This window comes from Stomoxys calcitrans, chromosome 2 (assembly GCF_963082655.1).
Source record: "Stomoxys calcitrans chromosome 2, idStoCalc2.1, whole genome shotgun sequence".
NCBI lineage: Eukaryota > Metazoa > Arthropoda > Insecta > Diptera > Muscidae > Stomoxys > Stomoxys calcitrans.
Genome location: NC_081553.1, coordinates 1,112,167 through 1,171,561, shown reverse-complemented (window position 1 = coordinate 1,171,561; position 59,395 = coordinate 1,112,167). Strand labels below are relative to the sequence as shown.

The window sequence follows — 59,395 nt, the reverse complement described above, 5'->3', positions numbered from 1 at the left end:
CTTTCTCTATTGGAACGAACCGAAAAGGATCGATCCCCGCAGTGAATCCAATCTCCTTGTTTTGAAGTTTTGTACCGTTGGATTTCTTATTTTCAAAAAGTAAACCTTAATTTCTTATTCGCTGACCGTTATATGACATGTCTAGCAACATGTCCACATTCCTTCTTTTTCATCAATAAAGTTACAACACAAAGTCTTGGTTTCATGACAATTCAAATGACAAGTCTAATGCGATGCCGTTTAGAAAACATCATTTTTTTGAAGAAAAAAATAGAAATTGAAAAATTTCTCAATATTTCCTGGTGGACACGCTAATTGAATTCGTCGACAATCTAAAGATATGCCATATTGGTGACAAAATTCAAATTATCTAAAGCACCGTTCTTCTACACCATATGTCATATGTAGAGTAGAATAAATACCATCCCAAAAGCTCTCAGCAGGCCGCGAGCTCAATGATCGGAGATTTTCTTTGCAAATGGAAAAGGAAAGCCAGAGATGGCAACACGCATCAACCGATTCGATCATTGAGCTCGTATCGAAAGAGAAACAAACAAAAATTATAAAATGTTATGATTTTCCAAAGATCCAACAGCTGCGGTGGTGGCATCAGACCAAAGTATGTTGTCCGCCCCTCCTATAGGCGTGGGTGCCTTGGCACCTGTAGCCGAGAGTAATGCTTCAAGCGCACAACCAGTCGTCAGACTAACGAATGAGGAAGATGCGCAGCTCGTCCCCAGCCTTTATGTAAAGGTGGTGTTTCCGAGTCAGATTCGGACAGCGACAGTGTCAAAGAAACATTCATCGCAGCCGAATCGGGAGATGAGGACAGCGGGATAATGGCAGTTATTAGCGAGAGCTTTGCTCTAGCAAGAAAGCGATCCGGGGCCCAACGAAGGTGACAGGGGAATATGCACCGGCAGCGCAATTGGGCGAAAGTACAGGATGCTGGAAGGGATAGAACTGACATTCTAAGCACTTCCATACGCATAAAAGAAAATTTTCCCAAGTAAACTTCTTTTCGGAAAAACTTTAGATTTTGCTTACGATAAAAGTTTTTTTTTTGCGATTGATTTTTGAAAGAATTTTTGACAAATATAAACTAAGGTGTAACATTTTTACACCGACAATACCGTTCATTCTTGATATAAAAAATGTTATTCGGGGCTTCAACTAGTTTTTCTTTACTTCAAAATTAATTTAACGTCCTACATTTACATAGTATATTCGTTTTAATTTTAAAATTAAATGTTGTAAAACAATTCTAACTCCAAATTTTAACAATTATAAGCAGATCTAAGTTGGTAGTTCAAACTCTTCTGGAGTATATTTCAATTAATTTCGATGTTATGATACATAATTATATTAAAAGCATTTCATGGGTTTACAATAAACAAAGTTAGTTACATTCAACAATACTACGTTTTTGGCTAATGTTTGATATGTTGAAGCGAAACGTGACATAGTTACAATAAAAAAAAGTTCACTATAAAAATATTTTGTTTGTCGTCAAAATGTGTCAAACGTTTTATTTTTTTGAGTGTACGGAAGCTGCTAGGAGAATCAGATCTCCCGAAGAGCATAACACACCTAAAACCCTTAAGAAGAAAAACAGCTTTCAAGTACTCTGGGAAGACCAAATCAGCCCTCCCGCAATGGCGACTCCAGACAGTGTCCTGCGAAGGGAGACAAGTGCGCACGGCCTCTGAGGGTTCATGGAGGACTGTGACTTCCAAAAGGACGCCACAGCCATCACGGAAGGGGATGGAAGATGAGATGACCAAACACAGTAGGGATGAGATGCAGTCTTCGATATCGGCATTGCATCCGGTAGGATTAAACCAGATCATCTGTCCCAAGTGAAGCATCTGGTAAACGAACGGGTTTTCGATCATGAGTTGAACTCTGAACGGGGTTCACCCATACAGATTATGAGCTTCTGCACTTTGCGTCAACGGAATGTATTGATACCGTCAAAAAGCTCATTGGAAATATCCCCACTCCCTGGGGAGCGATGATACACAAGGTCGAGTGCAAAGCTCCACCTTGTGAGAAAGATCGACATCTCCCAGCTCACAAAGGCGACGGTCTTCAACAAGGATAAAGGCGGCGAATTCGCGACAAAACGCATGATGGATGTTTCAAACAAGCAAAATCAAGAGTTGGCTGTGGAGAAATGGGAGGTCTTCCACAGAGAGGAGAAGGAGGAAGGAACTCTCCGTTCAAGTCTCCGTGACAAGTTTGGCTATGACGAAAGACATGGCAAACTACGAGATCAAGGCTGTATTTTTCAAGATTGGGAAGACTAGGAAAGGTAAATATCCTCATATTGAACCACCAGGCGGTGCAGTGTCAAGACACTCAATACTGCCTAACGAACAGGCTGCCGATGACGAGAAAATCACTCAAATGGGATAAGCAAAGATCCTAATACTAAAACACGAGGCAGTGGAGGGGCGAGAGACCCAACCCAGCCAATCGGACAGGGACCTATCACCGACTTCAAAATTCGGAAGACCACGATAGGTAAAGATCCTAATATTGAAACATCAGACATCGCAGCGACAGAAGTCTCAATGCAGCCTAACGAACATGGAGCTGACGATGTGACCATCACCTTCTCCCAAAAAGCTAATTTACTTAAGATTTGGAAGACTAAGATAGGCAAAGGTCCAAATATTTAAACATTAGGCAGTACAGGACCGGACACCCAATGCAGCCTAACGAACAGGGACCCGATGATGAAACCATTACCGACTTTATAAAGATTCGGCATACTAAAATAGGCAAAGAACCAACTACGAAAACATCAGACAGTGCAGTGACAGCAAAGTCAATGCAGCCTAATGACCAGGGAGCAGTCGTTGAGACCATAACCCACCCCCAAAAAGCCCATTTACGGGAGGGCCAATGATTGATGTCATTCAGATAAACCTCCACCGCAGCGATACAGCTACTAAAGCTCTGATGGAGAAAATCAGCAAGGGCAAGATTCAAATTGCCTTAATTCAGGAGCCATAGACGACCCGGAACAAATTTTGTTGACTGAAACATATCAACTACTAATTATTCTATGCTAACACTGGTACGCGGCCAAGGACCTGCGTTATTTGTCATAAAAATTTTAATTATTTTTTTTTGGCCAGAGTTGTCAACGTCTGATGCAACAGTGGTGAGACAGGGAGTGTGGAGCATAACGGGTATCACTTTATCTGCCTTTCGACACTCCGAAACCCCCAACCACGTCAGAGCTGCAGCGGTTGGTGGGGAAGCAAAACAGAAAGGAAATGAGGTACTAATAGGATGCGATGCGCTCTCACCACATTCGTGGGGTAGTCCTAACATTAATAAGCGGGGCCAAGCCCTGGCAGAATTCTTGAATACTAACGACCTAATAACACTTAATATTGGTAACACCGCTACCTTTGTTAATAAGATTAGGGAGGAGGTTTTAGATATGACAATATGGTCGGAAAATCTAATCTCGATGAGGTTCAGGAGTATTTCTTCTCAGACCACTGCTACATTACGTGCTATTCTACACGGCCAGCGTCGAATCAGAAAAACTTCCGTGATAAGTTGAAAACCAACTGGCCAAAATTCGGAAAACAACTCAGAAGAAGACCTGGGCAAGATAGTTTAGATCGTCTAAGCATAGAAGACATTGACTACAATGTCAACATGATTACGACTGCACTAGTGGAGTCTTTCGAAGATAGTTGTCCTCTTCGAGAAAAGAAATTAGTTCCAGAAAAACCCTGGATAACCGGAGAGGTTCGCAACATTGGGAAAGGGGACTGCAGGCTTTATAACAGAGCACGTCGTAAAAAAACGGAAGTATATTGGGATGTGTATTACACACAGCTCAAGGAATACAGTAAGATTGTCAGAGCGGCAAAACGGCAAAACGTGCCTCGTGGAAGCTTTTCTGCGACCAGATCGATAGCGTTAATGACGCCGCCAAGATGAAAAAGTTTCTCACAAAAAACCATGCTCAAACTGAAACGTTATTGGAAAGGCCCACAGACCTATACGCTTTCGTCCTTTCTACTCAAAACCATGGAACGTATTATGGACACAATATAAAGAGTAGGACATCCGGCGAACTGCTCAAATACAAACAGAATGCCTATGTCAAGGGAAGGTGGGTGGAGACCGCCCTGCAATATGTTGTGCACATAATAGAAGAATCCTTTGAGACCAAGTCGTACACACTGGCGGTATGCATTGACATTGAGGGAACTTTTAACAGCATTTTATCGCTATGACCACCATTGATAACCTATTATGGATGCTGACTGAGGAGGGATTTGAACCCTAACCTAATAATCTTCACCCTAACAGGTAAAATGTGCTGACTTGTTCGTGGACACGGTTAGCGAATTCGTCGACAATCTGTAAGACACGCCAGCAGATATGACATATCGGTGACAAAATTCAAATTTTCTCAAAGAAGTCTTTAAAGACAATGTCATGATAGACGCTTGGACTGCTGAGCTACTTCCATCACACACACACACATAAGTCTTTTGATGAAAAAAGCTAAGGTGCCGGGTGAAGCTTTTGCACCAACGTGTTTTCGACTTGTTGTGGTATTGCGAACTGACTGCAACAAGTCGACTGTTTAGAACGAAGCGAACAAAACAAAACAAAATTGTTCGCAATAGCTTAGCGGTTGAATGTAGAACATGCGCATTGTGGCGTTTAACTTGCCACTTTCAGATGAGGGGTGATTTGGGAATTGTAAACACACGCAGTCCATCGACAGCAACGATAAGCGGAGTTATTCGAAACTAACCTCCAAAGTGATAACAAAGGCAAACATTTTTACATTTTTCTTCTGGTCGACTTTATTCGGTGTGTATAACATTTGCACCAAGAACTGGAAAAATCTAAAAATATTTTGAAAAATATCCACATTTGGAACCCAATTTGATTTCGATTTTGATGCAGTGAAACCTTCCATGAAACGAACAAAATGCAGAACGAGTTTTTTGTGTTTTAGTGTCGCTTTAGCTACAAATCAATAGCGGTTCGTTGCCCATATGCTAACGCATTTGAAGCATTCCTCGCAATAATTTCCATCGCTAAAACTTGTTTGGCGTTGTCGAAAAACTTAACAAAAAAATTGTGAACAAATGCAACAGCCGCATCCATCATTAGCTTGCGTACTAAGTGTCGTCCTACAATAAATATGGAAAATATGGGTCGACTACGTAAGGTGAGTAAGAGTACGAGTAAGTGATGGCCAGTGTCGTTGGCCTGACCTTCACATTGACAACCATTTTAATTGAGTGTGGCCGAAATAAAAGTCTTCCCAAAACTGGAAGAAGTTCATACTTTTTTCAAATCCCTCACGCGAATACTGCGCCGTTTACAGCTTCGGAGCGTCGAGCATGAATACGTTTGTATTGCCACGATATTTGAGTATCGCATAATTACCCAGCAAACAAAAGTGCGTCAAAACATATAAATGTTTGATAATTTCTGTTTTATGCCCTCTAGCATAGGATATGGGTACGATTCCGCAATTTTAAACATGTTTTTTGAAGGGTATCGTCAGCACTTTCCCGCAAGTAAAAAAATTTAAAATCGGACCATAAATGCGCTTTCTCCAGCCCGAACAAAATTTTCTGGGTCCAAGGTGATCGAAATCGGCATAGTATCTCCCAACATCCGATCGTTCGGCATGATTTCTGAGTGACTTAGAGAACACAATTTTTCTGCGACTTAGATACATTTTTCGGTGATAGGTTTTGTAACGATTTTCAACGTTCATGCTAATTGTGGTCGACATTCATATCCTGCCAGGGATGTAAACAGTTTTTTTCTTTGCTTAATAAAAAAGAATCTCCCTCAATTTCTTTTTTCATACCACCTTCAACTGTTTTAGCATAAAAATTCCTTCTCGCCGCCAACCCTATCGTTCTTTGTAAGCAATTCGATTTGAACTTTAAAATTTCCTTGTTGAAAGCTGATTTTCGATTTGTGGAAACTTTCATTGGGATTTGTCCTCACCTCCCTGCCAAGCGACAAGTGCCAGCTACAAATGAACGAACTGTGCCAAACAACTTCGATTGGCATTCATGACACGAATATTCCATTGTCAAACAAAGCTAACGTACAACTGGAAAACAAATTAAGCGACAACAACAGCAGTGACCAGTGAGTGACCAGTTGTTTGCTAAATTCCGTTGTAAGCGGAGCTCTGTTCGGCGCTCATTTCAATGTTGATATAACCGAAACGAGGTCTGATTTGACTATTTTTCTTTTCCCAATAGCCAGCCACTGCTGGAGGCAATGAAACCCAGCTTCTGCTAAAGTCTTCGCCGAATATTTTGGAAAATTTCCCCTACGAAGACTTCAACTTGCAATTTTCGTCGCAGCCTAAACGAATGACGTCACCCCCCACAAGACACCCCCGTATGCAGCAGCAACAGAATCGTAACAGCACTCGTCCAAAGTCGCCTCTTTTTAGTGACACTCTAGACAGGCATGAGTTCATGCAAAATGTCATTAACACGAAGCCGTCTAGTGGCGGGAGCAACTACGACATACGTTACTCGTCACCAAGTCAAAAGGAAGCCACCGTGAGGAGAAGTTTGGAGGAGATCTCCAAGGACATAAAGGAGATTGAAGATTTCCTAACAGTAACCGAACATGTCCTTAAGAAGGAGCGAGAAATGGAGGCCGAGGTTGAAATGGAGATGAAGCGAAAACGCACAAAGGCAGAATGTAGTCCCAATAAAGAGAACAAAACACCTTCGCCTCCAAATCGGTCCCGCAGGAACTCCAGCAAATCCGTAACCTACAAAATCAATTCGTTTCGTAATCGAAAAAAGAAGTGCAACTCTCCCAGACTTTTCAATTCGCGTTTGTATTTTCGCAATGGCAAAATTGGGTGCCTGGAAGCCGAAAACGCAACTTGCAATGTGCAGAGTACCCATGCCCTGGTTAAACACATTCTCAAATACGAGAATGAGAAACCCTTGGTAAGCCCCGAAAGCGTTCGAAGAGTTTTAAGTGCGGTACCGCAAAATTCCCCGCCGGCCGTGGAAACCAGACGAAAGTCGGCAGCCAACGAGCCGGCTTGCCCTTTGCCAGGTCAAGTCGTAGAGAAACGCCACTCTCGAGAGGAAGCGTTTGAAATGCAGCCTCTAAGCGATGCCATAACCAAGGCGACTGGAAAAGTCCTCTTGGATCCTGGCGATTCCGGAGTTCACAACTCTCCTCAGACGGAAAGTTATGGATCCAATAGCCAGCCGCTGGTCGATGAGGACGAACAAGATGTGCAAATATGCTACGACGAATTGCCCGAGCTGCCGAATGAGGAGCACAATCTGGGGGCTCTAATGGACAGTGAAGTGCATGGCATGGATCCAGACGTACCAGCCCATGTGATTATCAACCGTCTTTCAAGTGCCGATAGCTTGGACTCCGATGGTCAACAGTTTCTGAGGGAGCAGGTGCGGCATTTGGTGCGTCGTTTCACCGCAAGAGCAAACAAAATGAAGACTCGTCTTGAAATGCCGCCCACGCCCAGCAGCACTGCTTCCTCTCCATCTCCACCGCCGCCGCCACTGAAGGCTAACACTGTTTTCGCCAATAAGGGTACGCAGTCCCCGGCAAAGCCACGAGCCACGCCAGCTCAACAGACGCCCAACAAGAAGCCCCTCTTCGTAGCCGATACACCACGTTCAAATGTGTGGCTCTGTTCGAGTCTCTGCAGTACCGACGACCAGAAAACCTTAGATCCGCAGGGCACCCTATACATATCTTGGTTATGTGTTGTGTCTATCTCATTCCTTTACAATGCCTGGGTCATACCGTTGCGTTCAACCTTTCCTTTTCAAACACCCGAAAATACCAATAGTTGGCTAATCATGGACTTCTGTGCCGACATCGTCTATCTAGTGGATGTGGTGTTCTTCAAGCACCGCATCATGTACCTCTTCGAGGGCTTCTGGGTAAAGGACAAGAATCTAACGAGAAAAAACTACATGAGAAAATTACAATTTAAGGTACGTCATTGTGTCGTTATGCGTAACAAAGCAGTAAATTCTCCTTCTTTCAGTTGGATCTGTTGGCATTGTTGCCTTTGGAGTTGCTCTACTTTAAGTATGGCACTAAAGCGGTATATCTGCGATTTCCTCGATTCCTGAAAATTCAAAGCTTTTGGGAGTTTTTCAAGCTACTCGATCGCGTTATATCGTCGCCTCATATCGTAAGTATTGCTACACTCCTTTCACTCAGTGGTCCAATTTCGCTGTCGAACCTTAAACGACTTTACAACGAAGTGGATTAAGAACAAAATCTCCTAAATGGAAGAAAAGTGTATAGGTACTTTGGACATTTAACTCGCAATCGTGTTCGTCAAATCTAGCTCCTTTAAAACCGAATTTCAGCAGGTAAAAGTTGTTCAAACCCATTTTTTTAGTCTCCATCTCTCCACTATCGTAGACTGGTCCATATGAAGAATTGGATTGCTTTGGAGCCAGACATTTGAAGTTCCATCAGCTGTGCTGATGGGCCCACCTTATTAAATACGCCTTATATGTGCCTTTACCAATTTCATCAGATTGATGTTTAATTCTTTGGTAGAAATTCCAGACTGCATTCTTGCTCAAGAATATCTCGATTCGATTCATCCTTACGTTCTTCCTTTCGAAAGCCGAAACAGAAAGAGCGCGCTGAGTTTTTTTTTTTTTGAGCGTCGCGTTGCAGAAATGTAACTCTGAATACAAATTACACAAAAGCAACGCGGAAAAGTTACAAAAATTCTACTTTTGCGCTTGAAAGTGAGCGTCATTCTGTGCTGCTACTCGCGAAGAAGTGTTTTCATTCGTCAAAGTTAAAAATTGTTTGCGACATTTGTCTGCAGAGTTGCACTTCTCAATGCGGCGCCTTTATTTTCAACGACCACTGATCTGAAAACGCACTATCCCCACTGGCGTCCTGTGATACCAAAGCTGGCGATGAGGGTTGACTATAGCTAGGCGATTAACTCGAATCATTGACTTCGAAAAATTGGTGGTTCCTCGACGATAGGAATCCGAGTTGCTCATTATTCTGACTGTTCTTTGCTCAGTTAAAACAAAACAAGAAAAAACGTTGTGTGTGAAAATGTGTCTATACCAGTGACGAACACACAATTGCAATTATTTGCAAGGCTATGGGTCTGCTTGCAAGGCTATGGGTCTGCTTGGGATTATTTTCTTGTGTACGTACAAAGTAATGAGCAATAGAGTGAGTATTTTTGCCAACCACTGGTCTATCCGCTCAAAAAAGTACGTTTACATTGGCCACTAAATCCGGAATTCGAGATTTAAGTGCTAAATCCTATGTTTTTTCGTAGGTTTTACCATAAAAAATAGGTCCCATTTTTGCAGAATTCATTTTTAAATCCCAAATAAAACCGACTTCATGGCTGAATAATCGATAAAAGTATCGACTGTTTTCAAGAATTGTGTATGGTTGTGTGTGATATGGACATTCATGTATACGTTGTACGCTTGTTATGTCATTTAAATCTCTAAAAAACGCAGTGTAAACGGACAGGATCTGTTTTTGGATTTAGTTAAATTTAGATTTAAAAAATGTCAGTGTAAACGTGCTAAAATACTCATCTTTTTTCACTAGTAGGAGAGACACAAGAGAATAATAATTTGTTCAGTACACGAATAATCGTTTGCGGCTATCGAAACACTTTTACAATTGAAGAGTTTTTGGTTTTACAACGAAAGGAAGGTCCTTTTACCGTAGACGAAGCTTCTAAAGGATTTACGATAAACAAAGTTAGATACCTTCCATAATACTACGTTTATGGCTATCGTTTGATATGTTGAAGCGAAACGTTACACGGTTACAATAAAAGCAAAACTTCGTGATAAAAGTATTTTATTTGTCGTAAAAATTTCCCAATCGTTCTATTTTTTTGCGTGTATGAATCCTTCTGCTGAAAAGGCATGTACAAGAAACAAAAGTTTCTTAGTCTTCCATATGTAGTTTTTTTGGTTCAAGGTATTGTTGTTTTTCTTCAATATCTCCAAAACAGACTTCCAGGCTGCATCATGGTCATGGTCCTCGATACTTGGAAACCCATCACCATGGATTCTGCTAGAAATTTCCCAATTTGCCGAAATTCAGGCAAATTAGGCAAAACTTTAAGCTTGTAGGTGTCGTAGGAGAGTAATCGGGAGATCGGTTTATATGGAAGCTTTATAAGGTTATACACCGATTTGAAACATACTTACCACGGATGTTGGATATCATAACAAAACACGTTGGACAACATTTTAGCCAAATTCATATCGGTTCAGATTTGCATGTACCTGCTTGTTGGGGCCTGTTCCCAAAGTTCCCGCCTTTGGAGTTGGCCTTCAACAGACAGTTTATCTCCGATGTATATTTGATGACTGTGAAGTCACAAACTCCAAACTTCTCGTGGAGAATTGAGCTAGCAGTTTCCCTTTATATCCCAATCAACAGCCTTGCAAGAGACGGTGCTTGATAACTTTCACCGGCTTCACCATGGGCCCACAAACAACACTATACATTTTCACAAACAAACTTTCTCCAGCCCTAGGGGGCAATATTATCAAACTAAATTAAGGCAATTTATTTCCGTTTAATTATTATTTCATAAAAAGGTTTTATTTTCAATCGCCATCAACCTCCATCAATTAGAAGTTTTTTTTGGAACAATTTTCAAGGGGATATCGTTGTTTGTTGGACAGCTATCGATCTAAAATGTCATAACGATCAAGAACATATATACTTTATGGGGTCGCAAATCAATGTCTCGAGGTGTTACAACCGAAAGACTAGTCTAGTACACCCCCATTCTGTGGTGTTGGGTATAAAAACAACTATTGGGTTAAAATCGTGAGCTATGATCCTAAGTTATGGAAAAAACGCTCCAACTTGAGACAGATTTTTGATTCTGTTGACCAAGGTAATAATAGTTTTTAAGTTCATACACAGTGCATATTGTAAGCAGGTGGATGATGGTGGGTATTCCAAGTTCATTGTGGCCGGACTTAATGGATTTTTATGTTTTTTTTTTTCTCCCGTAATCCATTCATCTAGGTCCGCATAGCGAAAACCCTACTCTATATGTTGTACATGATCCACTTGACGGCCACGTTTTATTACGCCTACAGTGTTTATGAAGGTAAAAGAAAAGTGTTGGAAAAGTCAGTACCAATTTAAAATATATGATTTTTACAGGACTTGGCACAAATCGCTGGGTTTTCAATGGCAAAGGACATCCTTATGTGCGATGTTTTGCATTTGCAACCAAAACAGCCACATCGATAGGTGAGAAAGGATTGCAGATCTAAATTTAAAGAGTCAATGATGATTATAACTCATTCGATGCAGGTAAAAATCCCAAGCCGGAACTGGAAGGTGAATACCTCTTCATGACTGCTGCCTGGCTGATGGGTGTCTTTGTCTTTGCTTTACTCATTGGTCAGATACGAGACATTATATCGACGGCTACCCGAACCAAAAATGAATACCGCCAGCTGGAGGATGAGACTTTGGAATACATGAGACGCCTAAATCTTCCTAAAGAGGTGCAGAAGAGAGTGAAAATGTGGTTCAAGTTCACGTGGGACCAACAACGCACCTTGGACGAATCGAATATCTTGGACTCTTTGCCCATAAATTTAAAGACCGATATTGCCATATCAGTTCACATACAAACCCTGTCTAAAGTGCAACTTTTCGCAGATTGTGAAGAGGCGTTGTTGCGAGACTTGGTTTTAAAGCTGAGAGCGGTCACTTTCTTGCCTGGTGATTACGTATGTCGCAAGGGAGAAGTGGGACGCGAAATGTATATTATAAAACTAGGCCAGGTTCAGGTCATGGGTGGCCCCAATAGCGACACCGTCTTAGCCACACTGTATGAAGGCTCTGTGTTCGGTGAAATCAGTTTGTTGGGAATTAATGGGGCAGATCGGCGTACAGCGGATGTGCGTTCCAAAGGCTATGCCAATCTCTTTGTATTGTCAAAATCAGATCTTAATGAGGTCATTGCCTACTACCCTAATGCCCAGTCCATTCTCAAGAAGAGAGCTCGCGCCCTTATGCGTAAGAATGCTGCCCGTGAAAAGGAGGAAAGGGCCCGTAGTGCGGAACAAGCCGATGTAGTAATTGGAAACCCCAAGACGCCAGAGAATCCACCGAAGCTTTTGCAAACAGTCATACAAGCATTGCCGTATGAATCACCTGCTGTCTTGCTACTGTGTCGTGGCTCCAAACGCATGCGGAAGAAACGTCACTCTGTTAAAATGGAAACAATCGAGGATCGTGAAGTCGAAGACCTTACCGACAGCCATCACCACATCAAAGCCAGAGACAGCTTTATGCTCCCTCGAGATTCGCGAGCCTACTCTCCGGACCTGTTATCTTCTATCCAAAGAGAACTGGAAAATAAGCATCAGTTTATCAATTTGACCGATTCTGAAAAGGCCTTGATTATATCAACATCGAGCAACGATTCTGTCCGCGTGGAGGACATCGAACAATATGGAAAGTGAATGAAAATTTGAACCGGGCGGTGCCTAATTAATGTAACAGTTTAACTGAAACGGCAAACCAGCAAGGCATTTTCTTTGTAGGAAATATTGTTTAAGTGATGTATCAACTACTCCAAATAAATGTGCTTTTGATGTTTAAAATAAAATGAACTAGAAAACCAGCTGGGAAAGGCAAAAGTCGGGCGTAGCCAAATATATAATACCCTATATCTGGTCAAACTTAAATTTTGTATGCCTCTTACAATCGGGCTACGACCTTAAGAGGCCATTTTAGGATAAAGATATATGTATATCACAAAAATTGATAGGTTTTTATTCTCTTGGTAGGTTGGGAGGCTAACCCAAAGGTTTTTCTAATACTACTAAACTCGGCATAGTTGTTTATTGAAATCGGCCCAAAAATACAACTTTAAAGAACTCAAGTATTCTTATCGGGAAATCGATATAAATGGTGGTATATCATGATATAGGCCATCTTGAAAGTATAGTCTATGGCTAAATCGTCTATGAATGCTACGACGCACATTGGTGTGGGAATAAAAAAAGTAAAAAAAAAAAACAGAAATTATTATTAAGATATCTCTATTCGTTTTTTTTTTCTTAAAGTTTTTATACTCTCCATCATATGGATACACAAATTTCTGATCTGAGACCAAACTAGGTTAACAGAGGTCCGACCGTCTGTCCGTCCGCCTTTCCGTTTGTCGAAGGAATAGCTTCATTCCTTTCGAAGGAATAATAATGGCATACAGATGCTAATTTGGATTAAGTGAGCAGTTAAGAAGCAAGGCTACCTCTCAACAGACGAAGATTACACTATACAAGACACTGATACTGCAAATTTTGCCCATGAACATTCCACTAAGGAACAGGGGCAAACTTTTCACATATCAATGAGTGCAGTCCGAATCAAGTTTAAGCTCAATGATAGGAGCCTACTTTCTATAGCCGAGTCCGAACGACGTGCCGCAGTGCGACAGTGTATGAAGAAGCTCTTTTGAAGAAAGCTATATTAAAATGCTTTCAAAATGATCGATGTCTACTTTCTATTTTGTTCAATTTTAATATGAAGGAATCAGATGAAAAACACATCCATTGAAATTGGCTGTTAAAACAGTGAAGCTATTAATATAAAGAAACTCAAGTTTCAATTTGTTCCTGACATTCTTGTTAAACCCATAAAGGCATTCACCACTTGCACGATCAGCTCTATTCATTTTGGCTGCTTCAATCCAATGGCCCTAATATTTTTTGAAATACGATGAAAAATGTGATATTTTATTTATTTCCATATTTCAAATTTATCAATCTTATATATCAAAATGAATTTTTGTTTGTTTGCTTGTTTGTCGGTTTGTTTGTTCGTATAGACTCAAAAACGGCTGAATAAACGGCTATATAATTTTTTGATATCGGAAGGGGGGCGAACCCGCCCCTTACCCCAAAAGTACTACCCAAAAATAAAAGTGTACCGATCGCGACAATATGGGACTTAAATAAAAGGTATTCAGGAGTAGAGTACGAATTTCATATTAAAATTTGGGTCCAAGTAACTGGTGGGCCGCCCCAACCCCAAAACCCCCTAAAATAGGTTTTTTGGACGATCATGACAATTTGGGACTCAAATGAAAGGTATTCGGGAGTAGATTGCGGATGTGTCCAGGAGGGAGGATCCGGCTTTATAATTTGTTGATATCGGAGGGTCCTCGCCCGTTACTCCCAAAACACCACCCAAAATCAAAAGTGGATCGATATGACAATATGGGTATCAAATGAAAGGTATTGAAGAGTAGAATGCGAAGATGGTATTAAAATTGTGTCCAAGTGCCCAAGAAGTCGCCCTAACCCCAAAACTCCTCCAAGCAGGCAAATTGAACGTTCATATCAATATGGGGCTCAAATGAAAAGTATTCGGGAGTATATTACGAATCTGCTATACAAAATCAGACTGAAGTATAGGGGGTCACACCAACCCCCGAAAACGCCCCAAATGGGCATATTAACCAATTATGAGTATATGGCACTCGGTTTGATTGTTTGTTCCGGCTAAACCGATTTTGTTCAAATTTTCACAGATTGTATAAGTTTTTGTAGAAGGAAACATAGGTTATATAATATTTTGAAATCGGAACCAGTAAAAATTAAAGCATCTAGGAACCGAACAAGGATGATCGAGAGACCGGTTAATGTGAGAGCTATATCAGGTTATAGACCGAATTGGATTTTACTAAAAACAATTGTTTTATGTGATAACAGAACGTCAAATGCAAAATTTCAGCCCAATCCATCAAAATGACGGCTTGTAAGGGTTCAAGAATTCAAATCGGGAGATCGGCTTATATGGGAGCTAGATCTAAATCTGAACCAATATGGCCCATTTGCAATCCCCAACGATCTACATCAATACTAAGTATCTGTGCAAAATTTCAAGCGGCTAGCTTTACGCGTTCGACCTCTATCGTGATTTCGACAGACGGACGGACATGGCTAGATCTACTTAGAACGTCGAGACGAACAAAAATATATATACTTTATGGGGTCTAAGACGAATGTTTCGAGGTGTTACCAACGGAATGATTAGAATAGTATACCCCCACACTATGGTGATGGGTAGAAAAATCTTGCAATTTTATTGTAAACAAGTAAAAGCGTGCTAAGTTCATCCGGGGCGAATCTTATGAATCGTATTTGGCGAGTTCTTTCAGTTAAATCTTTCAGCCAAATCGAATAAGAATTGTGCTTTTTAGCGGCTCAAGAAGAAAAATACGGAGATCGGTTTATAGGGGAGACCGATTCAGACCATATTTGACACGTATGTTGGAGGTGGGAGAAGCCCACCTATATCAGGTTATAGACCGATTTGAACCATAATTGGCCGAGTTATTGGCAATCATAATAAAACACCTCTTGCAAAATTGCAGCCAAATCGGGTAAGAATTGCGCTCTCTAGTGGCTCAAGAAGTCAATATCCACAATTGGTTTATATGACAGCTAAATCTTAATATGGACCCATATGACCCATTTAAATACAATCCCAACCGACCTACACTTATTAGAAGTATTTATGCGGCTAGCTTTACTCCTTCGAAAGTTAGCGTGCTTTCGACAGACAGACGGACGGACATGGCTAGGTAGACTTAAAACGTCATGACGATCAAGAATATATATACTTTATAGGGTCGTATAGTATATATAGGGTATATATACTTTATGGGGTCTTAGACGAATATTTTGAGGAGTTACAAACAGAATGGCGAAATAAGTATTCCCCCATCCTATGGTGGAGGGTATAAAATAAGTTTACGTGTAGAAGTCTGCTAAAACAGCAGTCAGGTCTGCTTTCCCATTTCCAACAGATGAAACCTGATGTTTTAGCAAACTTACTATATTTAATAACAAATTTTGGTCAAAGTAACATGAACATCACATCACTGACCTAAACCTTGAATCGGAGCACGTATAGATATTTGAGAAGTTTGCCCAGTTCTTTAATGAAATGCTCATGGGTAAATTTGCTTATACTATTTTGAATAACATTTTTTTTCTTTGTGATCAAAGTAACATGAAATTTGGCGTTTATATGAAACCTATTCGGCATATATATACATTATTTTGAAGTCAGCAATAGCTGATACAGGGATGCGGAGCATACCTGAGCGGGAGAATGGAGCGGAGTGGAGTAACCGAAGCGGCTTTGATATTTAAATCCTTTCCGCTCCAGGTTAAAAAATTACGCTTCCGCTGCCTCAGAAAAAGGTAGGTATAAAGAGGTTATTTCTATGGCAACACCATTCAGTTTATAAGGTTGTCGTCCATCGTCTTAATGTGGTCTGGGTTTCAATTTTATATGTAAATCGATTTTTAACGATACCAAGCGATCAAAATTATGAAGGAGTGACAACACTCTTCAATTTGCAAAATATTTGTATGTGGATGTGTGTTAGGTTCCTCTCTATTCATCCGGAACCTTGGTGTCGTGAGTTGTAGTGTTGTGTTTTAAAGGTAGAACGATTTGTTAATAACGAAGGAGGGGGGAAATCGGAACAAACTAAAAAGTGTGGCAGAGATATTTGTTAAATTTTTTACCTCCTTCATGCTTTTGTTCTTTGGCAACTTTTTTCAGTTAGGTTTCCCCACTTCATACGCCTGGTACTGAATTTCGAACGTAAGATTATTATGGACGATAGCTGATGCACCATAAAAACTTGGTTGCGGCAACTAATCTGATTTCTGTGTGTGCAGACCCATTGCCCGATTTGAGAAAGACAGGTCTGATCGAGTTCGCTGAAATTCCAGATTGGACACTATCTGGATATAGGCATTTTGCAAGAGGTGTTTTACTATGATTTCCAACAACTGTGACAAATATGGTTCAAATACGTCCATAACTTGATAGAGCTGTCATATAAACGGATCTGGGATCTTGACTTCTTGAGCCGCTAGAAGGCGTAATTATTATCCGATTTGTCAGAAATTTTGTACAACGGCTTCACCCATGACCTCCAGCATACGTGTCAAATATGGTCCGAATCGGTCTATAGCGTGATACAGCTCCCCCATAAACCGAACTCCCTATTTTACTTCTCGAGCCCGTAAAAGGCGCAATCCTTATTCGATTTGGTTGAAATTTTACCCATAGACTTCTACATTTAATTCAATAAGCATAGCAATTCTTTTCTTTTATCCTTTGTTTGTCTGAAAAGGAGATATTGGGAAAAAACTCGCAAAATGCGATCTATAGCGGAGGGTATATAAGATTCGGCCCGGCCGAACTTAGATCGCTTTTAATTGTTTATGAATGCACCAAAGTACTAATACTTACTTTCTCTTGCTCATGGCACTTCAATTGCTTTTGAAAAATTAAACAGGCAACTTTGTTGGTCTTGAACTGAACTAAAGAGTGTGTATTTATTGTATTTATTATGACTTGCATGATTAGTTGATGCATTTAAACAATTAAAACAAAAAGACTCGAGTGCACTAAAAAAATTAAACAAAAGTTCGTAGAAATAAAACATGTTTTGGACCAGCGTACAATACTATGGGTAGTATCAATAAATCAGGTGCTCCTCTATGGTCCATACGTGTCTCTAACTAACAATGCAAAATACAGGCGATTACAATTAAACCTCGGTATATTATTTATCGTTATATGTACAGTCCATTGATGCTGCTGGCACACACACGTGGGCCTAATTTTTCTAAATTAGGCATTTAAAGTTTTTTTTTTAATATTTTTATACAATATACATCGTACATACATACATGTAAAGCTCATAACATTAAGTCTGACATTGAAAAAAATTCCTGGAATTTTTTTAATTTTGCTCTGGTTTTTCTTGTTGTTTGGTTTCTTTTAGATTTACATTAAACAACACCTGCTAGGTAAAGGTCCCATCTCACTACATGTTCTTGTCTTATGACATGTCACATTTTGCTATTGCTAAAGTTACACACACACATAGTGTGGTGTGATGCGAGTAAAAATAACACATGAAAATCACTTTTCAATCCATTAGACAAAAACATAAAAAATCGGCTGTTTTTTTGTAAGTAGAATGAAAGCGACCCCAAATTAAATTGTTTTTAACAAATTTAAAAATTTTAAGCCATAAAATATCAGCTTTTGCTCACATTTTTAAGTGATAGCAAAAATTATGAATCGTATGTAAATTGGCAATTTTGACATGTCATAAGACAAGAACATGTAGTGTGATAGAGCATTAAGTGAGTAAGGTTTCACTATCCTCGCACATGCATTGATGGAGGGTGTATCTTTCTAAGGGGAAAGGGAGCAATATCGTTGCTCACAATAAATTTCTGGCAACTTAAAACATGAGGAGGACGATGATTACAATGTAAGCTATAGATGGACTAAAAGCAAACGGGAGGGAATGTTTTGAAAACATTCCCTCAAGGTGCAATGCTTGTTTTCATATTTTATACAAATATTTAGATATATTATTTTATAATATATGTATGTAAATATAAATGTAAAGGAAAAATTCTACATATATTCCAAATGTTCACAGGATCTCGACGAAAAGCAAAGAGTTAGACTCGTGCATTTGATACACTGTCTTTTGTATGACCCTCATATTCTACGAAGGGAAGGTTACACGTTAAGCAAGTACCCACTTCAGCTGTAGGGAAGAGAAAAGCCGTATCGATTTCATCCCTAAGCCGTTTTGATTAAATGTTTACTTGTTGTTAGGCTGCGGTGATTGAATCAATTATTTTTGTGATTGATCAGAGCTCTTAGCTACGTTTGATTAACGCTGCGCTCATCTGCTGAGCCGTTTCGAAGAAAGCTATGTTGAATGAATGCAATTTTGCTGCTGTCGCCTAAGATTTTGATTGATTGCAGGTGATGACTTCGAACTTTCATTTCTTCTGCGGGACAGAATTTCTCTATGGACGATATCAATGTGTTTATTTATTTATTTTTTTGTTTTGTTTTTTTACTTTTTGTATCGAAATTTTGGTTTTGTGTCACGAGAATTCATTTGAATACAAAATTGTGAATGCTTTGGTTAGTTTGTTATCGTTAACTTGCTATTGTGAATACTATAAATGTTTTTTATATTTTTATATAGGAGTACGTAGTTAGGTGAGTCGGTGTTTTCTCTTTGTTTATAAATATTCGAAATTGTTAATAATAAGTTTTGGATAAGCTTTTCTTTTTACGATGTTGGAGTAGTCAGATGTTTAAGAATGTGGCATAGTTTAAACATTTGTTGAACTAGGTCTCATATAGTTTGTTTGGGCATATGAGCGCAGCAAACGATTGTAGGGATATTGTGCTGCTGGCCAGAGTTCCGGCTTCTCGGTCAATGTATCTGACAGAGCTTGCAAAAGGACATCTGTGGAGACAGAAAAATCTGAGTAACCCTCCATAGGGATGCTGTGCAAAGCTTTTGACTTACGTATAACTTTTTGCTCCAAGTCCAAAGGTATTACCCCTAGTTCGTGTTCACGTTCAAAGAAATCCATCAATTTCTTTATTTCCCTTTGCGCCTCATCACCATGTGTGAGTGATTCCGTGAACATAATCTAAAATGATAGGGAATGTCATATGGTTAACCTCTATGTTGTAAATAAGTATTTTTATGGTACTGCAAATAGCTGTTAAGAGACAATTACAGATTTTCTCTTTATTTACGGTACTTTATTATGTTCCACGCTAATGTACAATGTGTGCGAGTTTGTCATCTATTGCAATTTGATTTTTTATAAAAACAAACCCCATTGGTCTAATCTGAACAAAATTCCAATACCAAAATTAAATTTTTCTATGTAAAGATAAAACTTCAGAGACAACATTTCAATGAAATATAACCTAAAGACAAAATAATGCTCAGGCCTGGGCACGCCTCGAAACATAATTTCAATGAACTATTACCTAAAGACAAAATAAATTTCAATAACATCTTTTTCAACATATTCCTAAAATTTTTTCTGAAGATAATTTTTATAAATATGTTAAAGACAAACATTTATTGAAATTTTCTTGAAAGAACGAATTGCAGTGTAATTTTTTCAAACGCTAAAATTTTGAAGATTTTTTAAAGCAACATTTTAACTTTTATTTTAAGCCAAATCTTGAAAATTTTTATGGATTTTCTCTTAATTCTAGTTTTATTATGTAAAATGAAATGTTATATGTAGAAAAAGTATCATTTAAAAACTGTCTTTAAAAAAAGTATTTTGCTTGTTAGTCTGAAACCCTTGTTTTTATAAAAAAATATGATTTCCAAAGAATAATTAGTAATATTTTAATAAATTATTTAATTACATCAGCAATGACATTTTAAGGACTTGGAAACACAATTTCAAAAAAGAAAGTGAGCTTTTGAGCGTATAGACGAATGGTTAGCAAAAATACTTACTCTATTGCACATTACACAAGCAAATAATCCCAAGCAGACCCACAGGTTTTCAAATAATTGCAATTGTGTGCTCGTCACAGGTATAGACACATTCTCACAAACAACATTTTTTCCTTTTTTGTTTTGTCTGAGCAAAGAGCAGCTAGTATATTGAGCAGCTCGAACGAGTGCGGATGGTGAACTCGGAAAGTGAACGTTTTAATCATTGCAGCAACACACAACTGGCTGCCAGGTACATACATTATTGGTAATAAAAATGGAACTCCTTCAGAGAGTAAAGAACAAGCACTTATCCGTCACGTTCACATGTATTACATCTCCCGGACTAGCAGCGATCCAGGCCCGTCTCTGTCTCTACTCTGTGAATACCAACCACCACCCAGATCAAAGAAAAACCGACCCCAAAGTCTGTGCAACTGTAAATCCAGACATAAACAAAGCCCCTGTAAATCCAGACATAAACAAAGCAAGCAAGATCATATCCTCCACATCAAGACAACTTGACAGTAATTCTTTGCGGGATTCCTATGTGCGCCGCTATTTGGTCTATTGCACAGTGCCCGTTGCACTATGGCGCGGACAGAGGAAACAGGTGGCAAAAAGCAACAAGAACCTATCTTATGAACCACAACCACGGCCGTTCAAAGTACCTTATTTTGGTCCGATTTTATTTTGTCTATGGAAGGATATATTTAACAAGTTTAGAATTATCAAAAACAATAACAATGATTTCTTTGAACTCCTCCAGGTAAATCACTATTTAAAAAGTACCAACTTTTCGCTATTTTTCAACTTTAATGGAAATTAAAAAATTATACCCAAAATAACCCACGCCATATTTTCAAAATACGCTCTTCGAATGCCCCTTAACTTAATTTGAAAAAGTTTGGCTGCCAGTAGTCCAGTTTTTGGAGGACATAACATATATATCTATAACATTTAAACGGATAAGAATATCTACACTGGACTTGATATAGTGAATGTGGAGATAGTTTATGCATAATTTGGATACCCTAGTAAGTCAAGGGACGGACATAGAGTGTGAATCCCCTCTAGCATTTCAAACTTTGAATTGCTGCCAAATATACATTTATAGGCCGATCGTCATTATCTTTTTTTTTTTTTTTTTTGCAAAAGATATACCTCTAAAAATCCTACAAAAAACAAACAAATCTTTACTTTTTTTTAAGATTTCAATCAAGGCATTTTTGGAATTGTGGCACGGCTTCTTTACCTTTTGCAAATCTGATTATACCATTGGAATGGTTACAAAATTCTCCGAATAACAAAAAAATTATAAATATTGCCCTTTCCTATTAAAATTTATACGCTTTACAACTTAAAATTTCCGAAAAAAATTACGAATTATGATGAAAATTTTCCAGAAAATTGAAAGATTTTTGAAATGAAAATACTTGGAAAAAAATTTATGTTTTTATGTTTTTGTAGACAACTTTAAAATATTAAAAAAAAGAAAAAATTCTCCGAATAACAAAAAAATTATAAATATTGCCCTTTCCTATTAAAATTTATACGCTTTACAACTTAAAATTTCCGAAAAAAATTGCGAATTATGATGAAAATTTTACAGAAAATTGAAAGATTTTTGAAATGAAAATATTTGGAAAAAAAATTTATGTTTTTATGTTTTTGTAGACAACTTTAAAATATTAAAAAAAAAAGAAAAAATTCTCCGAATAACAAAAAAATTATAAATATTGCCCTTTCCTATTAAAATTTATACGCTTTACAACTTAAAATTTCCGAAAAAAATTACGAATTATGATGAAAATTTTCCAGAAAATTGAAAGATTTTTGAAATGAAAATACTTGGAAAAAAATTTATGTTTTTATGTTTTTGTAGACAACTTTAAAATATTAAAAAAAAGAAAAAATTCTCCGAATAACAAAAAAATTATAAATATTGCCCTTTCCTATTAAAATTTATACGCTTTACAACTTAAAATTTCCGAAAAAAATTACGAATTATGATGAAAATTTTACAGAAAATTGAAAGATTTTTGAAATGAAAATATTTGGAAAAAAAATTTATGTTTTTATGTTTTTGTAGACAACTTTAAAATATTAAAAAAAAAAAAAAAATTCTCCGAATAACAAAAAAATTATAAATATTGCCCTTTCCTATTAAAATTTATACGCTTTACAACTTAAAATTTCCGAAAAAATTACGAATTATGATGAAAATTTTACAGAAAATTGAAAGATTTTTGAAATGAAAATATTTGGAAAAAAAATTTATGTTTTTATGTTTTTGTAGACAACTTTAAAATATTAAAAAAAAAGAAAAAACATTTCCATGATGTCGCAGATCTCCGACAGAAATTTGGGTCGTATCAGTAGTACGACGCACAGTGGGCCAAATGGCAAAAAAATTGGAAATAAGTCTACAACTTTTTATCTGTTGATTTTAGCCATACAAAATGTTCTAGACATTTGTAGAGGAGGACATAGGCTTTCAGAAAAGTGCTGTTGTTGGTCCATATCTTTAATACAGGGTGAGCTACAGGGTGTGAAAGTTGACCACTTTTGACTTCTCCAAGCTTCTGGGGGCCATAACTTTTGATCTACTCAACCGATTTACATGATTTAGGACTCTAGAGAAAGAGCTTGACAAGATCTAAAAAACTTATGCATAAAGTACCATGCCATCGTGTACTGTTAAGGAGTTATGAATTGTTTAATTTTAAAATATGAAAATTTGGCCTTGGTTTTTTTCAGTGTTTTTTTAATAACTCCGTCAATTTTAAAGCTATAAACTTCATACTTCACACAAATTATGCCAGCATATGTGTGCATAAAATACAAAAGGAATCACGTGAATATCTTTGGCGGTTTAAAAATGGCATCGTTTTCAATATGAAAAATATTTTTTTTGTCAAAAAATTGCAAAATTTTTCAAAAAAGATACTCCCATTTCCTTTAAGTTTTCGCAAACTTTGGCCGTCAAAGCATTATCATTTCTTTCCATTTTCACAAAGTCGAGGTATTAAGAAAAGTTTTAAGTGCTAATTTGGCTAATTTCGATATCAAACAACACCGTTATCTTAAGACCAAAATGGCCAATTTTTTTACTAAACTTCAAAAGTTTCTCACTGGAAAAAAAGTTCCACGGGGATTTTTTCGCTTTTTTTGAACTTAAATGAAAGCTTAAAATGTTCCCAACATTTTAAGGTATGTCTCGCCATATCCTAGCCATAAATGAGATCGTAGCGATCAAAATACTGAAAAAAGTCAATTTTCAAGTAGTGCTATATTCATTGCTAAAAAACAAGTATTACGTCACATTTTATTGCAAAGATGTTAAATAAACTTTTATTTGGTAACACTTCTTCTACAAAACACAAAAAGAATCATGGAAATATCTCTATTCTATTCCATTTTATGGAACCGGCAATAAAAAAGTCAATTTTTCAAAAAAGTCGAATTTCCCAAATTTTGTTTTTGTTGTCCTAATTGCACATGACACACTATAGCCATATTTACGCAACATACCTTATCGTAAAGGAAATTTTCATACCTTTCCAACAATGTATAAAACATTTCTCAACTCGGATTCTATCTACTCTAAAATTCATTTACACTTCATTAAACTCTATATAAAAATGTCTATTTGTGAAATGGAACCTTATATGGGGCCTACACTAAAACATTGATAGATTTGCCCAGGGTTTACAATACAAATGTGTTAGAATAAAAAAAGGTCTCCTGCCAAAGTTTAAAAAAATTGGAATAAAAATATGTGTTTTAGAGCGAAAACACTTCGCATCGGCGTGCGTTTGTATAGTACCTACATCTATTTTTAATGTAAGCTGATGATTTCTGAATAAAAAGTAACCTAGAAATATACCTGCATATATATATATATTTGTGTTAAGATTTGATGCAGACAAATGTTACCTGTTTCGCTATGTCGAATTCCCAGGAAATCCACCGTATCAATGAATGTGAAAAAACCTACCCATAAAAAATTCATTGTCATTTTTTTTAACCAAATTCGAGTCCAGGTAAATAATTATAGAAGAGTAAGTAAAAAGAGGCACTTTGGACCCCTTTTTACGATTGCGTCTGATACCTGAAATGGGTCATTAATTGTGAATATATTGCATAAATATTTGAACAAAATCCAAATTTTCTTCATTATATTTTGTAGAGGCGTAAAGGACATTTATAAGTTATGGAAGTCATACTGAAGTATTCCACTCTTTCGAAAATTGTATGGGACATCAAAAATGATTCCAAATCATACACGGAGTCATTTAAGGAACTTGTTTACACTTTGGACCACATATATGGAATAAGGCTAAATAAAGACGCTTTAGACAAACTTGAAAAATTCTACAAATCATTTGAGAGAAGGTTGCCAGAATGTTCATTCGCAAAAATCAAGTTTTTCAAAATGTATGAGAAGTGGCTGAAATCGGATCTACTTATTGAAATTAAACCGCTGATTCCCGGCCGGCCTAGCAAAGCATACGACGAAGTTACGGAGAAAACCAAAAAGAAAAAACAAGAGGAACTATTGGCGGCACATCCGCCAAATTTAATAAAAGATACGTTCAAAACAGCATTGTTAAAAACACAACCAAAAAATGTTGGACGAATTGTCGATGTTTTACCATTAGCATCTCCGAAAAGGGTAAAGAGAATGGTAGAAAGTATTCCAACTCCAAAATCGACTACAGAATTCACGGAGGAAGATGCACTGGCCCTGATTTTGAACCTAGGCCTCTCAAGAAACAAATACTCAACAATGAGGAAGGCTCTTCGTGAAAAAGGATGGGGTTGTTTACCCTCAAAACATAAATTGTACAACACCAGGACGAAAATGGTGCCATCAAATATATACGTGGACGAATTAAAAGCAAGAGTGAAACTTGCTGATCTTGTTGAAAATACAGCTGTTAGAATTATTTCTAATTTTACTGAAGAACAGTTGAACACATGTAATAATTCCGAAGTGGTTTTGATCAGCAAATGGGGTTGTGATGGATCATCTGGATTTTCCGAATATAAGCAACAAACAGAAATAGATACCAACTTCGCATCAATTTTCATGGCATCATTAGTACCATTGAGAATGAGATTGTACAAGGACCAATCTTCATCATCGAAAGAAAATGCATTTCAAGATATATGGATAAATAGAACACCTGGGTCAAAATATTTATGTCGCCCAATTCGGTTTGAGTATACAAAGGAAGACCGGAACACAACACGATCTTTGGTGAACGAAATAAAGGAAGAAATTGCTGCATTACCCATGATTGTTATAAACCAATTGGGAAGAAATATAAAAGTTTCGTTTCAACTACAACTCACTATGATCGATGGAAAGGTGGCAAACGCATTAACTGGCGTTATGTCCAATTGGAGATGCAATATTTGTGGCAAGAAGAATGGGCAATTCGAGGACAAGTCTGATGAAAATTTAGTAAACGAAAATGCGCTCAATTTCGGTATTTCGCCCCTGCACTGTAGAATTCGATTCATGGAGTATTGTTTGCATTTATCGTATGACCTTAAATATCGGACTAGCCCTGGAAACCGCGATGTCTCTGCTAGAAACAACCAAGATCTTCACAAAATTTTATTCTAACACATTTGTATTGTAAACCCTGGGCAAATCTATCAATGTTTTAGTGTAGGCCCCATATAAGGTTCCATTTCACAAATAGACATTTTTATATAGAGTTTAATGAAGTGTAAATGAATTTTAGAGAATATAGAATCCGAGTTGAGAAATGTTTTATACATTGTTGGAAAGGTATGAAAATTTCCTTTACGATAAGGTATGTTGCGTAAATATGGCTATAGTGTGTCATGTGCAATTAGGACAACAAAAACAAAATTTGGGAAATTCGACTTTTTTGAAAAATTGACTTTTTTATTGCCGGTTCCATAAAATGGAATAGAATAGAGATATTTCCATGATTCTTTTTGTGTTTTGTAGAAGAAGTGTTACCAAATAAAAGTTTATTTAACATCTTTGCAATAAAATGTGACGTAATACTTGTTTTTTAGCAATGAATATAGCACTACTTGAAAATTGACTTTTTTCAGTATTTTGATCGCTACGATCTCATTTATGGCTAGGATATGGCGAGACATACCTTAAAATGTTGGGAACATTTTAAGCTTTCATTTAAGTTCAAAAAAAGCGAAAAAATCCCCGTGGAACTTTTTTTCCATTGAGAAACTTTTGAAGTTTAGTAAAAAAATTGGCCATTTTGGTCTTAAGATAACGGTGTTGTTTGATATCGAAATTAGCCAAATTAGCACTTAAAACTTTTCTTAATACCTCGACTTTGTGAAAATGGAAAGAAATGATAATGCTTTGACGGCCAAAGTTTGCGAAAACTTAAAGGAAATGGGAGTATCTTTTTTGAAAAATTTTGCAATTTTTTGACAAAAAAAATATTTTTCATATTGAAAACGATGCCATTTTTAAACCGCCAAAGATATTCACGTGATTCCTTTTGTATTTTATGCACACATATGCTGGCATAATTTGTGTGAAGTATGAAGTTTATAGCTTTAAAATTGACGGAGTTATTAAAAAAACACTGAAAAAAACCAAGGCCAAATTTTCATATTTTAAAATTAAACAATTCATAACTCCTTAACAGTACACGATGGCATGGTACTTTATGCATAAGTTTTTTAGATCTTGTCAAGCTCTTTCTCTAGAGTCCTAAATCATGTAAATCGGTTGAGTAGATCAAAAGTTATGGCCCCCAGAAGCTTGGAGAAGTCAAAAGTGGTCAACTTTCACACCCTGTAGCTCACCCTGTATTAAAGATATGGACCAACAACAGCACTTTTCTGAAAGCCTATGTCCTCCTCTACAAATGTCTAGAACATTTTGTATGGCTAAAATCAACAGATAAAAAGTTGTAGACTTATTTCCAATTTTTTTGCCATTTGGCCCACTGTGCGACGTCGTCTGCATAAACGATAATTATCACGCCATCCCTGAACACACTATCTCCGAAGTCCGCGTTGATAGTCCTGCTACGTAGCAAACAGTCCGACGTGGCGGTGACTATCGACACTATTTCCACGTTGTAAAATAATCCTTCAATATTTAGGAACGCCTATTCCTGCCGTTGGAGAGACGTCTCTACTTCTCGTAACGCTACTTCGTGTAGGGTAGTCTCCTCCGTCCCGCCCTTAAGGTATGAATGAAGTTCTCCGGTGCCTGCCTCTCCCTCAACTTCATAAATTGTTTTCTTGTACGAAATATCAAATTCTACATTTTGTAATAAGCATAAATGTCTCTCAACATTTACGATACATTTATTCTACATTTACGGTACATTTACGAGAGCATAACCAGGCCTTAAGTCATTCAATTATCATATACGGTTCAAAAGATATGATTTTTGCAATGGAAAAACTCAAACCGCGCTTGTTAATTGAAAGAAAAGATGAAATATACGAGGGTTGCCTTTATATTTCGGGATTGGACAACCATTGGTTTACAATCTGCCAACTGACAGCTCTATCGTAAAGCTTGACATTTTTGAGGTTATACGTACTCAAAAAGTTTTGACATACGAGCGCTACTTGTGTTGTTTATAGGAACTTGCAAGATTCATCTCATCCTAAAATGGAATTAAATCGTGATCATTTTCGTGCGATTATTTTTTACAACTTTCGACGTGGATTAACAGTTCATCGATGAACTTAATTCAATTTTTGGCGATGAAGCTCCATCAAGGACCAGTGTTTATCGATGATATGGTGAATTCAACCGAGGTCGTAGTTCACTCCAAGACATATTTCGTAAAGGTCGTCCAAAATTAGTTGTTGTTCCAAAAACCATTGACCTATCGTAAGATTGATTCAATATTGAATGAACATTTGACCGTCAAAAAAATTTGTTCCCGTTGAATCCCACACAATTTGTCAATCGCTGAAAAAAAGGCTCGTGTCGCTTGGCCGAAAGAAATGCTTCAAAAATACGAAACAACTGCATTTTTGAGCACTCAAAACATCGATTTGATGAGTCATCCGCCATATAGTCCTGACTTGGCACCGAATGACTTCTTTTTATTCCCGTACATAAAAAATAAAATGAAAGGTCAATGTTTTTCGACACCTGAAGAAGCGCTTGATACGTTCAGAATGCATATTTTTGAGACACCCCAATCAGAGTGGCAAAAGTGCTTCGACAATTGGTTCAAACGCATTCAAAAATGTAAAGATCTTAAATTTCTGTGTTCTCTAATCCCGCAACATAAACGGCAACTCTCCTACATAATTTTGAAATATTTATGATTTTTTTTTGCTTTTTTAAGTTTTTACAATTTGAAAACATAAAATGTGTGAGTTCGAATCTTGACGAGATCATCAAAACCATTCTCGTCTGTTATTCGTCCTCATTAATGCTGGTGGCATTTGTGAATATCTTAACATGGTCAAACTGCTAGGCGGAGCGCTGGCTATTAACAAAATTTTGAAATATATACATATATATTATAAGCCCTATAGCAACAACAGCCAATCTACAACAAGGATATGATGTCGAAAATAAATATGTAGCAGAGCTTTTTCGAAATTAATGACTTTTACTACATTTTTCACAAGTATATGTCGTTTTCGAAGTTTACACATTTTTGACTGTAGAAAACCTAAAAAATCGTCGTACGGGGCAGCTGTTGTGGTAAAAGTACAAACTCTTCCTGATTCCATTTAGTCATATCCGCAGGTCTGTCCACGTATTCTTGTAGTCAAGGCTCAGGTCGCTTTTGTCACGAAATTTTGCAAATAATCCATTTGTGGTGCAAAGACAGCCTTCGTCCTTTTTGTGAAGAGTTAATTAGATTTCGAAATAGCAGCCCCATATATACAGACACCCAATTCACACTTATAAGGATACAGTAAAGCTGTCATTACACGATCAGACATGACATATGTAATTTCAAAAATAGCAACATCGTGTGATACGTACGAAAAATTTAATATGCCAAATGGATATTGGAATAAATATGCAACTTTTTTAATTAAATCGAGCTTTAAGTTCATCGAGTATACACGTTGACACATATCTATCAAAAAAATGTACAATACATATGAGAATACATGCCGATTAGAGCGCGCTCTATTCGCATATGACGTACATAAGACAACAAGTCTTATGAGCACGGAAAGTGACCGCTCATACACCCAGATTTGAGCACATGATGTTATGTTTGGTAGTCACTCACGCATCCTCCAGCCCACCGACATACATTTCTTAATGATGATGCAGGGGAAATAAGCTTTACTGTACTGTACGATTTTATATGCAGTCTAACTGCCGAAAGGATAGTTAGCACAACTACCGATAGGGTAGTAAGTAAAACTACCATAAGGTTGTTGTGCTAACTCGTTGGTGGTACTGCATATAATAAAAGCTTGTTGATACAATTGGCAGAAGCAAAATAAATTTATTTTTTTATGAAAATGATTGTTGGAACTGGTACATCGGTATGTAGCATCTTCTTTTAACCCTAATTACGGTATCGTGGTTTAGATAGCTTCTGAACTATGAAAATAACCAAACCATCTTTTTGTTCTAATAATCGAATTCCAACCAATGATTTGTCTGGGTAATTGCAGCTCAACTACTAAGCACTTGAAAATGTTTTTGTTGTTTTATTTAGCAATTCTAAGACCATTATCTCTTCCCTCTGCTTAACCCAGCCGCAAGAACTTTGTGAACAAATCGTAGGAGTACCACACCATACTTACCCTTGCCAATTTGTATATTATCTCCTCCAAGTTATACTCCTTGTGGTCACAATCTGCTATTTTGGTGCGTCGGGATTCGGTTTCATCATCCGGGGAATCTGAAATATAAAAATGTGCCCCAACAACTTTGTTCGAAACGCATCATATAGAACAGCACAGTGCGAAACCAACCTTGTGTTACTTGATTATTGTTCATGGCCTGAAGCTTGTGCCACACAGCAATGCTATCCAATGCTTTAGCTAAATTCAAATTCTCTGGATCTTCCAGACTTTGTTCGAAATTTAAATAGTGTAGAGTGGGCTTAGCCGTGGTAGTGGTGGTGCTCGTGGTAGTCGTTGTAGTGGTCGACGACGTTGTGGACGGCTTGAGCGAAAAACTCTTCTATATAGTGGTAAGTGAAGAGTAAGTGAAAAAAAAAAAGAAAACTTCTCAGGCTTATAGGCAATTTGGATTAACTTACCTTGACTGTGTTGTGACGGATTTCTTCAGGGAATATACGATTCGCATAGGACTTTTGCAGATATTCAATTCCAACTCGTATTTCATGTAAGAACTTGAGGGCATCCTCTCGGCTCATCTAATGAGAGAAACTTGATTGCAGTGAGGGCCACTTAGAGATTAAATTGGAGAAATTTTACCATATCCTGCTGGATCAACTCCTCTACAGCGCGGGCGACACCTGCCTCATCTCCGGTCCAGAAGACATATTGCGCCATATCAAAGGACGAGTACTGTCCATTGCCGTGTCGCAGCAGGCTTTCGGCAGTCTACATAGAACAGAGAACGAAATTAGCAGTTCATTAGAGCGTCGCGGACATGCGTGAAGCGAATTTAACGAAACATTTAAACAAAACAAAGCTTTCGTATTGAGTGCAAACAATTTTGTTGCAAAAACAGCCGATTGGGTATCTTTTTGGATGCATTGCTAATGAAAGCCAACTAAAAAGGTCCTCTATTTATTGATTATTTGGTTATGTAGTATGCTAAATTATTGAAAAAAAATGTTTATAGGAGAAACTCTAACGCTATGTTAATGGAATCATAAAAACCTTGGGAGCCATATGGGTCACAGATCGCCGAGAAGTTGATTTGCGCAGTGCCGATTCCTCATCTATTATAACGTCACCGATTACTTGCCTTTCCGGTTCCTCTTCTCGCAGCGGTTTCTTGGTTGTCCTCATTGGTCTGTATGTGTAGACTTTGGCAGGTGCCTGTGTGGTTGCGACTGTAATAGGCGTCTCAGGAACAACAGCAGGCGCAGCAGGTTCAGTGGCCACCTCAACTTCTTGTGAAGGTTGATTAGCTACATCCGGCGTTTCTACCGCTGGTTGTTCGACCTTTTCGGCGGTTTCTGCAACATCAACTTTCTCGCTAGGTTCAACGGGCTCTGCTGTCTCTGCCGATGCATCTGCATCATTATCGCTTTCATCACTCTCTTCTCTTGGTGATTCCTCCGGAGGAGGAAGTGGTGGAGGCGTTGTTGAAGTTGTACTAGGCTTGGTTGTTGTCGCGGCCACAGTGGAAGTTGCCGTTGTATTTGGAAGAACAGGATTCTGGCCATAAACTAGACGTGCAGCTCCGTGCAAACCCAACCGGCACTAAGAAGCATTAGTAGTTTTGATTAATCAAATATTTAGCTTAATTCAATTAAATTAGGCACGTGGCGCCCAAGCCCAAGTCAAAACAGTACTTTAACACCTCCATTGAGGCTAAAAACGTTCGCAGCCACAAACTCCACCATTTAAATTTGTTCTTCATAGACTCCAAAATAGATTCCCTTGACATTATCAAAGAATGTTACTGTGGGGATGGCTATTATATTATGCTATGTTCTACCATAGGCTATTTAAAGTTTAGACATCTGAAGCGGAAAGGTCCGCTCTCCCTTACCCTATTTTTTAAAAACCATTGGACTCATATGGAGGGTGTTCGGGAGAAGAGTAAGCATATGATATTAAATATTTGGTACAAGTGTCTGGGGGCCTCCTCAATCATAGAGTCCCCGAATAGGCATATTAGCCGGTGATGGTAAAATGGCGCTTAAATTAATGTATTTAGGGGCCGTATTCACAAAACTTACTAAAGCTTTAAAATAGATTTATTTGACAGTTCTATAAAGGAAATCTTTCAAATGAGCCTATTTCAAATCTACATTAAATTTTGTGAAAACCGGTGTAGGAATGTCACATTCTGTTCAAGTATCTAGGTGGCTCCCGACTCCCTAAAGTCAACACAAAAAGGTTTATTGACTAATCATGACAATGTGGGCATCAAGTGAGAGATATTTCGCGTAGAGTACGAAACTGACATTTAAATTTGTGCTCAAGTACCCGGAAGCACACAATCCTTCTATAGAACTCCCATCAATCGGATATATAGATATATCATGATAATATGGGATTCACATTGAAGGTATTAGAAAATGAGCTGACAATCTGATCTACAATTTGATCAAATGTCCAGAGGGGCAACCCCACTCCAAAAACCTGGATCGGGTACGCTGGTCCAACAAGGCACTGTGTGATTTAAATGATCGCCCAAATATATCGCCCAATTTACAATACAATAACATGGACGTAGTAACTAAAATTGTTATCCGCAATTTGTTATTGAATGGTTTGTTCCCATCTGGAAGATTCTGCCAAATTTAAGTTCCATTCGTTCTGATTTGAATATTACTCCCATATAAAAATACCATCCAAATTTCAATTATTGGGCAGTTGTGACTGTAGGTTGAAAACTGCAACGGGAGCTATATCCAAATTTGAACCGATTTTCACGAAATTTCACAGAGACTTTGAGATGAATTGGACAATATACATTTGAGAGCCGCCGACTTAGCCAGGAGGGGCTACGCCAAAGACAATTTTTTTTAATTCAATGAAGTAATCATTTTCAATGAAACTATCTTTCAATAAAATTTCAATAAAACTCTCCTTAAAACAAGATTTTAATAAACAACTTTTTAAAGACAAAGTTTTAATGAAAAATTCTCTAAAAACAACATTTGCCCTAGATCCGGGCCACCTCGAAATTATTTTTTAAAGACAAATTTCAATAAAATCTTGTGCTGTAGACGAAATTAAAAAAAAAAAGGTTTTCTAAATGTCTATGACATTTTTGGTTCGGTCAAAACACTCTGGGGAAAAAACATTTTTGCAACAATTCAAAAGCGGCGATTAACAAGTTTAACTTTTTCAGTTATTTGAGCGTCTTTACCACTAAAAGTGGAGGCGGACTCATTAGCTCACCATGCAACCAAATTAATTGCCTGTTTTATCAAGTAGTGAATGACACATTGCAAGTCTTTTAATAAGTATACCCTACACCACTACCGTGGTACAGGGTATTATAACTTAGTGAATGTGTTTGTAACACCCAGAAGAATAAGAGATAGACCCACTTTTTGATTCGATTTAGCTATGTCCGTCTGACTGTTTGTCTGTCCGTCCATCTCTCCATGTTCATTTGTGTACAAACTACAGGTCGCAATTTTCATTCGATCGTCTTCAAATTTGACACAAGCATTTTCTTGGGCCTAGAGACAAAGCCTATTGAAATTGGAAAAAACTTGGTTCAGATTTAGATATATGTATTCTTGCAAAGAGTAGTCAAAATGTTTTTCTTCTTCCGTTGCTAAGCACTGAAGATTTAGTAGTAGCCAGCCTTGAAATAAACAATCCTAATTACTAGCTGGCTTCCCTATATATGGCACACGATTCAAAGATGCCGCCTTCAAAGCTTAAGTCGCTGGTTGAAGCGCTGGACCCCAGAGCTGGTTGGTCTAAGGAAGGATTGCGGAAAACACACTGGTTGAAGCGCTGGACCCCAGAGCTGGTTGGTCTAAGGAAGGATTGCAGAAAACACTTCAAAAGAGCAAAAGTCACAAGAGCACCACACGATTGGGACATCTATAAGGCAGAGCTAAGAAAATAAAAGGGTGAGCTGAAAAAGGCTCAGAACAAATCCTGGGTAGAATTCTGCAGCTCTGTGGAGGATACACGTCAGAAACAGTCGCCGGGCCATGATGTTGTATCAACGGTTGAATTACAAGCTGTGTCTGATAGACTGGTTCCCTGGCTTAGGGCTTGTATCAGAATGTCAAATACACCAGTGGGATGGAGAGACACGAAGGTAATTTTCATTCCGAAAGCAGGAAAACTCTACCACAGGAAGGCGAAAAATTTTAGTCCTATTAGTCTGTCACCCTTTATATTGAAGTCTCTTGAGAGGTTGATAGAAACACATCTTAGGACAAAGACCCCTGGAGATCGCATGTCGCAGCAGCATGCATATAATAAACGCAAATGCACTGAAACAGCCCTTCACGACCTAGTGGGTTCTCTTGCCGTCAAGGAATATACAATGGTAGCATTTCTTGACATTGAAGGTGCTTGCAATAATCTAAAACCGACGTCAATCATTAAGGAGTTGGAGTTTCTAGGCATCAACTCTACCGTAAGAATGTTTATTAATAACTTACTTACTAACATATGCATTACGACAGGCTTCGGATCTGTGGATCTAAAAGGATGGGTCAGCAGAGGAACTCCTCAAGGAGGTGTACTGTTTCCTCTACTTTGGAATATAGTCATTTACAATATATTATTGTCTCTGGAAGAAAAAGGCATAAAAATGGTCGCGTATGCTGATGACGTGGCAATTGCGGTTAGGGGAAAGTTTCCCAGCACTCTAAGAGATATACTTCAGGAAGCTCTACGTGCAACAACAAAGTGGGCTACCGAAAGTGGCATAGGTATAAATCCGTACAACACAGAAGTAGTTCTTTTCACCAGGAGAAATAACTTGCCTACAGTGGAACCTGTCTCCTTGGGTGGAGTGAATGTTCCATTTACAGAAAGCCCAAAATACCTGGTTATTTTGCTGGATAGGAAATTTAACTTTAAATCCAACATTTTGGAAAGGGCAAGAAAGTTAACTCTTGCCCTATACACCTGCAAGAGAGCCATTGGCAAAAGTTGGGGGTTTAGATCGCGTGTCTTGCATTAGGTATATAATGGAGTTGTCAGACCTATAGTACAATATGGTGTTGTGGTCTGGTGGACAGCGCTTCAAAAGTCCACCTACTACCCAATACATAACCGAATCCAAAGCATGGCTTGTTTGTGCATCACAGCCGCACTGAGGACGACACCGCACTGAGGACAACTACGATATCTCTGGTAACAGAAGTTACATAGACCTCTATACGGATGGTTCCAAACTAAGCGGGTGCACTCTAAAGATCTAGACTGGTCGTATCGAAAATGTTACCCGACCACTGCAGTGTGTATGAAGCGGAGATCCTTGCAATTAAGGAAGTGGTGGAATGGCTAAGATATAATTTCAATACTACGATTGGCATAAATACCATCTCAGACAGCCATTAAATCCCAGGAGAAAGTATTTATTTTCATTTAGTTCGGTTTGAGACTATAGCCGACGATTGATTTCAATGTTTTTTATAATTTTGTTTAATACACTGTTTTCAACATAGGGCTGTTGAGTAGTATTTGACTGTAACACATTGGAAAATGTTTGTGGATTTTTACCCGTATGTATGTTTGATTTCATTGGTTCTTGTGGCATAATCTTTGGTTCTTGTCGTACCACTTTTTTTACTTCTGCTTTTTTTTTGCTCTTTGCTTTTGCTTTGCTTTTTGCAGCTCTTTGGCTACCTTACAACCTTGATAACTAGCCGGATATTTTCCTTTGCAGTTAATGCATGTTGGGACAATTGTTATTGGTATCTGATATTGTTCTGTGTCATGTTTACCGGCGCATTTTACACACGTTTGGTTCCCGCCGACAGTAAGTTTTCGTATGGTTGAATCCTTGACAGCGTTCCCGCCGCCAGTAAGTTTACGTATGGTTGAATCCTTAACAGCGTTTACGCTGTGGAATGATTTTGTTTTGAGATTTCATAGCTTCAACTTAAACTTTAAGTCTAAGAATATCTGTTATTTTGTAGATTTCATCAATATTGCCGTCTTTATGAAAAGTAACCTGAATAGCGGCAGATTTCTGTGGTTGTAATTATTACTATCCCCCATATGTCCTTTTTTAAGAATATTCACCGCATCTAGTGGTTTGAATCACTTGCTTTGAAGATCCTCCATTATATCTTTTTTAGTGCAAGTATTGTGTAGTTCATGCACAATAACTTTGTTTGGACGTTCATTTTTATTTTCGTATGTGTACCAATCGATGTATAAAGAGAGATTTTTTTAGCGCTCACAGTTACATTACGATTCGCACCATCTTTGAAGAAGTACGGTCCAATGATGCCACCAGCCCATAAACCGCACCAAGCTGTCACTTTTTCTGGATGCATTGGTAGCTCTTGCAATGCTTCTGACTGATCTAGACTCCAAAATCGACAATTCTGCTTATTTACATACCCATTGAGCCTCAAATGAGCTTCGTCGCTGAACACAATTTGAACACTTCTGATAAACTTTCTTAACAGAGCACGCATTTTGATAATAGAATTCAATAATTTCCAAACGAGGTTCGATGAGACGATTCATGTTGAAATCAAAGACCAAACTGAAGATGTTGCACAGTAAAACAAACCAACAAACGTGCGTGAACTGTTTTAATCAGTGTTGCCAAACCGTCCGTTCGTATGTAGATATCGCGTTAGATACGATAGTCGTAACGAATAAAGCTATTAGCTTGAAATTTAAGACAGAACGCTGTCATCGATCTCCCATATACACCGATCTTCCGATTTTATTTCTTGAGCCTTCAGAAGGCCCAATTCTTATCCGATTTGGTTGAAGTTTTGTTTTTTGCTATAACCTCCAACATTTAAACCAATTTTTTACTTTCTTCCTACAAAGAGAAGCAGTGCATAGTTTTCTATAAATTGGATCCATGGTGGGTGAAGTAGGAGAATATATAAACTTAGGCCCAGCTAAACTTATCACGTATTTAATTATTTTCTGTTCTCAAAGTTCCTTCGTTTTTTTTAATTCGAAACAAGTAAAAATGCATTAAGTTCGGCCAGGCCCCCACCTCTTGTATATATGTAAGTCCCCTTTCGTCACGATCCGGTGAAAATTGGATAACTTATACATCCAAAATCAGCACAGACATTGAGTGGTCTAAAAAATATAAGTCACTGTTCAATATCAGCTATATCCAAATATAAACCGATCTGAACCATATAGGACACGGATGTCGAAAAGCCTAACATAAATCACTGCGTCAAATTTCAACGAAATCGGATAATAAATGCGTCAAGACCGTAAAACGAGAGATCATTCTATTTGGGACCTATAATCAAAGCTGGACCGATCTGGATCAAATTAAACAAGAATATAATAATCATCCTATTTTATTATATTGTAGCTCCATTACTATATCCGTAGTTATATCTTAATAGTGGCTAGTCTTGATCATAATTTTTATTCAGGTCCCCGAACTCATATACAAGCAACAGTTTCAGACAATAAATCTGCTTTTAATGGGATTAAGACCCTAAATTGAAAGATCGGTCTAGAAGACAGCTATATCTTTATAGTCTGATCTGACTCATATGTGGGTCGGATGTCGGGAGGCTTAAACCAACTCACTATTTCAAATTACAACGAAATCAGGTAATAAATAAAACTTTTATGGGCTTCAGACCCCTTATCGGCAGATCGGTCGATATGACAACTATATCTAAATATCGTCCGATCTAAACCATATTAGGGTCCTATATTGGGAGGCCTAAAACTTCTCACTGTTTCAAATTTTAAAATCGAAATTTGCGAAATCAGTTAAAAAATAAAGCTTTTAAGGGCTTCAGACCCTTTATCGGGAGATCGGTCTTCATGGCAGCTATATTTAAATATAGTCCGATCTGAACCATATTTAGGTGGGATATTGAGAGGCTTAAAACAACTTACTGTTTTAAGTTTCAGGGACATCGGATAAACAATAAAGCTTTAATATTGGGAAGCCTCAAACTACTACTGTTTCAAATTTCAGCGAAATCGGATACAAAATAAAACATTTTTTATCCGATTTCGGCAGATCGGTCTATATAGCAGCTATATCCAAATATGATCCAATTTAACCCGTTCAAGAACTTTACTAGCGTGCATCAAATAGACGTATCTGTGAAAAATTTCAATATCTCATTTTTTGAAGGCTGTAGAGTGATTAAACAGACGGACAGACACACGGACATCGTTAAATCGTCTTAGAATTTCACGACTATCCAAAATATATATACTTTGTAGGGTCGGAAATTGATATTTCGATGTGTTGCGAACGGAATGGCTAACTGATTATACCCCCTATCCTACGGTGGTTGTATATAGAATTATCTTGGATAAAAATGTTGTGTTTTCTGATTTTTTTTATTTTCTTTTAAAATATGAATGCTCAAAACTTAACGATATTTATTTTAAAAATATCGAATATTGCGAATATCGATAGTTTGCCTGCTCAACCTTTTTGTGAACCACTTTTTGGACTTTTTTTACTGAAACTCTTTATGGTGTCCCTAGCTTTTAATTTAGGTTTTTCGTTTAGTTGTCCGTTCACATTAAAAGATATCAACTCGTGTGAGATCTAGCTTATGTCGGGGGTCAAATTTTGACTATTTATCTTTGCGTGTGGACGCAATCTTACCTTAGCTTTTGGCTTTTCAACATTTGTTTCGGCTTTACCACCGTCGTTGCTCTGCAAAGTAGGTGGGCGATGAGCTCCTGTCGATTTAGATTGCTCACCGCCGCCTAATGATTCTGGTGGAGTTTCGGCGGCACTTTCAGCCGGCATTTGTGGTGGGCCCTGAGTGCTTTGAAGCTGAGGTGTAGCGGATTCAAGTTGTTGCTCCAGTTCCGGAAGTGTTTCGTCGTCCATTACCAAGGACTGAGGTTCCTCAGCTATAAGTGGCTCGGATTTTTGTTGATGATTGTAACCAAGAGATTCCTCTGGATGAACTTCACGCAAGTGCTCCAACTCGAGAACATCATCATCAATCTAAATTAAAAAGCGACACAATTGTAGCAGACGATTGTGTGGAGAATATGGCATAATACCTGGGGAAAGCCCATATTTCGGTTTTGTTGTGCACTCAGCTCGTTTTCAGTGGATCCTGCAAAAGGGTACACATTGTCATATTTGTATAAATTTGATGAAATTGTTCGGACATAAGGTATTTTTGAAGACAAGCTGCTAAATTTATTAGTACCCCCTACAGAGGTCTTGTGATATACATATGTGCACGACAATGTAGTGTTTCAAAGACAACAACACCTGGACTCTTAGGGGCCGAAATTTAATTCCCTTTGAATTAATTTCAGAATTGAAACACTGGTTCTTCAAATTCGGAAAGGGAAGTTACCATAAATGGCTTCGGCGTCCTTTCCATAACGAGTATTTCGGACTATTTTCCGGGCAGTGAAATAGTTGATCTTGGGGATTTCTATGTCCGTAACTCCACCTGCCCCTCCCTTTCTGGCCACACAACCCCGAAGAGCTACTATGCCTCTTCGCCGCTCAAACTGGCTTATTTTTTGTATTTTTTCTCTTGGTGACCCTTCCTCTCCATCCCCGAAGCGGACAATTTTTATGGACAATGGTTGAGGAGGTAATTTTAATTGCAATGGATTATTCATTCCAACTAAAATGACATCGGTTGAAAAAAATTACAAAGGTTGGTTAAGCGGGCATGCAAAGACGCTATTAAATCGAAAGAGGATGCATTCAGAAATTGGCTTTTGAATAAAAATTTCAGCTATGTATCAAGTTCCATGCCTCTCAAATATTTTCTAACACGAGGAGTTAGAAGGACTCTTGCAGATCTCGACGTAGATAAATAATCGTGCCCGAATGGTATATCGCCAATTGTCTTAAGCAAGAGTTCTTCGACGCTCGCTCATCCATTACGCAACCTTATAAACCTTGCTTTTACCGTGAGGGAGTCTTTCCAGCGCGTTGGTAGGTTGCAAGTGTTCAACCGATTCCCAAAATGGTAAAGTGAACAATCCAGCGAATTACAGACCAACGACGATTTGCTCTGCGTTTTCCAAGGTCATGGAGAGAACGGTTCATCGCCATCTTAAAAGATGCGTGGAATCCAACGGTCTCCTAAGCGATCCGCTGTATGGGTTCCGCAGAAATCGCTCCATGTAGGAGTTGTTAGATGAGCTCTCATCAAGAATCCACATTAACCGCAGGAGTACCACAAGGTCTATCCTATCTCTCCCTTCTTCTTATTTTCATTGACGATTTTTTGAACCAGTCTCCGAATCCGACCCACTCATGTGCAGATGACGGCAAACACTGTCATAGGTATGCATTCGACCACAGGCCAAGTCTTCGAGAGACAGAAGACAAGAGGCGTATTATGGACGATACACTCAGCCAGGATTTGCTGTCCAGTTTTGACAGTAATTTGAAATATTTCACTTCCTTCGATTTACATACACCAGGCAAAGGATGGAATATGTCTACTATACATGTACAGGGGCTTCAAAATCATCCTTGGAGCTATTGGACGGCGTACAGAGAAGAGCGATGGTGCTAATCGGAGATAGTAGCGTTTCCAACTCTATTGTGCCATTTGGTCATCGACGGAGTGTGGATTGTGTGAAGCTGATCTATCGATACTTCCTCGGAGACTGTTTATTTTTATTTTTAATCCTGACGTGTTTGTCAGAACCACGTGACTTTCTAGAATCTTGTAATCGGTGGGCCAGCTGACCACTGTTAGGTGAACCGATAGGGACATTTTTGGAATGAAAGGCATTTCTTTGCCAATACCTGCTGGTTTTATAATATTCACTTTATTGGCATAGGTTTTTAATACCATTTGGTATTAAGTCATTACCAGAAGAAGAAGACTACTAGGAATTGACGGCGTCACGTTTACAATCAAACCGGCAAGAGTTTTTATTTGTCAATCTACTTTTGTACTTAAAATATAATCATACTGTAAGATTGATATATGATGTATTTAATATGATTTAAGTATTTCCAGATTCTGGGGTCATTTGTCAATAATCCAATTAATTCATTTTTATTCTTGTACGTCCGGATGTGTACCGTCTCTTTAAACGAGTTAACACAATACATGCAATACAATGCCAATACAACAAGACTGGTGGTTGTCTATCTCAAAGCTACATTGTTAATTTCTTGTGGTTCGAAATGCTGCTGATGACGCTTTTAAGGTTTGAAAGCGCCCTTAGTCTTGTAAGTTTAAAAAAATTTTTACGATTCCTCTTTAAATCACGTTTACACTAGAGCCCAAATCCACTTGATTGATTTGAACCCAGGAAAGTCAGATATGGTCTTCTTCATTCCGAGATATAATTTAGCGATTTTTAGACTCTGATCTTTGGATGGGATCACTCAGCAGTTGTCGAAGCAGTCGACATATCTGTGTCAAGTCATTGATTCGAAACTTTCTTAGAAAAAGGAATAAAAGTAAAAGAACCCGACAAGTGGTGTGCGCATTCTACACTTGTATTGTGAGAGCAATGCAAGCAAGACCTCAGTCTTAGTAGATGGCTACAAGATAGAGTCTCTCCGAGACACTCAACATCGGTATGTGGGTGCGATTTTCAGACGAGTGTACGTTTTTTCAGGCAGAAGTATGCGTCATAACGATGGCCTCAAAAAAATCTGATAGATAGGCAGATAGGCGCCTGCACCCGAATCTCTTCTTGTTGAGTATGTTAGTATTCTCACTTTTACATTTCCTTTTCACCCTTTTCACACTTTTTTTCTTGCTAGGGTATCGAAATTGTCCAGACTTGTCTTCTCTCATTCAACCTAAACCATTAACAATAAATTGTATTTAAAATACTTCTTAGTTTTGAAATGTATTCAAACTTCAAATTTTATTAGCTGACACGGAAACGGAACGTAAAATTTTGTTTTTACTGAATTCTACTTTCCGGTTAGGGTCGACAGACGTTCGATAATCGTTGGCGTGTATATTCTTAAGACAAAACAAAACAACTGACATGTTCTTCCGCATTTAGGGTACATTTACGATAGCATTACCTGGCCTTAAAGCTTTTGCACTGAGTTCCTATTTCGGAGTATTCAATGGAAGAAAAAAAGTTCATATTTTGGAGTGTTCACATTTTCGCGAGTGTTCTATATGTATTTTTAATTAAAAGGTAAGTAACAGGTAAAATATAAAAATTATTATTATTTATTAAAATTTGACACATAGCATTCCGTTAAAGTAAGTTTAAAACAAAATTGCCCATTAAATGACCAAATTTGGAAAATTAAGTAAAACAAAGGTCGAAACCTAACATAAAAAAAAATCGAAGAAATGACAAAATATGAGCAGTTATAAGATTTAAGTGATTTTTTAAAAATGTTCCCTTTGTGCGATTTTGTCCCAAATCTAGAACCGGAACTACAGATTTTTGTTAAAAAAAAAATGGAAACTTTACACTGTGTGCCGTTTGGACTCGGTATTCGAGACGGACATTGAGTGATCCAATAAATACAAGTCACTGTTCAATTTTGGGCCAATATTGGTATTTTGGCAGCTATATCCAAGTATAGACTAATCTGAACCTTATAGGACATGGATTTCAAAGCCTAACTTAATTTACTGTGTCGAATTTTAGCGAAATCGGATAAAAAATGCACTTTTTATGGAACCATGAACTTAAATTGAGAGATCGGTCTAAATGCCACCTACATCCAAATCTAAACCGTTCTGAGACGACGGATATGGAGGGGCCTTACACAACTCACTGTCCTAAATTTCAGCGAAATCGTACAAGAAATGCGCCTTCTTTGGGCCCAAGCCCTTAAATCGAGAGATCGGTCTATATGGCTGCTTTATCCAAATCTGGATTGATCTGAGCCATATCGAAAAAAGATGTCAAAGGGTCTAACTGTCCCAAATTTTAGCGAAATCGGTCAAAAAATGCGCCTTTTATGGATCCAAGATCTTAAATCGAGAGATCGGTCTATATGGGGGCTACATCAAGATATAGTCCGATAAAGCCCATCTTCGTAGTTAACCTGCCTATGGACAAAAAAGAAATCTGTGCAAAGTTTCAGCTCAATATCTCTATTTTTATACCCACCACCGAAGGATGGGGGTATATTCATTTTGTCATTCCGTTTACAACACATCGAAATATCCATTTGCGACCCTATAAGGTATATATATTCTTGATCAGGGTGAAAATCTAAGACGATCTAGACATGTCCGTCCGTCTGTCTGTTGAAATCACGCTACAGTCTTCAAAAATAGAGATATTGAGCTGAAACTTTGCAAAGATTCTTTTTTTGTCCTAAGCAGATTAAGTTCAAAGATGAGCTATATCGGACTATATCTTGATGTAGCCCCCATATAGACCGATCCGCCGATTTAGGGTCTTAGGCCAATAAAAGCTACATTTATTTTCCGATTTTACTGAAATTTAGAACAGTGAGTTGTATTAGGTCCTTCGACATCCTTCGTCAATTTGGCCCAGGACGGTTCAGATTTGGATATAGCTGCCATATAGACCGATCCTCCGATTTAGGGTCTCAGGCCCATAAAAGCCACATTTATAATCCGATTTGCCGAAATTTGGGACAGTGAGTTGCGTTAGGCTTTTCGACATCCTTCGTCAATTTGGCTCAGATAAGCGCAGATTTGGATATAGCTTCCATATAGACCGATCCTCCGATTTAGGGTCTTAGGAGCATAAAAGGCGCATTTATTGTCCGATGTCGCCGCAATTTGGGACTGTGAGTTGTGTTAGGCCCTTTGACATCCTTCTTCAATTTCACTCAGGTCGGTCCAGATTTGGATATAGCTGCCATATAGACCGATCTCTCGATTTAATGGTTTGGGCCCTTAAAAGGTGCTTTTATTGTCCGATGTTGCCGACATTTGGTAAGTTTAGCCCCTCCATATATTTGTGCAATTTGGTCTAGATTGGTCTGGACTGCTATGGGACATAAGGTATGCAATTTTCACCGGATTTTGATGAAAGGTGGTTTACACATATAACGGCATTTGTCCTGCCGTTAAAGCATGTTTGCTGTTTTTACTGCTAAATATGGCTGGGTGTAGTAGGTTTCAGGCCAGCCAAAGTTACTGCGCTTAGCATTTTTAAAGTTCAATGCATTAACACTAATGTTGCATTACATTTCCACACTAGATCTGTACAAAAATGTCTTCAATTGATGATTGCCAATATAACAATTGGCTCAAACTTCAAAATCTGTCTAACAATTGTTTGTCGTTAGAGGGTGAATTTTGGTCACAAACAGTGAAGAAGTCGTCTTTCACTTAATGAATAACGGTCCACAGTTCTGCACATCCACTTTGCCCGCATGGTGTAATGTAAGAAATTTATTTCCATGACCGACCTTGGTATCGTTCGAAAAAGGGAATAAGTCAAGAGTTGTGGCAAACTGCGCATAATTGTTAAGAGTTGCACTGCGTATCGAAAGCCTTGTATGGAATTCAAAGTGTATCTCAGAATGTGTGTAAATGTATGCCGTGTATGTGAATGTATGGCGTCGTCCTCCCATATGGATATGTAAGCTGTGTATTTGTCATATATTAACCTTCAAGGATATGGCAAAAGACTTGTAGGTGTCGATGAATTCGGGAAATTTTAGATTAACAAGAAATGGCACCCGACAAGGAAATGGTACGAAAATCTATTGGTATATATGGTCAATACGTTGTCAAATGTCATAGTTGGTTTTGTTGGAGGTATCATTTTACGGTAAACGTATGTTTTTAAATTTAAACTTCCCTGACTGCACTGTAGTCTTATTATTAATTCTAGATCCAAAATATTTCATCAACAGACACAAACTAATGGCTTGGGTGGATAGTGCAACTTCATTAGAAATCATTTGTTGAATTTGGATTAAAGCCAAGGATGCAGAATAGATGTCATTACAAGCTGCGTTGCCACGACAAAAAAAAATAGTTTAGCACATTGCTCGACGCAACTGTAAGGGGGGCCCAGCTAATAACTGTCCCCATCAGTTGGAGCAGATATCGAAAAGCGATAATCTATTTTCAAGAATGTGTTCATTATGGACGCTAATGATTTACATGTCTTACCAGATTAGGTCCGACAGTTGAGCCTAATAGTAAGTGATGTCCTTTGTTTGTGTCCTTTTTGTACGAGCAAGGGAAAAATCAAATTGAGAAAATTTAAACTTACTGTGCAAACGAGGCATCACCAGTGAGGGAAATGCCACCGAGGAGTTTATCCAGCAAAACAGCATAAGTGACACGAGGCCCAATCCAAACCAGCTAGGATAATGCAAATTCATTTTGCCCAATAGCAGCGGCGGCAGCAAGGACGTTCTTTGACTCTAATGAACTGAAAATGAAGAAGAAGTTAAAGTATTCATTTATTTCCTTGTAACAACAATAAAACGAAAGGACAAATACACACACACCACTTCAACACACACACAAACACAAAGGAGCATAAAGGACAAATGGGACATTCTTAAACATTTAAACAGAACATTTTTCGTCAAATGAGCAGTCAAGAATGAGAATTTGAAAATGCAAAGCAAAACCTCCATAAATATAGATACCAGTACATAAAAACGGCAGAAAGGTATGTATGTACATACGAGTATGTTTGCCACACGGGATGGTATGTTGAATTTATTTTCTATTGATCGCGATTTCGAACTTAGCATTAAGCAGGATACTCTCTTCTGCCTTTCGAAATAGTTATGGAAAACTTGTGTAGGCTCTGGCAATGTAGACCTGATTTGACAGAAAGTGGGATTTTTCATCAATCTGCTTTTCTAAAAAAAAAAACATCCGAATTTCCTTTATAAATTGATTTCTGGATCTATAGACTCCCCTGTAAATCTCATATGTAAAGCTTCTAGAACGCTAATCCCGGTTATCCGGTTATAATGAACTCATTATGTAATGTCATTAATATGCATATTTTGGTCATAAAGAACATTACTCTTTGGATGGGAGTTTTTTCTCATACATGAAAACTGCAAATGCAAATTTTGCCCATGAACATTCCACTAAGGAACAGGGGCAAACTTCTCACATATCAATGAGTGCAGTCAGATTCAAGTTTAAGCTCAATGAAAGGGGGCCTCCTTTTTATAGCCGAGTCCGAACGGCGTGCCGCAGTGCAAAACCTCTACATGGCATAGTACCTCACAAATGTTGCCAGCATTAGGAGGGGAAAACCACCGCTGAAAAATTTTTTCTGATGTTCCCGCCAGGATTCGAACCCAGGCGTTCAGCGCCATAGGCGGACATGCTAACCTCTGCGCTACCTCCGACCTATTTATCAAAATTTGGATAAATTTGGATTTGGATAAACTTTTGGATTTGGATAAACTTTTTTAAAAGCGGACGGTAATAATAGTGCTGTTAGGTCTTAAAAAAAGTCGGATTCAATTAACAAAAATTAACTTATTGTTCAATGCAAAAGAGACAATATTCAATCACATTTTATCTTTAATTTTTTTAAGATTCAATTAAAAAATGGTTGAATCAATTAAGTTTTTAAATGGAAATGACAAAAATTTCAATCCCTTAAAATGGAAAAAAGGAAAATGGAAAAAAGGCATTAAGTTCGGCCGCGCTGAACTTTGGATACCCACCACCCCCTTTCGTCACAATCCGGTGCAATTGGATAACTTATGCACCCAAGTTCGGTCCATATGGCAGCTATATCTAAATATGGTTCGATCTGAAACATATTTAGGGTGAATGTCGGGAGGCTTAAAACAACTCACTGTTTCAAATTTCAACGAAATCGGGTAATAAATAAAGCTTTTATGGGCTCCAGACCCTTTATATAGTCCGATCTGAACCATATTTAGGTCCGACGTTGGGAGGCTTAAAACTATTCGCTGTTTCAAATTTCGGTTAAAAAATAAAGCTTTTATGGGCTTCAGACCCTTAATCGGCAGATTGGTTTTTATGGCAGCTATATCTAAATATAGCCCGATCTGAACCATATATAGGTCGGACGCCGAAAGGCTTAAAAAAATTTGCTGTTTAAAATTTCAGCGAAATCGGGTAATGAATAAAGCTTTTATGGTCTTCAGACCCTTTATCGGCAGATCGGTCTATATGGCAGTTATATATTTTAATATAGTCCGATCTGAGCCATATTTGGGTCATTTATCGGCAGGTTTAATACTACTTACAGTTTCAAATTTCAGCGAAATCGAATAAAAAATAAACCATTTATGGGCATTAGACCCTTTAACGGCAAATCGGTATATATAGCAGCTATATCCAACTATGGTTCGATTTGGCCCGTTCAAGAACTTAACCAGCGTGCATCAAAAATACGTATCTGTGCCAAATTTCAACATTAAAATTTTTGAAGGCTGTGGAGTGATTACAAAACACGGGCGGACAGACACACGGATATCGTTAAATCATCTTAGAAATTTACGACGATCCGATATATATATACTTTGTAGGGTCGGAATTGATATTTCGATATGACAAAATGAATCCTATGGTGGTGGGCATAAAAAGTTTAGATTCAGTTAAAAAACGATTAAATCAATTAATTTTTTAATTGAAAATTATAAAAATTTCAATCACGATTGTTATTGAATAAAAGTTCAAATTCAATTAAAACCAGTAAGAAAAGGCAAAAGTTGGGCGGAACCGACTATATAATACCCAACACCACCGATTATAAGTACTACTTTTAAACCCATGTTGAAATCAAGTCAATTAATTTTACATACCTATTGAAATATTGAATAGAACCTTGTAAGAATTTCTTACGATATATATATATATATATATATATATATATAGTCCATCAGGCTAAATTTCATTAATATACATTCAAAATTTTAGCTTTTATGGCTTTAGAAGGTCATTTTGGATGAAAGATATATATGAGAGCTCTATCTAAATCTAATCCAACTTTAATGAAATGTTGCACACCAATTGGCATGTCAAATAAAACATCTTGGGCTAAATTTTGTAAAGATCGGACCAAAATTGCGGCTACTACACCCTTAAAAGGTCATATGGGAGCCCGGGACGTAGCCAGAAGTGGCCCTCGGGCCCGAGCCGCCCACAAAATGATTTCGTCTATAGAAAAAAATTAAATTAAATTTATTCTAAACACAAAATTTTAGTAAAACTGTTTAAAATGACAAAATTGTATATTTACAATATTCTACAGAGACAACATTTTATCAGACCACGATCACCTTCAACTTATATCTCTCAAGTACAATATTGTTTCTAAAGACAAAATTTCAGCGTAATATTTTTAAAGCCAAAACTTCGATAAAATTTTTTAGAAGACTATCGTTCAGTGAAAAAAAAATTTCTTAAGACAAACTTTTGCCCAGCTTACCTCGAAATTATTTTATAAGGTAAAAATTTCAATGAAATTCTTTGTTTGAGCAGCAATGCTTTTTGCAACACTACATTTTTCTTAAACATTTTTAATTTTTTTTTTATTATGCTTTTCTGTTCCAAATAGAAACAAAAACAAAATGAAAAATATAAACTGACATTTTTTCTAGGCAAAGATAAAATTTGAGACATTTTTTCTAAAGGCAAATTTCAATGCAATATTGTTTAAAGGCAAAATGTTGCTTAGGCCTGGACTTCCTCGAAATTGTTTTTTTTAAGCAAGATTTCGATAAATTTCAATAACATCTTTTCAAACAAAAACATTTTCTTACAAATTTTTCTACAGACAATTTTCAATAAATATTTTTAAAGACAAAATTTTACCCCTAACGCTTAATTCCCTTGTCCAATTTGGATAAAATCTCATATATATAACAATTTAGCGAAAAAAGGTGGATTTAATTACATTAACATTAAATAGCAACTGCTGGCTAATCGCCTTAAATGCATTTTTTATACCCTACACCACTACTGTGGTACACCGATCGACCCAGAATCACTTTTTGATTCAATTTAGCTATGTCCGTCTGTCTGTCTGTCCGTCCGTCTGTCTGTCCGTCCGTCTGTCTGTCCGTCTGTCCATGTTAATTTGTGTACAAACTACAGGTCGCAATTTTCATCCGAGAGACGAAGCCTATTGAAAAAATCGCTTCAGATATGGATATAGCTTCCATATATATGTTCGTCCGATTTGCAGTAATACAGCAATAAAATGGTCATTTGTTGACCGATTCTCTTGAAATTTGGCAAGAAGGATTTTCTTATGTTTTCCAATATAACTTGTTAATTTCATAGAAATCGGTTCAGATTTGGATATAGCTCCCATATATATGTTCGTCCGATTTGCAGTAATACTGCAATAAAATTGTCATTTGTTAACGGATTCTCTCGAAATTTGGCAGGAATGATTTTCTTATGTCTCTCGATATTAAAAGTAATTATTATAGAAATCGGTTCAGATTTGGATATAGCTCCCATATATATGTTCCTCCGATTTGCAGTAATACAGCAATAAAATGGTCATTTGTTGACCGATTCTCTTGAAATTTGGTAGGAAGGATTGTCTTATGACCCTCAATTTTGCTGGTGAATTTTATAGAAATCGGTTCAGATTTGGATATAGCTCCCATATATATGTTCGTCTAATTTGCAATAATACAGCAATAAAATGGATTTGGGAATGGAATGGAAGGATTTTCTTATGACTTTCGATATTACTGGTGAATTTCATAGAAATCTGTTCAGATTTAGGTATAGCTCACATAAACAAATATCGCCCGATTTTCACTCCTAGACCCACTGCAAGAGCATTTATTGACCAATCTTCCCAAAATTTTGTACAACACTTTCTTCGACTAATTCCACAATATCCATAAAGTTTGGTCGAAATCGGTTCAGATTTAGATATAGCTCCCATCTCCCGTCATTTGTCAACCGTAGTTATTACATTTTGAACACATTTGCTTTGCTCGAAATTTGATACAGTAATTTTAATAACCTATCTGAATACATCCGCCGAGGTCCATCAAAATTGGTTCAGAATTAGATATAGTCCTACTTTTGTATTTAAAGGGTAGGTGTTGGGTATTATAAAGTCTGCACCGCCTGAATTTTGCCTTTCCTTACTGGTTTTAATATAGAAACCATCAAATGCAACAAGACACTAAAATGGATTTCAAAAAAACAATTTTAAGAACAATTTTTGTTACACTTTTTTTTGGATTTAAAAAATTTTCGTCAAGCCTTTTAGTTTTTAACTAATTTTAGTCGTCGACTTTACGCCAATCCAAATTTCATTAGCTCCATTCTTGGATATTTTTCTATCTATTCTACTACTAATGGTACAAAATTGTGTTTTTTTAGCGGAGTGAGCTACAGCTCAAAAAATGGAGATGCCGTTACACCCTCACACTAGGAGATTTTTTGAAATTCGCACATTTCGTACAATAGTTACTAAAACGTACAAAATAGTACTTTATATACGGATTGAGCTATCGTATAATTACATACAATAGATAAAAAATTTATTGTTTTTTTTTATGGGAGGCCTTTATAGCTTTCTAAACTGAGTGACTACTTGGGTTTTCGGAAGTCTTACACTTAAACGGTGGTACTACTGAACTGGGGTAGCGAAGCGGACTAGCACATCCCCGGATATGCTAGTCTACATATATATAAAAGAGTAGTGTTACTGATTGATATTCGCCCAGAAGAATTGGCTGAACCTACAAACTTGAAATGTTGCATAAAGGGCACTTTTGGTACGAAGGTGCGAGATAAGGCTGGATATTTTAAAAATTGAGCTAGAACATACTAAAATTAGTAAATAACTTGACATAGCATTGTTGTTGCCTTTCACTTATCTCATTTGTTTGTGCTAATGGAGCCATATTACAACAACAGGAGTTAAGTAAAAAACGAGAAAAAGTCACTGAGTAATACCAATGGACTATTCCACAAATAGAGTGGGATAATGTTGTTGGATGTAATAAAGTCGGATGTGTGAAAGATAGCGATCGTTTTTGCAGTGGGGTGGTGTGTTAGTGGCGGCTTGAGGTGAGTTTGTCAGCCAATTGGTATTCACAAAACTTAAAAAAGCTTTATAGTAGGTTTGTTTGACAGTTCTATAAAGGAAATCTGTCAAATAAGCCTACTTAGTCTTATTCACAAACTTCTAAATATAAACCGAAAACAGGCAAAATGTGTTTCTTTTTTGTATTCACAAACACATAATAGTCCATTTTTCCTTTAATAAACTACTAATTTTAAACTTGAACAAGTTATTATTGGCTTTATCCTTGTTTAACACCGTAATAAAATGCTATTTCTCAATTCTACGAACATAAACCTATATGAATGAATACGAAACAAATAAGTTCACGCTTAGTTCGGCTGGGCCAAATCTTGGTAACTGACCACCATAGCGTTTTTCTATTAATTTAAATTTATATATTTATTTTAAAAAAAGTGGGCCCGTTTTCGTGCCCAGACCACCAATCTAAAGATTTATAAAATCAACAGTAAAGTTTCTCTGCTTTAGTTCGTGGTGCTAAAAAATAAAATTAGCATGTCGATATCTCTCGAGCAGGAAGGCGATGAGAACCATTTAATTCAAACCGGCACGGACGCCCCACATGGGTTGGAATTCTGTGATCCAATTTGTGTGATTTACAACTGTAGCCGTGGATAATCAGCGGTATTGAGTGGATATTCCCAATGAGAGGCCGGCCGACACCGACTCTTGCCTATGTACTGACAGACTGTGATACTCGATATGACAAGGTGAGTTATTGGCGACTTTATATATCCAATGGCTAAAACGTACCCGTAGCGTTCGTATGGACCGGAAAAAGCTTGCTCATCTATGGAACTTGACGAAGACCTCAAACAAATGTAGCGACAATAACAACAAAATTTGAGGTCGAGTGTGACACACTTTTTCTTGCGTCGTAATCATCTATTGACTGAAATCTAATAGTTCATGCTACGCAGACGGATCAAAGCTAGAAGGGAGAACTGGTCTGAGGTGGTACGGTTTTAATGATTGTCGAATATGAATATCTTCTCCGATAGTAAACAGCCCTCAGAGCCATAACAACCAAGACGGTAGGGCCAAGAATAGTCCCAGAGTGTAAGGAGGCAATTGACGTCTTTTTTAAACAATATATTATCGTAATATTTTAAAAAATCTTGAAGACCACGACCAATAACCTGAGATGGTGCAGTGAAAACCAACCAATATGGTTAAGTCACGCACTGTCTTGCAGTTCTTGCATTTCCTGAGTATCACAAAATCCACATCGATTTGGTGCTGGGCCATAGTGGAGTCAAGTGGAATGAAATATGTCCACAACGGCATCAGATGGGTTAAAATCGCCTTTACAAAAATCTTTAAACCAACACCAATAGTTTTAACAAAAATAATTTCTTTTCTATTTTTATTAACAATTTATCATTGTCAATTAACCAGAATTGCCAGAAGAAACATCAAAAAATTTTCTTTCTTCATTTCTTTTCTGTTTTTATAGATTCAAAAACTTTACATCTTCCCTTATCTCATTATCTCAAAAAGTTGGTTTATTTGATAGTTTGTGCGTTGAATTGTTACAATCGACTGAATCGATTTTCATGAAATTGTCACAGAATACAGGCCAAAACCGAAGGTACTTCACTTTTCGATATCCAAATTTTCAAAAACTCCTTATCTCGTAATTGGGTGCACAGACTTAATATTTAAATAAATAACGAATTCCCTTGTTTCTGTGCCGTTCCATCCTCCAACCAACCCTCAATAAAACATGCTTACCGATAGGGCAATATTGGAAGTAGAATACCAATTTGATACAAAAAATTTGGCCTGATGTGTGTATGCATGTATATCGAACGAATGTCGTATAAATATTTAGGGCAAAGTATGTGGGTGACCGCCAACACGAGAAAAAAAACCTCAAAAAGGGCATGGACACCGATCGGGACAATATGGGAATCTGGGAAATTAAAGCTATTTGGGAGTAGAACACTCCTCAGGAGTGCCACTCCTGTCCCCAAATGGAAAAGTAGACCGATAGGAAATGAATGGATCTCAAATAAAAGGTGTATGGGAATAGAAAAGAATAGACATAAGTGCCTGGTGAGTTGGCCGACTCAGAAAAAAAAACCCCAAAAACAACCTTAGGAAACAAGAGCTTAAGATCCTCGAAATATTTCCGAAAAGCTCATGTGGCACGACCAGTACAAAATGGGACTTTGGTAGTAATAAACGAAACTGTTATTCGAATTACATACTATAAAAAAAAGGTAGTATAGATCCGGCAAATACCTATGGCTCAGGGCACCAGCTTCAACACATTTAAAGAAACATTCAAGTTTAAAAAGCCAATTTAGGGTTTAGCCTTGCCTGCTAGTTTTAAATAAAAACCCAGAACAAAACAGTACATGCAAAATTTCAGTCAAATCCTACAAAACATTGCAGCTTGTAAGGGCTCAAGAAGTCAAATCGGGAGATCGGTTTATATGGGAGCTATATCTGGTTATAGGACCGTACTTAACTCAGTTGTTGGAAGTTTAAACAGATGCAAAGTTTCAACCAAATCGAACAAATATTGCAGCTGCCAGGGACTCAAGAGTCAAATCAGGAGAACGGTTTATATGGGATCCAGGGACGAAGCCAGAGGAGGGCTCTCTGACCCTTAATGGAAGGACATACATTTAACCAAAATTTTTCTAATAGATAATTGTAATTGAATTTTCTCTTAATTCTCGTTTTATTATTTTAATTGAAAAAAAATATTTGAAAAATGCTTATAGAAATTTTTTATTATTTTTTTTTTTTTGTTTTTGCTTGACACTTAAAAATTAATAAACTTTCTTCTTGTTCTGATAAGTCGAATCAAATTTGACGAAAAATTTTAAATGTCACGGCGAATTTAATTTTCTTTTGACATAAAATATGCTTTGTTGTAGCAAATCGCCGATGCAACCACCTTATTAAATATGCCTTGTGTTCTTCTATATATTGAGAATTACAAAATTGTGTCGTTCTATACCTGTAATTTTAATACTCTGGGAAGATTATTCCAAAGTCGTAAAGCATTAATTTGCATTACTTGTTTACCTCTTGTAGAGTTGGCAAACAACATGCAACCCTATTGATTGCATGCTCCCGTCAAATGTGTCTCTTCAAATCACCAGCGACTATACTATAATATAATGACAGTTTATATCCTCAAGTCTCTTCACAAAGTCATCATATTTCATCCTCATACAACCCCAACCAGAACTTTTCTACACAAACAGTGCAATTCGGCAAAAATATATTCGACTTCGTCTGTTGAACCAGATGAAGCAATGGGTCTCATATCTATGTCATGTCTTATATAGATAGCAACTCTGCCTCCCGTTCGGATATTTAAACCCTGAACCATCTACGGATACATCCCACTCCCATAATGTGGTTGAAACCATGTCTCAGAGAGAAAGGCAAAGTTATTTTGTTTGAAAGATAATAAATAAAAAATGGTTTAAAAGGGTTTAATTTCATGAAAAATTTAATTAAAAGGATTCTCAGCATTATTGGTATCTGCGTTATGTTGTTCTCTGCTAGTTTCATCAAAGCGAAAAAGAGTATTATTTAAAACATTTTAAAAATTAAAAAAAATTTACTTTTTGAATTTTTGATTCTCTTCCAAATTACATAACAGTTTTATTAAAATTTTATCATATATAATGGGAATGCCCTCAGAAAATCTCTTTGCCTAAAAATCTTATATACCCTCCATCATGGATCGCATTTGTCAAGTTCTATGCGCGATATCTCTTTTTAGGCAAACAAAGAATATTGAATAAGAACTGTTATGCTATTGGAGCTATATCAATTTATTGTCCGATTCGGACCATAAATTAATGCTGAACATTGTAGAAGTCATTATGTAATATTTCAGTTCATTCGGATAAGAATTGCGCCGTGTAGGGGCTCAGGAAGAAAAATCGGGAGAAAGGTTTATATGGGAGCTGTATCAAGCTATTGATCGATTCAGACCATATTAGACACGTATGTTGAAGTTCATGAGAGAAGCCGTTGTACAAAATTTCAGCCAAATCAGATGAGAATTGCGTCCTCTAGAGGCTCAAGAAGTCAAGATCCCAGATCGGTTTATATGGCAGCTATATCAGGTTCTATACCGATTTAAATCATACTAAGCACACTGGTTGGAAGTGATACCAAAACACTGCGTGCAAAATTTCAGTTAAATCGGACGAGAATTGCGCCCTATAGAGGCTCCAGAAGTCAAGACCCAAGGTCCGTTTATGTGGCAGCTATATCCAAACATGGACCGATTTGAACCATACTTAGCGCTGTTGTTGGAAGAGTTACTACGTTACCACGTGCATAATTTTAGTCAAATCGGACGAGAATTGCGCCCTCTAGAGGCTCAAGAAGTCAAGACCCAAGATCGGTTTATATGGCAGCTATATCAAAACATGGACCGATTTGGTCCATTTACAATACCAACCGACCTACATTAATAAATAGTATTATGCAAAATTTCAAGTGGCTAGCTGTACTCTTTCGAAAGTAATCGTGCTTTCGACAGACAGACTGTCGGACGGACGGACAGACATGGCTAGATGGACTTAAAATGACATGACGATCAAGAATATATATACTTTATGGGGTCTCAGACGCATATTTCGAGGTGTTACAAACAGAATGACGAAATTAGTATATCCTCCTATGGTGGAGGGTATAAAAAGTGTACAACTGCAATACGAGGGTTGCCTTTTATATTTCGGGATTAGAGAACACAAAAACAAATATTAATCATCGCATCATCGTATCTCAAAAACATGCATTTTGACCTCTCATTTTAGTTTTTACGTATGGGAATAAAAAGTTATTCGGTGCATTGACTCGTAAAATCTATGTTTTGAGTGCTTAAAAATGCAATTGTTTCGTATTTTTTGGTCTATTTCGTTCGACCAATCGACACGAGCCTTTTTTTAGCGATTGACAAATTGTGTGGGATCCAAAGCGAACAATTTTTTTTACGATCAAATGTTCATGCAATGTTGAATGTATGCTGGTCCCACTATTGCCTAAGGTTGTCTCAATCTCACGATAGGTCACATGACGAGCTTGCAATATCAGTTGGTAGTGCTGTGCATCAATGGTTTTTGGAACAACAACTGATTTTGGGCGACCTTTCACCCAATTCGTCCTGGAGTGAACTACGACCTCGGTTGAATCCACCATACTATGGATAAACATTGGTTCTTCAGGGAGCTTCGTCGCCAAAAATTTAATGAAGTTCATTGATGCACTGTTATTGAGTTAATCCACGTCGAAAGTTGTAAAAAATAATCGCAAGAAAATGTGCACGTTTTAATTCCATTTTTTGGGCGAGATGAATCTTTTAAGCCACTGTAAACAACACAAATAGCGCTCGTGTGCCAAAACGTTCTGAGTACGTATAGCCTCAAAAATGTCAGCTTTACGATAGAGCTGTCAGTTGGCAGATTGCAACACAAGGGTTGTCCAATCCCGAAATATAAAAGGCAACACTTGTAACATAGAAATCTATTGGTGTTTCTGATTTCTAGTTCTATCACCTTTTCTTATTTTATCTCCAAAAAATTAGGAATATTTTAGGACATGATGCAATTTATAAGCATATACGGCAATAGTTGCATGCAATTTTTACCGGACATCTTTTCCATCTAAACCAAAATCAATAGTTGCTTAATGCTTTCAGTTTGCTTGCGTAAAATGTTATGTTATTAAAAGTCATTTAAAGCCAATAGACCGACACAAACAATAAACTGTTGAAATCATAAAACTAAAGGGTGATTTTTTTGAGGTTAGGATTTTCATGCATTAGTATTTGACAGATCACGTGGGATTTCAGACATGGTGTCAAAGAGAAAGATGCTCAGTATGCTTTGACATTTCATCATGAATAGACTTACTAACGAGCAACGCTTGCAAATCATTGAATTTTATTACCAAAATCAGTGTTCGGTTCGAAATGTGTTCATTCACCGTAACGTTGCGTCCAACAGCATCTTCGAAAAAATACGGTCCAATGATTCCACCAGCGTACAAACCACACCAAACAGTGCATTTTTCGGGATGCATGGGCAGTTCTTGAACGGCTTCTGGTTGCTCTTCACTCCAAATGCGGCAATTTTGCTTATTTACGTAGCCATTCAACCAGAAATGAGCCTCATCGCTGAACAAAATTTGTCAAAATTTGAACACATTTCGAACCGAACACTGATTTTGGTAATAAAATTCAATGATTTGCAAGCGTTGCTCGTTAGTAAGTCTATTCATGATGAAATGTCAAAGCATACTGAGCATCTTTCTCTTTGACACCATGTCTGAAATCCCACGTGATCTGTCAAATACTAATGCATGAAAATCCTAACCTCAAAAAAATCACCCTTTACTTTGACAGCAAAAATGAGCGCAAATGAAAAAATGTCATCAAAATACTGATGCTGACTTTTACCATAAAATTAAGATATTTGCAAGGACAACCACACTTTGAAGGCTTTGTAAATATTAAGATCGGCCTATAAAGAGTGTGTTGACAATCAGTACAAAATTCAGCTCTGACTTAATAAACAAATTGCACGGCCGATGGATCCTGCACCACAAAGCGACCACAATTTTAAACACACACAAGAACTAAAAGCTAAGCTATTGATTGTTGTTGCTTTAGCAAAACAGAGAAAAGGGGTTATTACTTAAACTAATGCATGTCGGTTTTAAAGTGACCTTCAGTGTGTGGTCAAATCTGAAATTTAACGACTTCACTGTTTGTATCATCGTACATCTCGTTGTGCGAACACAAATCCACTTGTATTCCACATGGAAGAACCAACAGACAGTGTGACTACTATAGTCTGTTGGCATGAACGGTGGGGTGGGATGGAACGTATGAATGGAACGGTTAGCACAATTGGCTAAATATAGCAAAACAAACAGCAATAACACTAAAAATCGATACTAAAAAGAACGTTAACGTGATGATGGTGGAAGAGCAAGAGGCGGCAGCAGAAAAGGAAACAAAACACAAGAAAAATCAACTGCGAAAAAAAATAGTATTGGTTACCAGGAACATCACACACTCGAACAAACGCTGGCACACAAATTTGTTTTTGTTTCAAATTTCTTGTGCCAACGCTATACGGACTACACCAGAATTGGAAAGTGTAATAAAACAAACTGGCAACGGCATCAGGTCAGCGGCATGAGAAGTCAGGCGGGGATGAAGAAAACCTACATTTTGGATGACAAAGGGTGTACAGCCAGCGGAAGTTGTCACACACACAGTCACTCTCACACAGCCACACACGCACGCACGAACAAGAAGGGGAACATAAAAACAGTGCCCTCCACTCTGCCGCCTACAACGAAAAATTTGGCTTTAATTTCTAGGTAATTCGAGAGAATTTTTTTTAAGCATTTTGTGTCACCAGCTCATTTTGATTGAACGTAATAGCAAAGAGAAACGAAGAACAAACTTGCGGGAGTGGGGTCGCAGCTAGCGTATGGTTCCATTATGTTATATTATGTTCCTTTCGGACCGAGTATCACTAAAAATTAAAATCATTTGAGATCGAGTATAGCTTGTATTTAATTTTTAAATCGAGCACCCAAGTGCTTCCATCGTTGTTAGGAAAACATCTGCATTCGCTTTTCCTTGGTACACCTGCTAAGTCACTTGTACGCACTGTTGACCCGTCCGTTTCTGGACTGGCAGTGTCGTTTCGCTTGGCACTCAATATTCACCTTTCTTGTACTGAAAATTGTTCTATTTTTTTCAGAGTGCTATACGAGTATGTTTTGGTTTGTTACCACAATGCACTCTAGTATATTTATGACCCGTTTTTCAACTTTGTAACTTTGTTGTCTTTAATTACATTTCCCGTCCCAACGTGTTCACCGTAGGAATGTCTCTAATTCGCCCAAATGCGTCGATGGTTGCGAACACTTTGAACCGCAGGAATAGCTTATTTCAATGACAACTACGATACGCTACAGAGCTTTTTCTGCTTTAAACAGCTTTTTGTATCCACCGACAATTCACGGTGGTTCCAACTGAAAATATTTCTGTTTAAAAAAAATGCCAACAAAATGTTAAATGAGAGGCCAATCAATGAAACAGCCTTAGTCAAAATTTGGAAAACGTCAGGGAGCAGGGTTTCAAAGTTTAACCTTTAAACATTTTAGATAAAAGAACAAAGAGAAACAACATAGTCTACAATGATGTATTGAGCAGAATTGAATTATTTGAGTATTTGCTTAACT

At 37.5% G+C, this 59,395-nt stretch overlaps 2 protein-coding genes across 2 annotated transcripts; one reads left to right on the top strand and one right to left on the bottom strand.

Moving 5' to 3' along the window:
- The first annotated feature begins 4,721 nt into the window (after positions 1-4,721).
- On the top strand, positions 4,722-12,691 carry LOC106083814 (cyclic nucleotide-gated cation channel beta-3). The gene is made up of 6 exons (XM_013247070.2): positions 4,722-5,221; positions 6,282-8,021; positions 8,075-8,224; positions 11,089-11,173; positions 11,230-11,319; positions 11,383-12,691. The coding sequence occupies exons 1-6, from the start codon at positions 5,195-5,197 to the stop codon at positions 12,543-12,545; spliced, it is 3,255 nt and encodes a 1,084-aa protein (XP_013102524.2). The 5' UTR covers positions 4,722-5,194; the 3' UTR covers positions 12,546-12,691.
- Positions 12,692-17,418: 4,727 nt separating this feature from the next.
- LOC106083808 (zinc metalloprotease ZmpB) lies at positions 17,419-59,103 on the bottom strand. Its single transcript, XM_013247059.2, has 11 exons — positions 58,877-59,103; positions 45,350-45,511; positions 39,230-39,285; positions 38,820-39,170; positions 31,241-31,789; positions 30,830-30,958; positions 30,652-30,768; positions 30,362-30,572; positions 30,191-30,288; positions 19,472-19,598; positions 17,419-19,408 (listed from the first exon to the last, which is right to left on the bottom strand). The coding sequence occupies exons 2-11, from the start codon at positions 45,459-45,461 to the stop codon at positions 19,272-19,274; spliced, it is 1,887 nt and encodes a 628-aa protein (XP_013102513.2). The 5' UTR covers positions 45,462-45,511; positions 58,877-59,103; the 3' UTR covers positions 17,419-19,271.
- Positions 59,104-59,395: the final 292 nt, after the last annotated feature.

Excerpts from the sequence above, each read along its gene's own strand:
- LOC106083808 (XM_013247059.2), bottom strand. The coding sequence starts at position 45,461 with ATGAATTTGCATTATCCTAGCTGGTTTGGATTGGGCCTCGTGTCACTT. Across the intron at positions 31,790-38,819 it reads TTGAAAAGCCAAAAGCTAAG|TGCCGGTTGGGTTTGCACGG; the intron begins GTAAGATTGCGT and ends AATGCTTCTTAG. Across the intron at positions 30,769-30,829 it reads AGTTGATCCAGCAGGATATG|ATGAGCCGAGAGGATGCCCT; the intron begins GTAAAATTTCTC and ends TTCTCTCATTAG.
- LOC106083814 (XM_013247070.2), top strand. The coding sequence starts at position 5,195 with ATGGAAAATATGGGTCGACTACGTAAG. Across the intron at positions 5,222-6,281 it reads ATATGGGTCGACTACGTAAG|CCAGCCACTGCTGGAGGCAA; the intron begins GTGAGTAAGAGT and ends TTTTCCCAATAG. Across the intron at positions 8,022-8,074 it reads TGAGAAAATTACAATTTAAG|TTGGATCTGTTGGCATTGTT; the intron begins GTACGTCATTGT and ends TCCTTCTTTCAG.